Raw genomic sequence first — 60948 nt, 5'->3', positions numbered from 1 at the left:
GTAGAAGTTCTGGGCCGAGAGGGAAAGGGCTGAAAATCGAGGACCGGTGTGGACGTTTAGAGAGGCGCTGTCGAGAGGCCGTGCACAGCACCTCTCTTTTTTCCGTCCCAAGCCGCTTGAAAGGACGCGCATCACACATGACCGTCCGTGCTTCGTGCCCGACTGGTCTCGCACACCAGAATTTGGAAGCAAAAGATGCCGGGCCAAGCGCGAGCGGAAACTGTCCGCCCCTATCGAAGAGACGAATTCTCGCGAGCCCCGTGAACAGCCAAAAATGCGCGTTTACGCCGACTTTTGAAGCCGCCTTTAGGGGCCTCGGCTTCCCCGTTTTTTACCCTGGCACATCGGAGCAGCAGTGGAGGACGTGTAGGTTTCGCGTCGCCGTTGCGCAGGGAGTTTTGACGGAAAGAGAGAAATTTGAAAAAACACGAAACGGCAACAAGGTCGACCACTGCAGATGAAGTCCCAAAACGACGGCGCATACGCTTGCTTCCCTTGGTACATGTTTCTGTCATTCCACGTCACTTGAACGAACAACCGCATGTGCGTTGCTGCCAAGGCGTGGCTAGAGAGATGTGGCGGTGAAAATGCACTCTTTGTTCTCTCCCACAGAAAGAGAGTCAGAAAATGAGGAGATGCTCCTTGCTCGCAAAACCTTTAGAAAAAGGCGATGACCGCTGCACTTTTGTCACACAGTAGAACCACGCCAAACCCCGCAGAAAAGAGCTTCGATCGCGAACTCTCTGCAATTTTTGCCCGTTGCGCGGACGATGCTGTTGCCATCGAGCATGTCGAGAGTTTGGAAAGGGCCCACAAGGCGAAAACGCGGGCAAAACAGGCAGTTTTCCTCAAAATCCTCTCGAGAGGTTGGATCTTCATGAAAAACGGTCGAATATAGGCTTTTGTGTGAGCCTACGCAAATCTATACACACCGGCTGCTTTGCCTCGCGACTTGAAAATGGGACGACGACGCGCTTTCGTTCCTGCTCCGCAGCAGGAGCGCGACTGCGGACGGAGTCGAGACATACAGTTCCATTCTCCACTTTCCGCGTCTGTGATGCTCCATAGCCTCGCGTAGAAGAAAGCAAGTCTTTCCCTCCAGTCAACGGCCTATTCGATTTCAGAAAAAAGTGCCACAGGCGGTGGAGCCACAAGAGATCACGCAGCATTCAACGCGAGTCCCGCTCCTCCCTGGCCGACTCAGGACCTGTAATGCGATTTACCTCGAAAATCGCCTCCTCGAAAGGGTAGAGGGGCTCTCTCTTCTGGGGCTCTGCGACGGGAAGGCAACGCTGGAGCAAACTGGAACAAGAAAGCGAGGCCGTATACGGCATATGAACGTGCGGAATGCCTTACAGTGGCTTATGTGGACACCGCTTCGAGGCACCTGAAGTGATTATGCGCTTCGCCGTGTACACCGAACCTAGTGGAAATAGAGAAAACCGGGGCTTTGCTTCTTATGCTGAAGTGAAGGCGCGCATACATACCCGGAACCCTTGGATGTGATATCCAGTCTGTACAAATACAGATGAATACATGTATACACATGTGTAGTGTGCACGTACTCGCGTACGGTTAGACCACATTCACATGGATCTACTTTTCTGTCTGATGTCCACTAAAAGAGTTGGATTTCTCGTGGGAATAGCGGTACAAAAAAAGGATCTCCAGGGCTAACTTGATTCCTCTAGATCTCTACCGTTTCGATGCCCTCTTCAAGAGGGGCAAAGGAGGGAGGCAGGTGAGGAAGAGCCGAACTGGCAGTCGCAAAGATTACCGATGTTCCGCAGGAACGTTCAAAGGGTTAGAGGCTCTCGCCTTTTTTTCCAGACTAAATAGCTGGACTTTCTATGGATGTGCATCCCTTCCAGGAACAGCCTTACCAGAAGCTTGACCTCAGCCCGGCGTTACTTGTGGAAGAAGTTTTTGCCCGGACCGGTTCTCCTCTGTTGAAACAAGCACATTTATCTACTCTCTTCGGATGCTACTTTTTTGGCGTCCTTACATAGTGCTATATGTGGACGGCTACTGCCACCGTTTCCTGGGACAACGTCAATCGGCGGCCATGCAGAAGGCTTCGATATTGTTCCCTGGAAGTTGCACTTTCCCTCTGACATCAGCGCTTTACTGGAATTTCAGTTGAGGTCGTCTGCCCAAGCAAAACAGATGACAGCGCGCTTCTGTGTCATTGTCGAAAGTTCGGTAACGCCGTTCCACGGAAGGTCCTCTCTGCTGGAGCCCGACTCGTCACGCACGATGCGGCGAGCAGCCAGTTGCAAAAAAAGGCGAAATGAATCTTTTATGAAGATAGTGTGGCGCATGAACACTCGTGGGGACGGTTGGTCCGGAAAACGCGCTTACAAGAGACTCACTTCGTGTGCAAGGCACGGCGCATAACTCAACTGGCAAGAGCTTTGTCGCGGGTGTGGGCTGTATTCCCGTGCGATGCTTGTTTCCGTCAAACAGTGAAAGACGCTGTCAGCAGGAAGCAGCAAACGTGTACGAAGCTTTCGAACGTTCCTGAGTTGCGATGCGACAACCACGGCGGCATCGACCTGCAACTCCGGAGTCTGTGAGTGTGGCCGCAGCCCTGGAGAGGACAGAGCCGACACAGCGCGAGTTGCGGGGGCCGGGGCACTGCCACGCTCTGCAGAATGCACTCAGCATACATCGGGGGAGAAGGCCCTTTTCGCTTTTTCTGTATTTTTTGCGAGTCATTTTCCCAGGGTTGTTCTCTGTGTGGTGCCCCTCGCTGAGTGGAGCGCTCTCCGCGCGACATGGAGCACGGCAAAACGCGGGTCTCTCGTTTGTGACCTGGCGCAAAGGTGCGCAGAGAGATCAAGCGGGGCACAGCGACGGAGATGCGCCTCTCCTCACGCACGAGAGACTTTAGGAACTTCCACATGCCGTTGGGGATGCATGCTGCGCCGTTCCAAGTGTGCGTTGACTCTTTTCCGTTGTGGAAAAATAGGGCGGTTGAAGGAGAAAACTTCTTGCCTGTGCGAGATCTCGATTCGGAACACGAAGAAGGACCGACTTCCTGATCCCCCCTTCGTCCCGGCTCTGTCGCGAGACCCCAGTACTCTCTTTTCGCTGGCGGTCTTTCCCGTAGTTCCCGAGTCGGGGTTTCTCCGCCTGGCCACTTCCCCCCGACACTGGCCGTAAATTGCGTCAACAAACAGGCCTCGAGTCGAGGGGAGAGTCTCTCTCGGGCCCGGGCGAACGAGGCGGTCCCCGAGGCAACCAATTTCGAGGGCCCTTGTGCTGGGCCATCGCGCCAGGGTACGTCCCTGCATCAAACGGGGGCGTAATACAAACCCTGGTTTCTGTGCGTTGACATGCTCACGCTTCCGTCCGGCTGTTCCTGTTCGGTCCGGCTGCCCCTTTTCTTTCGTGTTCCACGGGTTCACACGAGACGCCCAGACGCTTTCCAATGCAGGGAAGGGATACCTAGACCGCACGGTCGCCTCTCCGGAGACGGGGCTGCGTTCGCGGACCTCCCGTCATTTCGCTCTTTCTCCCTTCCTTCGCGCGGGCGGCTCGGGTGTGCCCCTCCGTCTGCCCCACCCTACAGCAAAGTTCTCGGGCCACCACCATCGGCTGTTCTTCTTTTTTTCGACCGGACGGATCTTTCCTTCCGGACGCAAAGCTGCCTTTTTTCAGGTGGGTTCCGCGCTGCAGCAGCGAGTCGCTCTCTGGTGTCGCCTTCCGCAGCGAGGCAACGGTTCTCGATCCTGGCGTGAATCCTTCCTTTTCCGCTCTGCTCCACGCTTCTGCAGACTCCGCATTCGGCGTCTCCGCGTGTGCGGCTTCCATCTTCTGCTCGGGTCATTGTCTCCCATGGTTCTTTTTCCCACTCCCGCGCCGTTCCCAATCTGGCGGGAGACCACGGTTCCTGTCGACGCTTTTCTCCGACGCTGGAGGCGCCTTGCGGCGCCTCTTCGAGCCCTCTGGTTTGACGGCTTGCGCTGGACGTGAACATGGACGCCATTGCTCTCCCCCGTGTGACATGGATGCGGGGTGGGCTATGCCCAGCAGCTGTGTCTCGCCTTCTCTGAGAACTTTTCGTGTTTCAGTGGAAACTGGCTCTGAGCCGAACGGTACTCGCTGCCCCGACGATGCCGGCGACGCGCACGCTAGACACCCCAAACGGAAGCGCCGGGAGCAGGCGCCTCCGAGAGCCGTCTCCTTCTGGGGGGACCGCCGCAGGGCGCAAAGGTGCCGAACCTACGAAGCCGACGCCGACCCACAAAGCGTCTCCGCCCCATCCAGAGAACGCAGGTGAACGCAGCGCACCGGAACGCGAACTTGCGGCGGGGAAGACGCCCGCCGAGGATGGCGCGCGCACAGGCGAGCGCAGATGCGGAGACGCGAACGGACAGGCAGGAGACCTCGGGCGAATCGACGCACTGGAGGACGCCGGCGTGGACTCAGCCGCCGAGAAAGATGACGCTTTGAGTTCCACAGACACGGCCGACAGCGGCGCGGCGGGTCTTGCCCCGCCGACCCCGGCCTTCGTTTCAGGTGCTGGCTCGCGAGATCCTGAGGATGACACCACTGTCCCGAACGCCTGTCGAGGTGACAGGCGGGCGGCCATCTGTCCAGGCGCGACGAAAGACAACGAGACGCTCGACTGGGAGCGACGAGACGAGGGCTGCGCCGGCGAGACTGACCACCACGGGGACGACGGCGCAAAGGACGTGCCCCTATGTAGAGCAGGAACCGCGGATTCGGGCACTAACGGTGGGAGTACACAGTCCGGGCGTCGCGAGTCTGACGGCGATCAGAGCTCTGGATCCCTGACAGGGACAACAGCAGAAACGATGCCTTCTCGCGACGTCTCTGGCGCCTACGGCAAAGAGCCCCAGGCCTCTCCACTGACGTACGGAGAGGACGCGGTCGCAGCCCTCCTCAAAATTCATGCCGACATCCGGGACCGCCTCAAGCAAGACGAGGACCGGACACTCACTGAGGAGGCGGCCATGAGGTACCTCGGCCAGCTCGCCAGTGGTTTCTGGAATGCGCAGCGACAACTCCCTTCGTTCGGGCCAGGCAAGACAGACGGGGCGCTCGAGGACGAGGACCTCAACAAGGTAGGCCCAGGGTGTCGATCGCGACGGGAGTGCAAGTATTTTTTTCGCGTTTCACCGGTCAGGCGCAGTTTGCCAGTAGCAGAAAGGGAAGATAACCGTTCTCGACTACTAAGCGTTCCGTCGACTTCGACACTCTGCACACCTGTCGTCGAAGATCTGTGCCTGAACGGAGATTCTTTGGTTCGCTCTTCAAACTGCACGTGTGGGCACGAAAAGGGCTTTCCCGATCTCCTGGCCCGTGACACGCGTTTCGTATAATCCAGCCTCTTTTACGGGCTAGACGAACGGATGCGACACTTTGCACCGTCGTGTGCGCACGTTGGAAGCTCGAGATACCCTTCACAGGTGGTGCACAGGCGCCGAGACAAAGTCTCAGGCTATTTCTTTCGGGAGAGAGGAAGCAACAGCTCCGCGGTTTGCTCTTTGGCGTTTGGGGGGTGTGCAGGTCATGATGCTGATGCACCAACTTGATACCGCCGACACGTTGCCTGAGGATGCTCCGTCCTTTTCCCTCGACGCGCCGTCCCCTTTCTACGAGTCCTTGCTGGCGACAGCCGCCTACCTCAACGACAACGGACCACTGCCCCAAGCTTCGTCTCTCTTTGCTTTCTCGCCGCCACCCGTCGCTCTCGCCCCGCCCCCGCCGGCTGCTTCGTCCTACCTGCTGTCAATGTCGCTTCAAGACTGCATCGCGCTTCCGCGGGCCAGCGTTTCCCTTCTCACATCCCTCCTTTTGCAGGTAAGCGATTTCGTTGCGTGGAGCGTTCCTGGCTCGCCGTGTCGGTTCGTGCTGGTGAATGCTTCGCGGTTCCTGCGCTAGAACCTGCTGTTCGGTCCTCTCCGCATTTCCGGAAGGTGTTCCGCAAGGTACGTGTGTGCATCTGTATGTGTGGACCGCCATCCGCCGCTGGGCCCTCGCGCGTGCTGCTTTCACGAACTCCGTTTTGGACAAAGCAGTGGCGAGCAAATCTACGTGGCTGCTGAGGTTCTGTTCGGTCTCATCTTTTCAGCTGGACGTACCGCAGTTGTGCGCTCCCGAGAACAGGCTGAAGCGCGCACTGACCATGCAGCTTCTCCAAAAGTTTCTGGGCGTCCACAAAATCGGTAGGATCGCCTGTTCCATATTCCCTAGCTAACAGAAGACAAGCAAGCAGGACGTTGGACCTGTCGTTTTCGGGGCTCCGATATGCCTGTCAGGATCTGTGGGATGGACATCCAGGTAGCCGACACACGATCAGGTTCGCCGTGATGGCTTTGCAGTCGTCATATGTGGTCACACCCTCGGGGACTGAAAAAGCGCTTTTTCACCAGGTGCGTGTGGACTGATTCGCGTTAGCGGCGCTCCTTCGCTTAGTTCCCTTACTCGTACCTGTGAAATGTCCCTGATCTGCTTGCGTTCCTGCCGTGGAGCTTCCACATCTACCTGCATCGACCTGCATCGACATTGAAGTTGCCGTCGTGACACGCGTATGAATCTAGGTTTGCGTTTGGGCGTGGTGTCACACTCAGGCAAGTGTATCCATGCAGCCATGGTCTCTGCCGTGAACCGGTCGTCTTCGCGCTCATCCACAGATCTCGACTCAGCTTCGAAATCTGCCGACGAGCCGGCGGAGAGCGCCGCTGAGGCTCCCAACCCGGAGGAGTCGTCCGCGAATGGTCGGGTGGATACCCTTCAGACAGTGCAGCAGGCGCGAGAGGAGCAGACGCGTGTGGAGGCCCTAGACGCCCTTTCGAAACCAGAGCCATTTGATAGTCTGACTACCTCGTTTTCGTCGGCGAGAACGGAGTCACCGACGGCAGAGGTGGAGGACGAAGACGGGGGGACAGTCTCGGAACGGTGGGGCGACAGCGCAAGCACAGGAAGTCTCAGCCATCTGCTGCTTTTTTCGGCCTTCGAAGAAGAGGTGCGTTGCCCCCAGTTGCGAAACCAGTTCGGCGGTGGCGAGTCGATGGGCCGCACCGAGGTTCCGGCTTGGAGTTTTGACACACTTTTCAGCCAAAAGTCGCATCGGCCGTGGCGAACGTGGGAGGAAGGCAAGGATACACTCTAGGCTCAAAACGCATTGCGAACTTTAGCGAACGCCTCGTTGATTTGACGGCTGCGCTTTGCATCTGCTGTGTGCCTTACAGGCTATTGACCTTCTTCTCTTTCGGCTGCTTGGTCGAGTGCCCGCCGGGTCGACGGCTCCGCCTCCAGTTTCGGCACCGGCCTTTTCTTCCTGTACGCCCTTCACGCTGTCGTCCGGAAACCGTCTCTCGCCGTCGTCTCTGCCGTCCCTTTTCACGGAGCCGATATCTGCGTCCATGGGCGACAACGCGCCGCGGCTCTTCTCGGCCACACCCGTAGCAGGCCCGGTGGGTGGTCCGTCTGGCGCGTTCGCGGATCGCCGCGCGGCGTCTCGTTGCCCCTCTCGCGCTCCAGAAGGCTCTTTGGGTCTCTTCCACACTTCTGGAGAGCCGACGGATTTCTCGCTCTTCTTCCCCTACAACCTGAATCGATCCAGCTCCTCTCCTCCGGCGAGACCGGAGATGGAAGCACCTACCACGTCACCCGAGGCCGCCGTCGACTGCGAACAGAACCGGTTAGCCGTTCTCGGCGGCGTAGACTTGTCCCCTGTCTCGTGGAGTCGCTCCCAACGGCGCCAAGACGGCGCCGCTGTTCGGCTTTTAGGCAGGCCGTTTGACGGGGAAGCAGCGGATCCCGATCTGGACGACTCGGGAACCTTCCAAAAGACAGGGACAGACAGCACCACCCTCATAGCGTCGGAGGCGGCGTCTCCGGAGCACGTGTTCGGGGTGTACTCGCCGGCCGCTGCTCAGCAGTGGCGTTCCTTAGCCAGTACACCAGTCGCGGCGGGGGAGACGGACTCCGCAGCCACGCGACCGGTCGCCCATCTCGACGACGCAGATTCTGCCGCTGCAGCGAGTGTCTGCGACAAGCCAGGCTCGCAGCGGAATCGCGACACGCACGCGATTTCGCTCGTGCAGCCGGACAGGGAACAGGCACGTTTCGCTGACGGCGGCGAGGCGTCAGAGAGGCTGGAGGAGACCGTCCATCTGGTGCGGGGCGCCGAGCGCTCGGGTGGCGCTTCGCCAGCGAACGCGGCTCCGAACTCTCAACTTCCCGGCGGGTCTTCCCGCGGCCACGCAGGACAGAGTGCAGGAGTGAGACAGCACGCGACTGTCTCGCTAGTTGAAATCTTTGGAGATAGTCGCGAATCGGGTGGAGAGGCTGCCTCGGCGCTTGGGACGAGTTCTTCATTCGACACCCTAGAGGATGCGCAGGAGCTGACGGACACCAGTCTGGGGTCGAGAGCTGCCGCTGCAGCTGCGCCGGAAGAGGCGAACCGAAGGCGAGAACTGATTGTGAATGAGTTGCTGACGGTGCTGTCTCCTCGGACCAGTCAAAAAAATGGGGGCGCGAACAAGTTGACGTCGCCCGGGACGTGTCCGAGAAACGCTCAGGGCGAAGGGTTGGGGCCGCAGCAGGAGACCGGGGCGCCGGCAGCCAGCGATGTCTGGCAGACGCTGCAGGCCCCTCTGACCCGGGACGACCCGGATGGTTTTCTGCTCAATGGAGGGCTGGGTGGGACAGCGCGGCTAGCGACGGCGCGGCGAGCGCCCGGCAACAAGGCCACAGACCATGCGGAGGCGGAGGCGGTCCAACAGAAACTCCTTTTTCTGCTGGGAGGCTGTCAGCGGAATGGACACGGAACGGATTCGGCCGCGACGCAGGCTTTACCCGCTGGATCGCCCGCCGCCTTCAACCCGACGCACGCTTCCCAGCAGAACGGCAAACAGCTCTGGGACCGGTCGTCGTCCGTGACCGCATGCGTTCAACAACAGCTTCTTCGCTTGGAGGCTCAAGGGCTGTGCAGCGCCAGTGCCGAAGGTTTTCTCCGCCGTCTGAGAGATCGGATGGCTTCGCCAGGGACCGCGGGGAGCTTCACAGGGAGTCAAGAGGGCGGCGAAGACTTGAAGGCAAGTGTACTGACACCAGGCAGCGCCGCTGATCAAGAGCCTGCTGCGTCGTCGACAGAGTTGCGAGCTGGCGTCGCGTCGGAGACCTCTCCCCGCTCCATGTCCGGAGCGGACAGCGCTGCGGACGCGTCTCCCGCCGGCAGTGCGCGGGCCGCACAGAAGTGCCAAGGCGGTCAGACGCCGGGGCTTGTCGCTCCAGAGGCGGCGCGTGCGCAGGGGACTTTGGCCGGGAGCTGGCCGAGTCAGGCGATTCGCAGCGCGGAAGACACGCCGTGGGTGGTGGGCAGCAGCGACGCGTTGTCTTTTGCAGACGAGGTGGGCGCATGCGGCGTTGCTGCGCGACCTGGCGCTTCTATGCCGAACGGGAGTGACGCCTCCGGAAGAGGATCGCCAACCCACGCAGCGCACCCGCTAGAAGGAAGCCGCGACGAGTCTTCTCGGCAACTGGGTCAGCAGTCGGCGGGCACGCAGGACGAGCCGTCGGGAAGGAATTTTGCGCCCGCCACTTGCTCGTGCTGTAGCGACAAAGGGGGGACAGACGGGTACGGTGAGCAGTGTAGCAGCTGTCGCGTCACCACGACTAGCAGGGGCAGTGCCATGGGCGTGAACACCTCCGCAGCGGCCTTGCCGTTCCGCGAGAAAGAGGAGTTTGCCTGCTTGCCGTTTGCGAGCGCAGGCACAGCAGACTCGCCTAAAGGAGAGGGGAAGACAGACAGCGACGAGGGTCAGGTGCTTGCCTCGGCACCTTCCGTTCCAGCCGAGGCCCCGCAGGGGAACGACGGGCGTGCTGCGTCGTTACCGGCTGGGTCCCCGAGCGGTTCCCGACCTGTGGGGCGAGGCAGCGCCAGTTGGGCGGACGGGGGGGACGTGGCTAGGAAGGACGCGGGCGAAGGTGCGTCGCTGAGTCTGCCCGAAACAACATCCTCGGAGGCGTCACACCGATCTGCGATGGCTGAGGACCAGCCGCCATTTCTAGGCGGTACCACAGCGGAAAGGCGCCGCAGCGGAGACGAGCCTGGTGTGTCGGAGTCCGGGAAAGAAACAGCCGTTCCAAACGTCGCTAGCTGCGGGGCTTCCAGCGCCCCGAGCCACGCGGAGGGCGAGAACACAGAGGCCAAGACAGCGGAGGCCGAGGGAGAGAAAGGATCAGACGGCCACGGAAGCACCGATGTCGCCGATCCACTAAACGGTCTCGGCGAGCTTTCAGGGTCGAGTCAGGGTGACGACACGGGCACGGACGGAAGTGGCAAAGAAGGCGGGCAGGACAGTGGATGCATGCAGAAGGCGTCCGGTGCCGCAGGGGCAAGTCCCAAGCGTGCGGAGCAGGATGAGCTGACCGGCGAGGTCGGCTCGGACGCGAAACAGGAGGAAACAGAGGAGCTCTCCGATGCCTCAGCGAACCGGCTGAGAGGCGAACTGCGGCCTGCGTGTTGCTACTTCATGCGGTCCATGTGCGAGTTCTCGAGCACTTGCGTCTTCTGGCATCCGCCCGCGTCGGAAGACCCCGAGAAGATCGTCTGCAAATATGGACGGTACGCCCTTTTTTTCGAGCGACAACAGGGAGGGTTGAGAAACGTGTGTGACGCGCAGAACTGCGAGAACCGCTCGAGAGACCGTGTTTTCCCCCCTGCGTTGCTGCATTATTTTCAACCTGTAACGAGTGGTGACGCGTGTCCCGGTACTCGCCTGCGGCGCCGAGCCGCTCACGTGCCTTTCTCTCTAAACCGCGCGTTCGCAGCCACGGCGCGGCTCAGGATGGACACTGCTTTTCCCGGCAGCAGCGGGTAAACGACGCGAGAGCCCAACCGGAGTTGCATCTTGGGTTGCTTTCGCTCCCGTGAGGCCCGGGGACTGCATCGATATGCCTGCCGTGCTTGCTTGCCCCTGACAGACGGGAGTTGTTCCCAAACAACCGGAATGCGTTGGGTAGGGGAACAAACCACGCGTCGGGCGTTCTGGCTGAGTGCTGTCCTCTCTTCGGCGGTGTGTGCGGATGTGTTCAGAGTCTGCCACGCGAACCACGGCCGGCTGGTGAGCGACAGCGAGATGGCGAGTATTCTCTACGGCTTCGCAAAGTCTCTTGCCTCGCTGGCCGACGGCGAGATGGGGCGAGCAATCCACTACCTACGCGCTTCTCGCCTGTACGGTCTCGTCACTGCTCCCAGACTTGGCGCACCTGGCGCTTCTGCGAAGGGATCGGCCCCTGGGAGTTCTGCAGCGACGATGGGAAGCAACGCGGGCTCTCGCGCGGGCGCGGCGCCCGTTCGGGGCGGCGACCTCGACTCAGGCGCCTCGACGCCTGGCCGCGAGGGCCGCAAGGAGAAAGCCAGTGGGATCGCTTCGAGTGCCGAAGCGGCTTCAGCCGGTCGATCCGGAGCAGCCTCCAGAGCAAATCAGGAAGCCCCGGAGTCGACGAAGAACTCGGAAGCCTCGACGTGGTCTCCAGGAGCTGGTTGCCGTCAACTCCCCAAGCAGGTCAGCAGACTCAGACGCGTTCTGCGAGCGCAGCTCTGGGAAACCGCCCGGTGGAGATGCCCTCGCGGCATTTGCCGTCGCCGGTTCACGGAGATTTTTTCCACGGGAACCTGCTGCTCGAGGCCAGTGGCCCGGCGCCGAGCCAGCTCGTCGCTGCGAGTGGTCCGTAGTTGAGTGGGGATGGAGACGTCGGACGGGCGTGCACGTATCCAGTGCAGAGTCTCCGTTTGCCGGATTCCGGACGTGTTCGCGTAGCTGCGATTTTGTTTGCGCCACTCTTTTCAGGTTGTAGACCGCTTTTTCGGCTTGGCCGAGCGCCTTCAAGGGCGAGATTTATCCGCGGTCAACACGGCATGGCGCCAAACCTATGGGGAGCGTTTCCCCTATGCGAGGTTCGTCTTGCGTCGGATTTTCAGTTGCACGGTGGACTTGTGCCCAGTTGCCTTTCCGACTGTTCCGGGGTTAGTAGGTTGTTCGCCCCTGTCGCCCCGCATTGGCCAAAAGCAAAGAGGACTCTTCTGTCTTGGCCAAGCAGGCGCGCGTTTTTGGCACCTTGGAGTAGGGAGGGTCGTGTGTGGCGCAGTCGCAAGCTGGGGGCTTTCGGCTTGATTCTTTGTATCTGCAGTTTTCGGCCTGCCGTGGGTGCACGAATGCTCAAATCCTTGGCCTCAGCATCTCAGAGTTTTCAGCTCAGAGCCACATTGCGGCGGGTGCCAGCGTGTGTGTCTTGCCGCTTTCAGATACGGTTTCGATAAACTGAGCCACGCCGTGGCAGACATTCCTGGCGTCACTCTCGTTCTCCAGGAGAGCAACGTGATGGTTACCATTGATGAATCTTCCTTGAGGGCCAAGGCTTCTGAAGCTGCAGGCGACGCAGCTTCGCCTCCTGCGACGTGCAAGGCAAAGGGATCCACGCCAGAGTCCATGGGTGGATCGAAGAAGGCGTCGGGAGACGTCGCCCCGAGGGAACAGAAATCTTCACACGCGCCGGATGTGAAAGCTGAGAAATCGGTCGACGCGTGGAGCAAGTCGCAGTACAGCGCTGTCGTCGCAGGGACGGCGCGCGGGGGCAGTAAAGCGAGTGGAATCGGCGGGGACACGAGCGCGACTTGCCTGCTTGGCAGGTCCGCTGCAGGGAACCAGGCGAAGAGCCCAACTAGCGCGGGAGGTGGCGCCGCTTCCGAGGAAGGCGGAGAAGCGGGAGAGACTCCGCAGGGCGCAAGCGGCAGAAGCTGGGGCAGAGGCCGGGCTGGCGGGGCCGAGTCCAAGCGTCGCGCCGTCGGGCGACGAAGCGTTCAGACAACAGAGATCGGACGCCTGCCGGCAGAAGGTGAGTCGAGAGCGAAGCGAAGGACGGCTGAGCGTGCGTGTGTGCGCAGCCAGAGGTCGGCTTTTTTCAGAGCTCGTCAGGGTCAGGTTGTGTGAAGCGTCCGTGCGTGTATGTGTGTGTGCGTCGCGGCGCCGATTTCGGGTTATCTCATGCGTCGTTGACTGTGCCGCTCGCTTTTGCAGAACTCCCGCCGCTGGTCCTGAAGGTGGCCCGCGAACAAGTCGTTGGCGACCTCTGCTCCTCGTCTCTGCTGTGTAGCGCATGCGGACTCCTGCTGCTCAGCCCTCTTGTGCACCCACTGTAAGTTTGAGGGACGGTTCGAGCAGGCCTTCTTACTGGATGCGACGCGGCAGCACCCGCGCTGGCTTGTTCCCAGTCTCCGACGCAGGCCAGGACATGCGCGGCAGCCGCAAGAGACCGTTCCCCAGCACCCCTTTCAGAGTTCGCTTGGCCAGTCGCCACAGAGCTGGCTCTCACCGTCTGGAAGGAGGCGACTGCGTGGGCATAGCGACACCAAACAACACCCTTTGGTTGCAGCTGCGCTTTTCTCCGTGTTCCGCGCAGGTGTGGGCATATGCTCTGCCGGGACTGTTTAGTCATCCTCTCGGCCACGCACTTCCACTCTGTCCACCGAATCAACTTCAAAAACGTCTCGACTGCGAGTCCGCGTCGTCACGATGCTCCGGCTTCGCCGTCGCTTGCGCAAGTGACTCTTGCGCTTCTCCACATGTTCCCGTCTGCGGCGTCGCTTCCCCTGTCGGCCCAGAGCCCGTCGGCCCCCTCCTTTTGCCCCAGATGCACGTACGGCGAGGCGCCGGCGACGAAAAACGCACTGTCCGGGCCGTCGGGGGCGTCGGCCACGGCTTCGCTTCGGAGCGGCACTGGACCTGGCGTGTGCGGTCCTCAGCTGCTGCCCAGTCACGCACACCTTCCGCGAATGCTTAAGCCACAACAGGCGTGTCCCCTCGGCGAGTTTTTGTCGGTTGTTGCGAGCGAGAAGGGCGTGCCTGCTCTTTTGGGGCGCGTGCTGAGCAAGGTGCGGGTGCGGTGCTCCACTGGGACAGCCGACAAGGCCCCTGGCGTGGAGGCAGCGAATGCCGGCGCAGCGCAGGCCACCAAGGTCGTCGTGGATGCCTGGGGGCGTTCGCGCGAGGTTCCGGCGCAGAAACCTTCCGATCCGAGAGCTGGGAAAGCGGGCGGGGACAGCAACGAGGAAGTGTGTGCAGCCGCGGCGTTGCGCGACGCGCTCTGCAAGGAACATCGCGTCGCCACTCCTTCAGAAGGGTGCTGCCCGTGGGAGGGGGATTACGCAGGGTATCTGGAGCACATCAAGCGCCTAGGAGAGTGCGGAAGGCTCCACAGGCGTGAGCCCAGAAAAGCGCAAACTCAGGGGGCTTCCGTGTCCGAAGGCGGGAAACCTGCGAAAGCTGCTCGAGGTGGAGACTCGCGGTTCGGCTCCGGTAGCGGCCGACGAGGCGGAAATGTGCACGCAAAGCTCGGGTAGCTGGTTCTGAGAGGAACCACGGCGGTCCGGCTCGCAGGTAGAGGGCCGCAATAGAGATAGGGCACATCACTGGCGTCGGGCCGACTTCGGTAGACTTCTGCGCAGAAATAGTGGAATCTTTTCGTGAGGATGCTTCCAGCGAGCCTTCACAACAACGCGTTCGTCACGTTTTTGCGCTGGTCTTGTGGCCTGGAGATGTGCTCGTTAGAGAAGGAAAGGGGGACTCCCGGATGTCCTCAGGGCCCTGCACACAGTGCATGCGTCCGCAATTTCAGGGAGTGGGGAAGGGAACGCGTGCGTGTGCCGCGCCGGGGATTGCGACGCTCGCTGCGGGGGGAGAAAGGTGCGATCGCGTCGGGACCAGGACAGTTAACGCAAATAGTTCGTGGACGGCCCCGAGGATGATTCCCACAAACCGGCAAGATGACACGGGATTTGAGAGCGGCAAATTCTGGACACCTCCGAACGGGGGCCTGTGAGCGATAGGGAGAAAAACAAGCAGGACGAACGTTGGAAAAGGGATCAGAGGAAGCGAACCATCTGACACCATGACGTCCGCCAACCGGAAGTGCCTCCAGGAACGGAAACGCGCAGGGGCGGAGAACCACGTGCAAGGGAGTGGTTGTAGTCCGTGTCCTGTGGCGCACGTCGGGCTGGCCGTGAGGAAAGCTCTCCTCGCCCCGGCGGGGGGGAGGGGACAACGAAACTGAGGAGGAAGTTTCCAGGCCGGCAAGTTGTCGGCGTCCTTCTCTGAGGTTTTGTACGGAGGAGCTAAAATTAACGCGCTAGGGAGTGTATATTGAGCTGTGCAACTGGATTCTGGAGACAGGAGTGTGCGGGTTGGTAGGGGGAAAGACCGGTTGCCTATCGCACCTGAGTTCTTATTTCTAGGGGGGCGTGCGGCAGGACTGTTGTCAGAGGGTGCTGTGGCGTCGAGCTCAGCGGAGGACATGGCCGAGTGCATGGAAGCGCTTATCTGAGACACTCGCGTGTGGTCCTCGTGTCGGAAGGACGGAGAGGCAACAGCCATGTAGGAGTTTTCTAGCGGGTGCCCCGAGCAAGGGACGCAGGGCTCCTTTCTGCGGTGTATCGTGAAAGCAAGTGCGAAGCTTCTTGGCCATGTGTCACGGGAAGGCATGCACGCGAATCGAGAGGGGGGAGACTCGAGATCAACGGCTTCGCCGATTTCTGTGGACGCGAGAGAGAGAGCCCACCTCGTAGTTGTAGTAGGTTGCCATGTTGCCTTTCCCTTTCTGTCGATCCGACGTGGACGCCACCAGTTTGGAACACGGCCACACCGCACCCTGCCTTCAGCCTCACAGCTGGAGAGAGGGCGGGAAGCCAACGCGGGGCTGTAGGCGCCACGCCGGCTTCGCAGGGTTTGTAGGAGCTTGGTGTCGGTGCGGCGTGTAGAGCACGTGGAGCCCGGTGTCTTTTGCACAGGCAAAATAGTGGGTGTAGGCGCCTCGAAGGGGGCTGCACGAGCGCAGTGCGCGTGGACACCTCGCGGAGGGCGATGCGCCGCGTACGCGCGTGCGGATCAATTACGGGCCCAAGGCTACGTGGTTTTCTGTGGAGGCGTTTCAGAATCAGGGACTGACTGGTGTCAGCATTGCTGGATGAGAGCTGGACAGACACGGCAGCTCGTGCGGTGTATACCCGTGTCTTGGGAATTTGCTTGCGGGGCGGAAAGGAGAGCCGCTGACGAGGGCGTCTGCTGCGCCGCCAGCAGGTGGAGAAAGGCGGACACGACAGCCTCCGAACGAGAAGGCGGCGTAGACGGAAGGACACGACGTCCGATGGAGTCCAAGCGTGGCAAGCGACTCCACACAGCGACTCTTTGTTTCACTGGAGCTGTGGGGCGTTCCGCAGTGAAGCTCAGGTTGCCAGTGCCCCGGGGGCGGGTGTGAGTTGACGGGCGGATGGAGCGTCGTCGTGCTTCACACTTGGCGGCGGTACGTGGGCGCGGAGGGGCCCGTCGCACTTGAGACAGGAACCGCGACGGGATTTTCGTTTTCAGCAGCGATGAGGAGATTTCCTGTTCAGAGGAACAGGGCTAGGTGACTGACTGTCTGCCGTCTGTGTCTGGCTGCGCCCGGCAGGCCATATGCTAAGAGTCGGATCCTGATGTGGATTTTCTTTGGTGCCGCGACCGCGTCGAGCGGAAAGTCGTCTGAGCCATGCTGTTTCTGCGTACTGGGGAAAACGCCGCTGACAGTGAAGAATGCACCTACGAGGTAGCCTAGTTCAGAGAGGTTTACTCACTGGCGGTTGTAGAAAGAAGCCCGTGAAATCCACTCACGAGTCTCGAAGCGATTTCTCGATGACATCACAGCGCCTAATGCGAGAATTCAGGGTCAGACAGTTCCGGGCTGCCGGAAATATGGGTATTCTGGCCGATGCCAGTAGGGAGAGTGTAGAACAGTCTCAGCCGACCGTCCTGAGCGCAGGTCCACAAGGATGGTTTCCTCGCAAACGACACACCCTCAAGGGCGTTTCTGATCCAGAAAACCGTATTTTCCGGACGACTCCTCTACACACATCTTCAAACCCCTACGCAAACGCTCCTGATCCGCATCCTGTGATATATGTCTACCCAACTATATATATATATATATATATGTATATATATATATATGTATATATATATATATATATATATGTATACATACGCAAGTGGGACGATCTTCTGCATACAGCTAGTTGGGCATACTCAGTTTAGTGTACCATCGAGGCGTGACAACAGTTCAGAGTCCACATGTTTCGCGGGCCTGTGCACGCTATGAGCGGTTTACGCCCCCCCCGCATCCATAGGAGACTCTCTTCAGGGATATCACTGTGCAGCCAAGAAAGCGTTAGTCGCTGGCACTCAAATATGACAAGAGAGAACATCAGAGAATCACGGGGGGAAGATGCCAAAAACATACCCCACCACCGTCTGGAGAGTTTCGAAGTGTTCACGAGACCGCGTCACTGTCTGAGGAGCGACAGGAGCGGTTCACAGAACCGGCCAGTGCGCGTAACAGCGACTGCGTACGTGACAGAGGAGTGGTGAGCTGTTCTCCCACTACATGCGACACCACAAAATTGTTGGTGTCCCTACAGCCGGAAAGGGCGCCGAGGTTCGTGTGTGTCGCCCCCACCGTAGATACAGCAGCGAGTCCACCGGGTCTGGCGAGCGTAGCCAGCGGAGTCGAAGGCTTTCACCGTCTCAAAAAGCGTGGAGAGACAAAGGGATGCTTTTCGGACGCGACCCGCGCGGCAAGCAAAGACCGCGCAGGCTGCAGAGCGTATATAGGCCTCTCTGCCTATGCCTCCTTTCTCCCGAAAAGAGGGGTCTGGACCAGGAAAAAAATCTTGTGCCATCCGAGAACTCGGGAAGCTACAAGGCAAAAGCCCGAATCCTCGAGAACGAAGCAGCTTTAGCAGCACGTCGGCCGCGGCGTCTGCCAAGGCCCTGCCGGCTGGTTGAATCCCTTGTGGCCTTGTTGGTGCCGCGGTTGCTGGAGAAAGTGGACACTGTTGACGACCTCCGGGTTGTTTTTCTGGAGGAAAGGAAACTCGAGGAGCGCCTCGGCCGTCGGGCGCAAGGAAGCCTTCTTGTTTAAACAGGCCGACAGGAAAGCCCTGAAAAAACGAACAGCGGGCCTCGAGAGAAGCGGTTCGCCTGAAGCGGCTCATCGCAGGCGACTCAGCAACCGTTCTTCCAATGCACAGGCTGGTTGGGACAAGGAACCGAGCAGGGGCAGGCCTGCACAGCATCTGACGCGGCTTTTTGAACGTCTTTTTCGATCTATAACTCTGGTGTCGCCTCTTTGCGACTGCAAATGTCCACTGCCTTGTCCGTGCCAGCAGCGTCGACCGCTCGGCGACGACACAAGGGTCAGCACAAGCTCCGTACACACGGGTCTCTGGAAGACAACGACAAATGGCGACGATTTTGTATTTTTTGCGGAGCACGCAACACAGGAAGCCCCCGAAAACGTCCAAAAAACTGGAGACATCTACGCAGGAAGATCTGGGCCGTGTCCCGTGACCGCCCCAGCGTGAAGCCAGGATGCAGTCGGGAAGAACCTCACTTGAAATCGTCGCTCATCGACAGAAGCTTCTCGTTGACTCGGGGATCCCGCAGGGCTTCCTGTTCTACTCTCTCGCTCCAGTGCTTGTTGCGGATGTTTTGCATCACCGTCTCCTCGTCGATGTGGCACTGCGCGTACGAATCCAACCCCACAAAGACCAATGACGACCCGCCAGACGGCAGCGCAAAACTGAGCCGAGTCTGTTCACTGCATGCCGACATAAACGTCGCTGCCAGCAGCAGCGCGAAGCGATGCGTTCCACGGTCGAGAAGGGGAAACGTTGGGAATGCAGATTCGTGGGCCACGGGAGCGCTGGCTGTCAGTGAGACCTCCCAGCTGCACGGCCTGGCCCCCGCCCTCCTCTCTTTACCCCCCCCCCCCCCCCCCCCCGCGCCCATCTTGCTCACTTGCGAGCCGAAGGGAGGGAACTTGAAGAACAGTTCAAAGCCGAGAATGCCGATCGTCCAGATGTCGCTTTTCTCGTCGAAACTGCAAACGTTGTCGCCTTCAAGTTCGAGCCCGGCCGCCAGCAGTTGCTGGCGCGTCGCAGCCTCCCCTGCCCCCGCCTTGGCCCCGGCACGGAGTGCAGCGTTTCTCAGACGAAAGGTGCACTGCTCCGGAGAGAAATAATCTGCATGCGAAACCCAAAGCAAAACACCCCGCGTTTCCTCGCACACGCGACAGAGGCGTCTACAGAGTGGTCTTTGCCACGGGAGACAGAACGTGTATCGAGGAAGCGAGAGCGCCGCGGCTTGATTCGCGCAACTCTCGATCGCGAGAAGTCTCCGCATTCGCGGAAGCCACCCGAACGGCAGAGACAAGCAAACTGGATGCACGACAAACGCTGGACATACACCCCCCGAGCACCGACACGAAAGCAACCGAGCGCAGTCCCTGTGAGCAGTCTGCCGAGTTTTTAACTTTTGCGTCTTCCTCTTTCCACAACAACCCTCTTTCGAACGGGACACTCCACTGTCGTTTTCCCTCTCACCGCAAGTGCCGCGGTTGATGGAGACGCCCCGCTTGCGATGTTCCCCGCCAATGTGGGCCGAGAGACCAAAGTCGGCAAGCTTCAGCTTGTCCGTGTGGTCGACCAGGACGTTCTCCTGAAACACAAAAAAGACTTGTGCATGTTTTGTGCGTAGGCCTGGGTGGGGAGAGAAAACGCGACCGCACGGGATCCCGCCCCCGATAGTTGCAGAGCCTCTGACACCGTTCCGCCATCTGTGCAATGAAACGGCAACAAAAAAGACCTAGGAAAAAGCAGAAACGATTCAAACCCCACATTACCGCGGCGAGGAAGCGGCGCGTTCGGCGCGACACCCTCGGCCGACCCACGACTGACTGAAAAGTCCACTTGCAGATAGCTATCTATACACACATGCACGAAAACAATATATACATATGTATATATATGGAGAAACGTGGGGGAAATCGGTGAGGGAGCGTTGACGACTTTCGTGTGGAAGGCGTGCCAAACTGCATCGCGAATCCGTACGGGTTTTATGTCGAGGTGGGCAATGCGCTTGTCGTGGCAGGTACGAATAGCCCATGTAATTTGGAAGAGCTGCCTGAGATGATCGACACGTGGCGTAGGCGAACGACAGCAGAAACGAAGAGCAGGGTGGCATTTGCAGGCGGGAAAACGACTTGAGACCTCCAGAGACAGCTGGCAAAGGAAGAGATGTCCACTTGTAAATATCTTTGAATCTAGTTACCTATATTCAGAAACGTGTACAGCTGGACACGGAAAGCTCGATGTTTACGCGCATCTGCGCATTTACCTAGGTATCCGTGTATCTGCAGAAGTCCGGAAGAAAGTGCCAAGAACGTGGATGTCAAGCAAAATAAGGACGCAGAAGGGACAGTTGCATCGCAGTGCAAATTGGAAGAATGCGCGACAGGAAAGGAATCGTGACAAAGTGACCAGTCTGCGGCTCGAGGTTCCCTGTTGCGTTCCTCACTTGGCAACGGTGCGTTCATCGAAGCCGAAAGTCGTCTTGTCGAGAAGGGCGAAGAGATCTCCTTTTAGGCAGTATTCCATGACGAGGAATATGGCGCTGCTGGTTTGGAACCAGGTGTACATACAGCAGATGTGGGGGTGTTTCAAGTGAGCCTGGAGCTCGACTTCCTTCTTGAGCAGAGCCTCGTTCCCTCCCCGGACCAAGTGCGCCTTTGTGATGCACTTCAGCACACAGACGAAGCCACTCCGCCGCTCCCTAGCGACAAAGACACATCCGTGCGCTCCGTCGCCGAGGAATCCTCCGAAATCGAAATCCCGTAAACAGAAGCGATAAGCGTGGAGGGGGCACACAAGGGATAGGTCCGCGTACACCGCGGACGCGCAGCTGTTGTTGCCCGACGGTTTGTCCATCTTCTGGGGAGCCAGTAGTCCAGAGGCGGCGTCTCCGCCGACACCCTTGAGACCTACGAAAGAGGCGTTGACCCCCGACTTGCTCGAAGCATGGGACGTGTAGTTCACGTCGACATTTTCGCCCTTGGGGGAGACTCTGCATCCGTCTCCGTTTACGCGCGTCCTCTCGGCCTCGTCGCCCCGCTTCACCTTCGTCCCGCCAGAAAGGTCTGGTGCGCCGAGCCCCTGGCTGTCGCCTTGACTTGGCAAGTGCTGCGAAGCGCCATGCTCGTTTCGGTTTGCCGCCTGCAGCCTGCATCCCCCGGCCGCAAAGTCGCGGGGTGTCTCCCGACCTTCGTGGCGACTGAAGCCCCAGTTGAACGCTCCAGCCGCGTCCTTTCCCTCTTCGGCCTTGGTGGTCTCTGCACTGGGAAGCCAGGCGGCAGGCGGCTCTGGCCAGCCTGTGGTGCGCTCGAGTTTCGAGGGCGAGGCCATAAACGAGGACGCGGCCTTGAGAGAGGAGTCGTAGCGCGCTGGGTCTCTGCACTCGCCGCCCTTCGCCCCGCGAGTCAGCGTGGGTCCGGAAGCCTTCGCCATCCGAAATGCGCCGGAGCTCACTTCCGCCTGACCTCCAGCAGTGGCATACTTGGAGACCAACATGGCGCAGGAAAACGCGGGAAATGCGCAGATGAAACGGACGCGGTAGTGGCAAAAGGACACAGTTGACCAGGGAGTCTATGCATGCACGCCGTTTTTTGTCGACGGGACCGCGAATGTTTGCTGACTCTCACGCGGATGCGCTTCCAGTCGGGAGACGGGTCCGAGGAGAGTGTTTTGCCGGAGGGAAGCGGAGAAGGGCGGAACAGCTGTCTCTCTAACGGGGGAAAGTGAGGAGCGACGCCTCTGGGCGCTGTGCAGAGTGTCTGTACAGGAAGACGGGGACACTAGGGGACGGAGCGACGAAGCTTCCACAGAGGCGAAGGCGCTGTACTGCCTCCCAGAGGTGATTCATCACAGGATCCGGGCGAGCCGCGCATGCTTTCCGAGGAAGGTCTTCTTTTCGGCCTGTCGCCGGCGCGTTGTGTGAAGGTAGTAGCCGCACTCAGGAAAGAGAACGGTCGGAAGCCGGGAAACAGCCTCCAGGGAGACTCGAGAGCATGTGTGAACCGAGAGCTGCGTGGAGAAGAGGCTTCAAGCGTCAGCGGAATGCGTCTTTTTGACGGCGCTGCGAAGTTCCGAAAGGACTGGACGGCGCTCCTCCTAATGGAAGGCCACGAACGACGGCGACAGGCAAGGACGCGCCGGAAGAAGAAGGCAAGTCGCCCGAGTGGAAACGGCGAGAGACAGAAGAGGACAACGGAGCCAGACGGAGAGCGAGGCAAGCAAGACAGCGCGAGACCCACGGCGGAACAGAAGAAAAAACGTGCACAAGCACGAAGTAGACGCTCGGAGACGATTCGCGTGGCGAGCCGCGAGACAAGGGGAAAAAGAGACGGTACAGACTGAGAGGGTTCGTCTTGTTTGAACAAGGTAAATCGCTCAGAGAGGACTCTATACACACGGACGAGCTGGAAAAAATTCACAGGAAGCCAGCAACTCCGTCAGGACACCCTGGCAGCCGCGACTTGGCCGCAGAGAGGCGCCGCGAACGTGGAGGGAAAAGCTGAGAGCAGCCCACGAGTGGTGCTGTGCCTTCGAGACAGCCTCGTTTTTGACAAGAGGAAAGACTAAAGTCGAAGGCTGCCGGGCACACCAGAAGGCAAGTTTTTTGACGAGGAGCGCAAGCAAGTCGAGCGCTGCGAGAGTTCGACCGATGCCCGGAAACAGGCACCTCGTCGGGAAAGGTGCTGGAGACAGCGACTCGTGTACGTGCAGCAGAAAGGAAAAAGTTGGGAGCTCGTGATTCCCGTTTCGCGTTTACGGGGATTCTCCAATGTCACAGACCGGGGGAGGCGACCACAGAGCGCGAGACCGCACGCCTCCTTGCAACTATCCCATCGCAAAGTCGCAGTTCCTTTGTCAGGAACTGAACCGAATTAACTGGCTGTTTTGGGTTTTCGGCACTAGGTGCGTTGTTGGCCCGAAAAATACCCACGTTTTAGGGTTGGGTAGAAGGTGAGTCCTGAGCGCCGATTCCACTACGCGCATATCCGCACCGCAGCGAGAAGGCCAGCGGTCTCGATTGCCAAGGAGGGGGGGGGCACCCTGTGCCGGAGGGAGTACGGTGGTTGTCTTGGTGGCGCTTTGAAGACAAGTGACAAATTGCAGATTTGTGCTGTTTTCGCTCTCACAGGGCTGCATGCACCAAATGAAGAGAACCGCGAGGTCGCCTGCCGGCGCCGGCGAATAAACGACGGCCTCCGGCCTACGGTGCACGAATTTTAACGGACGCAGGCACGCCTTTTTCCAGAAAGCCTGCTAGAATGTCCCCCCCCTGTGGAGCGTTTCGCTTGGCCCAGCGCCCCCATATAGCACCAGATCTTTCTAGCTTCTTAGCCGAAAGGGTCAAACGGGAAGGGGCGGCGAGCGCTTCTAGCTGTCCCGGCTCTGCCAGTCTTTCCGCTGGCGCTTTTCTGTTTGTGTAGGTGAAATAGCGTGTTATCCGCCGCTATACATCAAGTATATAGATACGTGTGTATGGAGCGTGAGGGCGCATTTAAGTGCTCAACACGGGGGTTGAGGTGTATCTCTCATACCTGTCAAAATTCAAGTACAAGGTTACCCTGTATTCCTTCGTGTGTCCATGTTCGGACAGTGGGTAAGCAAATCGCGTTTTCCGTCAATGTAGCGTGGCCTTATTTTGCTCGCCAGTTTCGTTCAGACAGCGTGCGAAGAATCTGGTTTTTCTGCCTAGACTCTCTTCTGGAAACCCCCGCGGTCCCCCCCCCAGGCGCCTCTTGCAGGAAGACGGCCGAGAGAGCCTTCTCTGGCGCAGCTGCGCGGCGGTGCGTCGCTAGTCTGCCTGCTGCATTTTCCACGAAACTTTGCATGTTCGTCGCTGACACCTTTTTAATCGAAAACGGAGATCCGTCTGCCGTTGTTGAATCGAATCCGTCCCCAGCGGAAACATTTCCTGTCCTCACAAATGCGCCTCTGTCTCATGGCGGGGTTGTCTTCTCTGTTGACGGTCGGGAAGAGGCCTCTCCTCTCAAGTTGACGAGCAGCGTCAGACAACGAAACGGAAGTTGACGAGAGAGTTGGTGAGAGAAAGAAGGAAGCATTCCTTCCCCCCCCTTTTGACTTGCGCACTTTTTGTGTCACGAAGGCACCGTGCGACGCTTCAGCTTGGTCGGGGAAAGCTGTTTCTTGGTAGCCATTTTCTCCGACTACGCGTTAAGGCGGCGCCAACCCAGTGTCTTCGCGGCGCATTCACGTTCCGTGGATCGGCAGTAGCAAAGGCTGGGCCCCGCGGCCTGCAAAACGCGTTCCCGAAGAAATGATGCGTGTTTTGTCCGTTCAAAAGGTGTACCGTGTCAACACATAAAACTGCGAGCCTTCACAAGAGCCCTTTACGAGACGGGATGGGCGCTCGAGGCGTCCGGCAATCTCCCTGTAGGCTGTTTCGGCGACTCGAGATGCCTTGTCTCTTTGGGCATTTTTCTTCCGACTTCTCACTTTTCCCCCCTCTCGTTCCCTGGTCCTTTCGGCTTCGGCTTCCTAATCTTGCGCGTGCTATCTGCCGTAGTTACACTGGGCAGCTCGTGTCAAATCCCCCTCAGCTTCCCTTCTTGTTCCGACGGTTCACCGTTTTTGTCCACGCCTTTCGCAATCGAGGCACAAGTTCTGACGAACCTAGAGTGCACTCGCTCTTCGCACCTGAGAGAACGACTCTCGCGACGAGTGCCCGCCTCGTTCGGCCGCGCGTCGCGTGCGTGTGTCTTGCACGTAGCAGCTGAAGTTCCAACTCTCCTCCGTCTTTGGCGACGCGGCGGAGAACCACGACCCCAGACGCTGCACACATTTGCGGCTCCATTCTGTGGCGAAAAGTTGAGATTTTTCACAGTTCGGAATGCCTTGGGAGCCGCAAGTCTAGGTCCTAAGACTGCCACGTTTCTTCTCTCGTCTTTTCGGGGCCCTCTCTGTGTCCCACAGGCGCATCCGGGTATTCCACGGGTTCCTCCCCGATGCCTTCACCGGGAAAGAACGACCGTTGTTCTCTCTGGCGGCGGCGAGGCCGACAGGATGGACGGTTCCGGCGATGAAGCTGCGGGCTCGCCTGCGTGCGCCGTTCGGGCGGGGACAGTGCTGAAGAATGCCCCGCTGGCAGTTCGCTCCGACTCAGTCTCGGACCGAAGAATGGAGCGAAGGCGGCCGACAGCCCTCAAGGCTCCGACAGAGAAGCGCCCGGCTGTACAGGGCGGAGATCGAGGCAAGGGAGAAGAGCCGTACTCGCAGACGCACCCCTTCTTTCCAGGCAGCGTGTACCGGGAGGGAACGTGCCAAAGTTTTGGGGCCTGTTTTGGGGGTCAAGAAAAAGCGGAGAACGGGGATCAGACCTTCGAGGACTCGGATGCGCGTGTGGAAGACGGAACCGAAGGAGAGTCGAGAGATGGGCGGGAGACGCCCGACGCCGCCGCGTTGCTTCTCGAACTTGTGGCGAAGGAGCAAGAACTCCTCTCTCTGCAACAAGAAAATGAGGTACTGACACACAGTGAGGACGCAACTGACGGACTGCCATTGGAGCACCCGGCAGATTCGCTGTTGCTCGGGCTGGTCCAGATGCATCGCTGTCTTTTCCGTTTCTCCCGTCTCCTCTCTCTGGCGTAGCTGCCTCGAGGGAGCCGGTGAAGAGACGCCCGTTCGCGTGCTTCGCTTCTGGAGGGATGCACTGCTTCGTGAAGCTCCTCGCCGGCAGGTCGCCCGTGTGCGCTTGCCTAGCGAGCGTCTCTGTCATATATGGCGTTTCAGCGGCTGCTGAAAGGGGCGCTGGAGGCTCTGCCTGGGGGGATGAGGTCTTGCTTCGTGCTGTCTTTTTCGGAGTATGTGCGCGTCTCGCATGCGCAAGAATCGTGCGTGAAAACCGCGTTACTCGTGGACGCGATGCCCCTCCGTATATACGCCCGTTTGCGCCTTCTGATGCACGTCCCCGTGAGACACATGTCTTCGAGTCGGTGTAGCCGACTAGGGGGAGAGATTCAGCACCCTGCGGCGCCCCTCTCGACGTCACTCCCGTTTTTTAGTCTGTGCACATCACTAAAGTGTGATTCTGCGTCGGTTCCTGCCTGTTCCGCACGGGGCTTGGGGACTCCCCCTCCGCGTTCTCAGCCACGCAGTTGCCGGTCTCGAGGAGCAACGCAGCCTTTCGCCTGGTTCTGTGTCCACGGATTCTCGGTGTTTCCTCGAACTTTGCGTTAATGCAGCAACTTCGCGAGGACCTCGCAGACGCCGCGAGTGACGGTGAGGCGGACCTTGGCCAGTTGAGGGCGCAGTTTGCTCTCAGGCTGAAGGAGCAGCAGGAGGCGGCCGACGCCGCTGCGACCCAGTTGGTGCGGGAGGTCGAAGCAGCGCGTACGGCGGCTCTCGAGGCAGAGCGAGGGCGGGAGGCTTTACAAGCGGAGATGCTCCGCGCGGAACAGGCGCTTTCGCGCTTGATTCAGCAGGTCGATGCCTCTGAGAAGACCGAGGCGCGCCTGATGAAAGAGGTGAAGGATCTTCGCATGCATCAGTGCGAAATGGAAGCCGCGCTTGGGTTCCAGTTGGAGACCGCGCGGAAAGAGGCGGCGGCGCTTCGGGAGGAAAAGGAGGCTGCCGAACAGCGCTATCGGCGCTCGATGGAGGCCGAGTCCCACATGGCCAGCGCGCTCTGCCAGGTACAGGAGCAGAAGCGCACTGTCGAGGTGGAGCTTCGTCTCCACGAAGTTCGCCAGTTCGAAGCAGAGAAGTTCAGGTCCGAACAGGTCGAGCGGAAGGAGCAGTTGCAGGCGCGGGAGACGGATGCCGGATGGCAGGCCGAGCGCCAGCGCCTCATGCGCGACCGAGCCGAGGAAGAAAAGAGACTTCGGGGGTTGCTGAAGGCTGCTGACGAGGCGTTAGCGCGCTGCAGACAGCGGGAGGAGGAGCACGAGCAGGCGCTTCAGGCAAGCGCAGAGAAGGAGGCGCTGTTGAATCAGGAAGTGACGCGGCTCCGAGGGCGGCAGGGCGCACGCGAGAAGGAACTAGGCAGGCAACTCGAAGCTGCTCGGCAAGAAGTTGCGAGCCTCGAAAGTGAGACGCAGCTGCTGAAGCAGACTCTGACGGAGCGCGAGGCACTGGAGAAGAACTTTGCTAGCACCGTGGAGAGGCTGCGGCAGGAAGTCGCCACGAAAGTTGCAGCGCTCGACAGCCAGAAAGCCACCTTCGAAGCTGAGCAGGCTCGGCTGCGCGACCAGCAGGCGGAGGCTGCGACGCAACTGGCGAAATGGATGGAAGCGGCAGAGAGCACTCGCCGAGAACTGGCGGCGGTCAAACTCGAGCATGCGAGCAAACAGAGAAACCTCCAGGAGCAGCTGCAGGCCGCCGAGGCCGCCGCCTGTCAGTTGCGCGGTCAAGTTGTCCACGCTCAGCGAGAAGCCGACGAGATTGCAGAGATCTCGAAGCGACTGCGACATGAAATCGCGTCTGTTAACCTGCAGAAAGCGGAGGCCGAATCAGCTGCTCGAGAACGGGTTTCTGCCCTCGAGACGCAAGTCGCGTCCCTGCAACGCCAGCGCGGTGAAGCGGAGCAAGAGATGCAACGCCGGACGCAAATCGAGGATCTCGTACTCAAAGATGTTGAGGAGATCGTGCGGGCGAGAGTAGCTTCAGACGAACAGTTCCGCCAGCAAATCGCCGCCCTCGAGGCCGAGCGCAGTCAGCTCCAGCGCGAGATCCAGAAAGCTGAGCGGAGTGTCCGAAAGCATAAGTTGGCGGAGACGGCGCTGAACGGTGAACTGGCTGACCTGCAGAAGCGAACAGCGGTTCAAGAAGAAAGGTGGCAACAGCGCATTGTTTCTCAGGAGAAAGAGCTTGAGCGTCTTCGGCAGCTGACCGATCCGCAGTGCCTCACTAAGCACACGCACTTTCGCAGTGACTCTGGCGGAGCGGATGCTCCGGACGTTCCCTGTCGACAGGAGGAAGCCCAACAGGCGGTGCCTGTGGAGCCTCTCTTGCGCAACTCGTATGAAGCGTTCACTGCCCCGGTGGAGGCGGCGACGCGCAGGCAGCACCTCGAGCCGCCGGAAAGGGAGGCAGGGAGTGTGCAGACGCAGCAGAGTTCGTCAGCGGACCGCAGGCAACAGGGGGCGGATCTGCATTGCCCCGACAGCCTTCGCGCTCGGGACTCCGTAGCCGATGGCAGCCATTCAGTCTGTCTCAGGCACACACGGGCACCGGAGACGCCGCGAACGCCGGGAGACGGCAACGGGTGCTCAGGAGAGGCAGTGGCAGCGGAAAGACAGACGCAGCGGCCCGACGCAGCTGGGGAGGAGACAGTCGCGGAGTGGAGAAGGGAGAGAGCGGACGAAGATCGGTCGGCAGAAGAAGGAGGACCTTCGTCGGGTCCTGTTCCTCACTTGTGCAGGTCGAGGTCGACATCGCCAGCGAGGACTGTGCCCACGGACCACGAGGCGTGGCGCCGCCCTTGGGGCAAACGAGCAGTTTCGCGGTCGTACTCGGAGACGATTTACGCGGAGGCGGGTGCGTCACCTCTTTCGAGCAGTCGGAAAGCGTCGGCGAGCTTCCACCGCGCGTCCTGCGAATTCCTTCAACAGGAAGTGACGCGCCTTTCGAAGGCATACACCCGTGCGCGTGCGGCACTTGAAGAGGCGCAGGAGAAACGGCGAGGCGATGGGCAGCGTTTGGAGTCCCTTCTTCTGCAGTTGGAGGACGGTGGCAGGGGTGTGCTTTGCGCGTCAACTGGAGGCAACGCTGCGGGACGCGTCCAGACGGCTGCCGGTGGAGAAACCGGCAGTCCCAATCCCGAACAAGAACCGATTACTGCCGAAGAGCTTCACTCTGCCGATGGTGCTCAGGACGTGGAGGACCAGGAGGCGCTGCAGGACTTGATGGGCGTGCTTGCCAACGAAATCGGCTACGCGGGGCTCAGTGGAGGAGTCCTGCGTGCTGCAGTGTCAACTTTGAAAACCCTACTGCAGAGGAAAGCTGAGGGGACGGTGGGTGCACCCGGGAGTGGCGGCTCTGAAACCAGTCAGAGGCCTGACGCGAACTCTACCTTCGGCCTGTTCTATCGGCACATTCGGCGGCCTCCGGAGAAGGGAGAGCCGACAGAATCTCCGGAGGACGACGCCCTGCGGGAATGGCCGCCGTCAAAACCTGTCGAGCTCAGACAAGCCTCAGGGACCGGTCGTGGGGCCTTCGAAGACAAGAGTCCGGAGACTCAAGGCCGCAGTTTTGTGTCATTGAGAGATGGGACTTCGAGAGCACCATCCGCTGCCATGCAGCCAGCCGAGGGTCGGACCACGCCGAAAACGGTTCAAGACAAGTTCCCTTACGAGGGTAGTGACGCAGGTGGATCGGAAGTTTCTTCGAATGATTATTGTGGGTATGCCAGCACCAAATCTGTGGCGTCATCGTGCGAAAGCTCTGAAGGCCTTCAGGATTCCATATCCTGTCCCGACTTGCGCCTCGAAGAGGTGCGTGGCGAGTCCAGGAACGACGAAAGAACGGGCGAGCGTTCCCTGTCTGTAGCCGGTCTTCCTCCGACCCCAGATGCCAGGTCGGCTCTGTCTGGTGCAGATCAGGAAGGGACCTTTCGGCTCAGCGGAACGTTTGAACACACTGGCTGTTTGCACGAGGCGACGACTGATGATCCGACGACCTTAACTGCTGAGGCTGCCCCGTCGCAGCGTTCTGACCCGCTGGAGTCTCCGGGAGGAGCTTTGGTGCAGAAGCAAGTGAACCAGGCCAGCGGGGGAGCGGGACCGAACAACGAAGAGGCTCGTCAACCAGTCTCTTGCACAACTCAGTTCTTCTCCATTGCAGACGAGTGCGTAGACTCGGTCGCTCTTCAGCAGCTGCTGCATGAACGAGAGGATGAAGTCGCCGCTCTTGAAGACGCGCTCGAACAGTCACAACGGAGAGAAGCCGCTCTCGTGGGCCGATTGGCCGAGGCAGAACGGCTGCTCGAGACTCTGCATCAGTGCACTGTTGCAGCCGAACACCGCGGCGGCTGGCCCGCGTCCGAGGCGTTGGCGGCCTTGCTCTCTGGTCCGCTGCACGAAGGCAGCAATGCGGCGGATCGACGCGCGCCGACTGTCCTCCTCGACAATCTTAATGGAACGGAAGAGACAGACGGGGTTGGACTGGACTGTTCAGACAGCAAGACGCACGCGCGTGATGTTAGGTTCAAGGCACTCGAAACTGACAACGAGGCCGTCACGCCGCAGCCAGGTGCTACAGACACGTCTTGTGTGGAGACCCTTGCTTGCAGGGTGAGGTTTGTCGCTTCTCAGGAGCGGGGTGGTGACGCGAACGATTGCAAGAGTGTGGACGACGTCTGCCAGCGCAAGGATAAGTCGACAGTCGCGTACAGCGAAGAAACGCACGAACGGACTGCGGCAGACGGAACAGAAAAGAGTGCAAGCTGCATCTTCTGCGGGCTGAAGGCAACCAAAGAGGCTGATTTGGTACGAACGGGAAGCAAGTTCGTTTTTGTTGGCCGGGTCTGTCTCGTTCACCGCGGTGTTTTGACGCACCCGGTTCCGCTTTCTTCAGCACCCTTCCGGACTGAGAAGGATTTCGACAAGTTTTGTTCTCAGTGTGTACAGTGATATAAAAGTGTCGACGAGTCTGCTGAGACATGTGTTATCATGTGCATAGTCATAACGGCGCCCGACACACATATATTTATGAATGCGTACACGCGCGAATCCATTGCTGTTGCACGAGTACGAACGGTTCTTCACATGTACGTCTCTGCTCGTGTAAATCCCAAGTCTTAGTGTGTCATGTACAGTACAAGATGTTGCCCGAGCTGAGTGGTAGAGGGAATCGCCTTTCCGAGGGCAGAGAGGCAGGCGGTTCCAATCACCAGCAGTCGCGGATCGTCGGGAAGTGCTGCCTGTTCCTCTAGGAGTTCACACTGGCAAGCATTCCCCACGTTTTGTTTTCAATGTTGTCTGTGTGTTTTGCGCAGTCTTGGCTTCCTTTGGTACGTCAGGCATGGATGAAGCTGGCGGCCACTCACCCGGAAGCCTGGCGCCGTCAGCATCCGTTCTCCGTCGTTTCTTCGTTGGCAGCTTGTGAAGACCAGATGCCCACAGATGGACCTCGTGGGCGCGCTCTGCCATTTCTGCCTGGAACGGCAGAGAGGCCAGCTACGGGTCACTTTTTTGAAGATGACAGTCGCCTCGTTCTCGTCATCCCCGCGCTTCCCCGTCATTTAACGCTTTGTGCAGTGTCGGCTGAACACACGGCGGGCTCGAATTGGAGGCCCGGTGTAAGTGGCCCACTGTCCGCAGAGCTTCAGTTTGTGCCAGCCTCGCAGATGGATTTGGAATGCCAGAGTGTTCGGCCCATCCCGGCAGACAGTTCGGAAGCTCTAGCAGTATCTAATTCCCAGGCCGACCACGCGGAGCCCTCTGGAGTTCACGGGACGCGTTTATGTACATCGTCGACCGCTGAAACTCTGCTCAGGTTGGAGGTCTGCATGTCTGACAGGAAATATGGCGGCGATCAGCCTTCTGCATTTCTTTCGGTCGCCGTAATGCTTCCGTCTGAAGACCCTCACGAGGACGAAATTGCTGCTATAAACAATACCGGAGTCTGGGAAGAAAAGAAGGAAGCGATTCCACTCCGCGTGTCCTTTGGCGATAGTGGAGACAGTGATGACACTTTATTTCGCCTCCACAGGAAACATCCCAGTGAAGGTGTCGTCGAGCCTTCAGGGGATGCATGGGAGTCGTTGAGGCCAAATCTGGAGGATGCTAAAAATCTAGTCTACCTGCAGCACGTGGGCACACAGTTGTTCCTCGTCGTGCCCGGTATACAACTGATTGACTGCGCCTCCGAGGCAAGTCTCGCAGTTTTGGTGCGTCGGGCCAGATCGGCCAACGCCTTCTGCGCTTCGAACCTCACGTCACTCAATCCCTCGGGGCAGCCAAAGAGGGAACGCGGAGACGATCAGCCCATGAACCTGACTTCATGTTGTTTTGTTGGAACTAAGAGACTCGCTGACGCAACTCCTTTCCTGCTCGTATCACCCGCGGAAGTGGCAGAGAGAGAGGTAAGCGTGATACTAGCGAGAGAAGCGGAACATAAACTTAATTGTGCCAAATGAATCTGGTCTGTTGAGGCCACCTCTGCGAGGCCAGCATGTCTTCTTTATGGCCCGAGGCGCTCGGGCTGACGGGTACTTGATCGAAGTGCTGCGTTTAAGAAATTATCACCTCCACTTGATACTCCAGTTTAACGTATGCGTCGGGTTCATTTTCCCAGTCATAACGGGCGCAAGGGGATGTTTCCCCTGTGAGTGTTTCCTGATCCCGAACCTGTTGCGAATGAAACTGATCTCCACTATCTCAGTGTGGTGTTTGTGTGTGTGTTCTTTGTAGGCTGTCCTGGACGCAGCGACTCTTGTAGGCTCCCCGGGTCTAACGAGTCCGGCCTGTCTTCCTTTCGCCTCTCTCTCTACTCATCTTCGGGAAATAGCGCCGAAGGGACTGTTCGATTACAAGCGGTGTCGCTCCTCCGATGGAGCACCTCGCCCAGACTCGGGCAAAGATTCTGGTTTGGGTACCGGGGACTTTGAAAGAGAAAAAGACGACTGGGTCCACGTGGGGGACGTCCCTGGTGGAGAGCGCCGATATCGAGGGCATTCGGGTTGTCAAGGGGAAGAAATGTGGAGTTTATGGTGCGGCGCAGTTCTCTAGCCATCCACGAATTTTCCGCCAAGAAACACGAGACTACATTTACTTTATCTTGAAATTACTGTCTTGAGCTCGCAAGCGGCACACCTCGAGCCAACTTCGCGTCAGTTCCGGATTCAGTTCTACACGAAAGCGGCAGTCCGAGATGCCACATTCTGTGTCTGTCGTAGCTAACAATGTTAGGCGGAGCTAACCTGCCCATCCCTGTGACGCGCAGTGGTGCAGTTTTGCGAAAATGGATTGTTACTGCCAACAGACACGCTTGGCCCCCCCGGGCCCTGCCTGCAGCTTAATCACACATACAAAGAGAGGCGCTGTTTTCGGAGGCTCACGCACCGCTGATGGACAGTACTCGCCTCTGCACGCGACAGCGACTCACGACTGTAGTGATAATACTTTAGAGGCTACCGCGGGAATGAGCGGGCCAAGAACTAGGCAACCTCGTAAGCTGTTTTACCGCTTGTAGTCATTTTGATTGGTTCACTGAAAAAGCAAGCGTCCGTTTGTCAAGAACGCTGCGGTTCTTCCTACATTCGGCACCCATAGCCCGAGAAGCTGTTGCGGATGAAGTTGCCGCGGCCGGGCCGAGACGGTCCCCGATCGACTACTTGGTCCTGGGACCTGTCACCCTCAAGCAGTGAAGTCAACCTGCAGCACGGGCGCATCCAACCTGGCGGCTGACATCCGGTGTTTATTGCAACTGTTGAAGCGTGTACCACATCACCTTGTCTGCCGCGTACGGGAGGCATTTCGTTGATTTTGCTTCCACGGACCTGGTGCGTGCTGACACCACATCGTTCTGCGGTGTTCAAAGCAGACTACGCCATTCGTTTATGGTATCAAAAGTTCCACCGAGCATGTGCGTGTCTAGCTACAGCTGATATTATTCAACGGACTCTACCGCGTATCTCCCCCGTTCCGTTGCTTTCACGATCCGAACCGAAAGTTAGTCAGTTCTCTTCCGGCTTCGCTTTTCTACTGCTAGTGACTCTCTCTTGCTGGATCTACATACACTTCTATGTATTTATCCTTTACGGTGGGAACAAGAAACGGGTCCGGAGTAACTTGATGTCGAAATGCAGAAAGTGAAAATTCTAGAGAATTGTCACGTGTTTCCACAATATTCTCTGTTGAGAAATATTCGTTTCTCGTGCGCCCTCTGGAAATGTTCCGACACTTTTCCTGTCCCTGCTGTGGACAAAGGAACAGCCAATGTCTCTTTAGTGGGCATAATCGGGGCGCGGCTGAAACTGGCACCATCATCTCAGTAGGGAGGCCCTGTTTCAGTGAGGGGTCCAGCCTCTCGAACAGTAAGAACCAAACGAAAACACACTGTGTGGAACGCATTTATCTGTCGTCATTTCCACAACAGAGTAAGGACCTTTGTTCCGTGGTGCGCCTCTGTGAACTGGGTCGCATTACACAGGCACTTAATCACAACTTCGTCTGGGACGTGCTGGGTTCTTCGCGGACATCATTCAACTACTACTTGGAGAACTGAGCGGCACTTCACCTATTTTTGAACGTGCGCATGCACGTGTATAATATATATATATATAAGACATCATAAAATGTTTCTCCCGACAAACGGGTGTGCCGAGGGGATCGAGGTTGTTTGATCTGAATAGTTGTGACTTCGCCTCCCACATAAATATACATATATGTTTACGAACATAATTAATATGGAAATACGCAGTCTCAGAAAGTCTCGCCCTACCTCAGGGTGGCATCCTCAGGTAGGACGAATAACAGATGAATATATACAGAGCACTCACAAGGAGTTTCGTCCAAGTTCTGGGTGGCTCATTGGTGTAGGGGGTGCCCGATCGTGGCATTTGTGAATTTGCCTATACTGGAGTTGCTGTTGCAGTCGGTGGACTTGCATTCTTTGCGAGGGCGTAAGGTGAGAAAGGTGGACAGTCAACTGCCGAGGCGACTGGCACTCTCGGTGGCCTAGAGATCCATTGTTATTGTGAATAATGTGCAGCTGCTGTTGCATTTGCTGTTGCTGATGCTGAAGATGTTGGAGCTGCTGTTGCAGCTTAACTTGTTGCTGCACGATCTTAACTTCAGCGTCATCTTCAAGGCTACCCTCAGGCGCTTCAGTTACCTCTCGGCCCTCCACGGGCAGGCCTTCGCCAAACATCTGAATAGTCCACCGGTGGAAAGAGGAAAGCAAGCAAGTAGAGCCAAGTGTTCACGCAAACTACAAGACAAAGAGAGAGTTTAGCTACTTGTGTGTGTGTGTGTAAATGCGTACGCACACACATTACTAGAGATGTGCAAGTGCGTATTTTGTATGTGTACCATGGATACGTACGTATATATAATTATTTGCATCGAGGTTGGCCATGCGGTAGATAGACGTACAGCTATTGACAGTGTAAGTCCACCTTTAGAGTAATCGATGCGCAGACAGCCTCGCTCACTTTCCCGGTCAGGAAGGAGAGACCATAGGCCAAAAACGGGCGGCAGCCTTCGCTCTCCCGATGCTGTGCACTACAAGCTGTTCCTCCATATGCTCCGGATCTCTACAACGATTGACTATCCAGAACAGGCAACTGCTCGATAACTCACCTTTTCTTTCGCATTTGCAATGACGGAGGAGACGACAAGCTGATTACATTCTTGCAGTGTTTTGTGCTGACGAACTTCGGGGGTTTTGAAGACACGAATCAGGTCGTCGGGGTCTCTTCCTTTGAAAGCGATTTCATATGTGACGGAAAAGAGTGGGAACAGTCGTTCTACTTCGTAAGTGCTTATGACCTCGTAGACCTCTTTGGTCGTTAAAGTGCCCTGCATTGCACCGATGGAATTGTGTCTGCTGGCTTGAGGAAATGTCTTGGAAAAGGCGAACCGTAAAAGGAATGAATGTACTATTTCTGTACTGTCCTGTTCGTAAATCCTGTAGATTGTGTCGCTCCTCACTACTAATCCGGGTACCTCTCAGGACCGGCTCAAAAGACATGTAGATCGATTTAACAACGCTTCTCAATCATCCGGATGACAAAGTGCAAATTAACGGCTTTTGGTCTGTCTTTTTTCGTCTTCTATAGTGACCCTATGAAGATAACGTTGCGTGCGTCCTTGTCCTTTGGCGACAATTTGTTCATAGAGTGGATGTGAACTGAAACAGCGGTCGCTTCTTACAGGCCACTTAAATACGGACGTAAGTGCAAGGGCTATCGCGGATAATCTACTGCGTAAAATGTTTTGCCGTCTCCTCAGTCCCAACTGTAAGAGAACACGAACACTTGACGCACTCATAAAGTTGGTGCCGAGCGCCAAACGTCCTGATGGGTACGTCCGGAAATCAGACAGCGTACGACATGGCTGCAGAAATTGATTCGATAGACACTAAATTTCGTAGTGGGAGAGCAAAAACGTGCTACACACATTCGCAGACACTATACTGCTCTTTCAGCAACTAGCATTGCTGCCATCCCGATGAAAACCGGTGCGAACTGTAATTACCTTCCGCTTTAAGCGTCTGCTAGCAGCTTCGTGCTCTACAATAGGCTGCCTGTGCATAGCCGTACCAGAAATATATGCTGGGTCCGTTTCTTCACGGGAACGCGAAGTCTAGGCTACGTGGTAAATTTTGGTAATACACATCTCCATACATTTGCAGGTATATCCCTGTATCCAATCACAGGTCACCTCTTTTTCCATATGTTTAAATGTCGGAGACGCAGTTAAGTCAGAGGGCATCACTTCAAGCAATTCGATTGCCGTTTTTTATAGATAATACAGTCGCAGTGTATAGTTGTGGATCCGTCTTCCTCGTGCAGGATCACCGGTGTTTTGTCGGAATCTCCTGCAACGAAGGGTGCTCTTGTCTACCATTTTGTCTTACAGTCTGTGTCATCAACGAGAACAGTGTTAAATTCAGCTTCTGCATCATGTCGTGTACTTGATCCAAGTGGGAGTACTGTGGAATTTCCGTACCTGCAGCTTCTGTCCTTTTAGCAAGTCGGCTTCAATCTGGTCCCACGTTGCTTTCCCTCCTCGCCGTAAAAACTCAGCAGCACAGCGCGCATTCCGTCCTCCGAAGACAGTAGTAATCACGTCTGCATATCCCGCACTGTCGAAGAATGTTTCCTGAAACGAAAATCAGATTACCAGCATATGCTTCCGAATGCGTGAATTGCCTAGCATCCCTCATAACAAAACACAACAAAACTAAGCAAGGAAGGAGCGAGCCGGCAGAAGTGGAAAGAAAACGAGGCACACTGTGAATTTTGCTTTGCAACAGTAATCATCTTAATAGGCAGTGAATATTCTCTGTGCTCAGCCGTTCACATATTTTGCCGCCGTCACACATTTGACGGAAAACTTACTCTACCACCCTTTTCGTGCTGGGAAAATTCAAGCGAGGGGCTCCATTCTGCCGCCCACTTGTACAAGAAGAGGACTTCAGTTGAAGGAAAGTGACTGACGCAGTGGTATTAACTATAAGCCATCGACTTCTTAGAGACATTGCCGGCACACAACCAATATAACAGAGGCGTTGCTCGGCACTGTAGTTCACACAAAATGTCCACACATGTATTCTTGAACAGCAGCTCGTAGCTGTCTCGCGGAATCCCCGTGCGACTATTTCTCGAACTTTTGACACAATGCTCATATACAAAAAGGATGTAGTATTTAACACAGCTGTACCCATGAACACAGGGAGCAGTGCAGCTGCAAAAAGAGAAACACCGTGGTATTACGGAACAGATACCTAGTCCGTTGCAGTCAATGCACACTGTTCGTTATCTTCAGAATGTTTCCTCCGCTCCCTTGCACTGTTGACTGAGTGAATCGAAAGTGCGGTTGCGCTGGAATGTCATATTTGAATTTGTGCGTAGCCTCAATGCTTATTTTTCTCTTACAGTGTTCCGTCGCATGTGTTGGCTCCCCAACTCTCGTATTCTCAAGTCATATAAACAGCATTTTGAACGTATGTAGAAAGGAACTTCACAAACGAGAAGATGCTTTTTTTATTGCTAAAATGTCTTCGGCGCAACTGTGTCCGGCCTCTCTTCTCTGAGCTCCCAGAAACGGCGCTCATCCCCCAGACCGGCCCGGCACCGCATGCCGACCACTCGCTCGTCCCAGTTCATACCGCCATGATATTGTCGAAGAATATCATAGCAAACTGTTTCATTTCCTCCACGCCGAGGCGAATGATCGCAGTTTTGGCATTGGTGCCGAGTCCCAAACCATCACAGAATCCTGCCGCGATGGCAATGACATTCTTTACGGCACCGCAGACCTGATGACGGGGCACGAGGAAGAAGAAACAGAGAAACGGCGTTTCACATTGAAATTCCCGAATCATCAGGCACCTTGAACGCGAAAGGAAACAAGGTCACAGGGCCGCTCGCGCTGGCCAGATGAGAAATGGGTGGAGCCTTGGCGTGATGCCAATACGGAAGCCAAGACACACAGGGCTCTATCAAATCCCTCGGTATGGGTGTCGGCCACGTATTTGGATCAAGCCTAAGGTACATGCTGACGTGGCGTGCAGGTGTAGCGCGGCGGAAGGGAGGTGACGCTGAAATAGGTATAATCCGTGCGCATGGAATACTCATACGCGGCCGGTGACCAGCACGCGGCAAAGACAGCACGCCACGAACACACCAACTTGTTTTTTCGCAGAATTCCTCCCCTTAGTAAGCTGGATGGCCTTCTCCAAGAGGCAAAAGGCAAGGTCATGCTTGAGACTCAACTACAAGCATGCGTCTAGTGCACGAGCTAAATCAATACCTGACGCTCTAGATGGATTCCGAGGCTGGTCCCTCTGTCACTTGTAGCTCGTGTGTCATCGAAAATCTACCATATTCGCTTTGTTTCCCGTCTTCTAATTGATCATCCAGTCCAGCGGAGCCATTATGTTAAATCGGGGACAAAGGCTTAAAAGCACGCGTCCAAACAAAGCGGCTACGCGAGAAATGGAGTACCGTACGCGTTAATAGTTTCGTACGAAATGTGAATTCCCAGGAAACAAGCAACAATTGTTTTCATGGAATTGTGTTCATCTGAATATGGCTGTGAATATCCCTCAGCAGATTTTCCGATTGTCTACTTGGGACACTATTTCGTTTTCTTTTCCCGAGATACAAAGCAGCGCAATCTGCTGTGGATACCTGAGGGACCCACGTTGTATCTCCACAGATTGACACAGCAGTGCGTTCAGTACCCAACGATGAAAAATTGTCTACGGCCTGCCTCTTTCTCACGATGCTCTTGTCCTCGAAGGGCGCACGCTCTCACCTGGACGCCAGCGACATCGGGTAAGGCATTAACTTTAAAGTATGGTGTATCGAAGAGCTGTTGCCAGATCAAGGCAGCGTCTGCCTCTTCAGGACTGTACCCAATTGTCGCCTCCGCAAACTCTTCACGTGCAACGTCATTGGCCACATTGGCTCCTGAAAAAAGAGCGGACCACGCCGACACGAGAATATAATGTAGGCGCGTGCTCAACGGGGAGGGTGTCGTGGCCGTCTACCGCGGTAGCGCACCATTTATACGTAACATATACACCTATGCAAGCACAGCGGAAATACGTATGTGCTTACCAGACTACCAGGATTTCGCAAGCGCCCAAGAGAAAAAGTATTGTGATTGAGAGTATATACAGGGACGTGCATAGAGTAACTCTCAGTGTGCAAAAGAAAAGACACAGTATCATGTGGTTTAAACGTTTCTGCTTCTCTCTCTGTCTTTCCCTCCCTATATATACATATGAATTTGTTCCAGGACAATCATCTACATAGCGTGCGGATCGGTCTAGTACCAGCACATCTCCACACCTCTCCTCGACGTTCGCGATGTTCCTTCTTTCTCTGCACTCGTGTTCCTTACCCGAGAGGACGCAGCAGTCGACGATATCAAGCTTTGTTTTGAAGATATCAGAGAACAGAGTTGGTTTACCATTTTCAACGTGTAGACCCTTGAGCAACGTGATGGCCCTCGCATGCCCCGGGACGACTTTTGCTTCTGCCAACTGCTCGCAGACCCTCTGCGAAAAAGCATTGCGGAAACGACATCACCTGTGGTTCGCCTGAAAAGATATGTTATTTTTTCACTTCTCGTCTTGGTATACGAGCACAACACGATCTTTCCCGGCGATAGTCCAGAATGTTTGAAAGGCAGGTGAATTCCATGCTGTCATTTTAGAAAGGGAAGGAGCCCTTCATTCAGTCAACTTCAGTACTGCGCGAACGGATGCGACAGTTGACAACATGTCCTCATGAATATGATCAAAAAGTTCACTTTGTTCCACACTGAGGACGAATCCCTCACGTGTTCCTCGGACAAAGCATCCAAAATTGAACGGAAAGCGATCCGGCAATCTGACAATGGGAAAAGCAGTCAACTACCCTAGTGCTTCCACTTTTTTGTTTGTCTCTTTCCAAATGCACGTCTCCCACCCCGGTCGATGCTGTTGCACGAGCTCTCAGTGCTTATTTGAACAGAACAACTTTTACAATAAAATACATTCGCCTCTAATTATCTTCAGGCAGTAACTCGTATGACGCTAGCTAATCCCCGGTGACCGGCTCTGTGTCTACATGAAAATGGTATGATGAGTGACATGCTCAATGGACAAACTGTGGCTTAGCTGCATGCCCAAACGTCCCATATTTCAGAAAGCCTGTTCCTCGCGGTAAACGTTGAAACATGTTTAATTATCACAACTCCTCAGCAGTAGAAAAACCAACACAATAAAAGAATTGACATATGAAAGCCCGTTTGTTTCGCGTAAGATCATCATGGAACTTGATAGGATCACTAGGGAGCTAGTTTGATGAGTCAACGGAGAAAGCGTGCTGTAGCTTCAGGCTATGCGAAAATGCCACGTTGAACGCTGTCTTACCATGGCAAATTGGTGAGGCATGATGAAAATCAGTAGATCCGAATCTCTGCATGCTTCCACCACGTCTGGCAAAGCGACCAAGTTGTCTGGCAGTTTATGGCCCGGCAGATACTTTGTGTTCTCGTGCGTCTTATTGATAATGTCGGTAAGCTTCTCTCCGCCGACAATTTCCTCGTAGACCCACATCCGGACCTGTTTGTAAATCATCAGTCCCTCAAAAAAAACACTGCTTCAAGGGTTGAACCCGCCTGCTCCGTGCCCCGTTTTCTGCTATGAGAAAACAAGCAGTAAACAGCTTCTCGGGGGAACATGGTAGCTGCCAGGCACGCTGGCGGATGCTGCATGGGTATGTTGCTACATAAGATGCGTACAGTTTCCCTGCGTACTTACCTCATTATGAAAGACGTATGACTTCTTTGCGTTCAAGGCAACAATCTTGGCAATGACACTCCCCCAGTTTCCACTGCCGACGACGGACACCTGAGAACGACATCATAAGACCACAACAGAGATTGCCCCTCAAAACAACGCCGCCGTCGTGCCCCTGACTGGCGCCGTGCCGAAAAACGTGAAGCGGATGGCTTGCTGAGGGCCTGAGGCTAGCGCTTCTCCGAGGCTCCCTTGTTCATCCGAACGTTAGACTCAAGAGGAAAGTGACATTGGGTGGTGACATTCAGAATGGGTGCGACGACGACCAGAAGGGGAGGGTTGGGCAGCAGAAGCGTGAACGGTTGCTGCGCAGAGAGGAGGAACAAGAGGGAAGAGGAGAGAGGGAGAGCCGCAGAAAGCCGGAAAAGTAGACACGTATAGACGAATAAGGGCGTTAGGGTAATGTGTCCCTCAACAAGCAAACACTGGCGTTACTGTATGGCAAACCCGCCACGAAGGTTCTTTCCAACCGGCTCTTTTGCCGTCTAAAAAAAAATCATTACACGCCAAATAATGACTCGATTGAAGGCGTCAATAGAAATATGAGGAGGGTGGCATCTGTTCTTCGGGCCGGTCTCAGCGCCTGATAGTGTATTGAGGGATCTTTTCCGCCTCCAAGTACAATATCTACAGCAGTCCTTTCATTGGAGACACACAAAAAGTGGAGGGCTGACATCACTTCTCTTGAACAAATGTATCCTACCTTGAGAGGCCCGCTCTGAAGTACTTGGAAGAGCGAAGGACGCCGTGCCTCCATCTTGTGAAAAGGGTTACAGTGTCTTTATGTAGAGTTCTACACAAATAGCGATTGGCCAGGCAAAGGATTCACTTCACGGTAATACATGTACACGGAAAAAAACCGTTTTATCGCCGAAAAAGGTTTTTCCCTGACAGGAGGAGAACGCGCTTCCCATTCTGCGGCTAGAACGCCGACGACTGTGAACTCGTGTCTGCAAGGTGGGCTCCCCTTATCGTTGTTGCACCCCGGAAGATCGCATATTACACAACGAAATGTTGTCAGTGCAAAGTCAGCACTTCATCGATCGATGAAAACGGAAGTGTCAACCACACAGGAAGGTACATCGGCCCTTAAGAAACGTCGCCCACTGGCAGATGAAGAGCTGTTTTACCTCCGGAAGGATAAGATCCGTTACAGAAGGAAGCTTCTACTCACGCTCCCTGCGTCTTCCGGTAGCTACAGGAGTGACATGACCTGTGACCTATGTATCACGGATTTTTGATTTTTGCGGCGTTGAATTACTGTTTTTGGCGGGGAACGATAACTTTTTTGCTCTTCAAAAAACGCAGTACGTTACCTCAGACATGCACTTGCTCAGTGTTTTATGCTTGTAAGGGAGAATCTGATATACAACATCGCTAACGATATCTCACTGGCGAACCAAAGAAAATACTGACAACGTCCCACGCGTATGCTTGACCAAGCAACCTGAAGCGGAAGCCGCGTATTTTCTCACCTAAAGCTCTCGAACAACAAGCATCTTCTAACTCAGGTTGTTACTGTCGACACATTTGTGTACATCTAACCATCTCATGCGTATCGTGGACAGGATGATGCAATGACGCAAAGAGACTTGGATCAAGTGGATATCGCAAACAACTTCAGAAGGGAGACGAAGACTAAGGGGGGATCCTGCATGCAAGACGGAGGGATACCACTCCTCACCTTCAGATAGCATTGCCTGAACAATGTCCGTAGCGCTTTCTACTGATAGGGGGAACAACCGCAGCTCCAGATACACTGTCGCTACTACGTGAATTGCCACGGACAAGCGAAGAGCTCCGTGCAACCACAACGGAAAAAAACTGGAACATCTCGTCATTTTCGTTCCGACAACTGAGGTATCAAGAGTCCGGTGGACTCTCAATGGATTGACCGAAAGCGTGACGCTGCGGTATCGCAGATAATTTACAACCAGTTTGTATTCCCGTGAATTCGATTCACGGACGATAATAGACGGTATCTGAATCATACGAATAGTTTGCATGTTTATACGGCTGAGGATATAAGGCGGTTATTTCTGATGATTTCATCAGCCAAATGAATCCGTGTTAGTTCCTCATAACGTGGCAGCGTTTGTAGGGTAACTGAGAATTGCATATGTGACAGTAGCCAATCATCCACGGGCGCTAATGACTTTTTGAGAGCTTTCTTTTAGAAGACCGCTCTACCGTTTCCACTCTACGACATAAGCGGCTTCGTTCCTTCTCTTGCTTCTTCTGAACGCCTTGTACCCTCTGATTTTCTCTATTTGTGATTCTCTCTTGTTGATGCACTATTTTCCTAGAGACGTTCCCTTCTCTTTTGCATTTCGCGCTCTGCCACTGAACACAACAAGGGATGGAATGATCACAACTCTTTCTAGACAATTCCCAAATGTTTTCCCCACCCTTTCGTCTGCATATGTCTACCAGAAAAAGTCCGAGAAACGAAGCGTTGCCAAGGACAAACGCAGCGGAAAAACAATACCAACACTCCAGATTGCCCGTACGACATGCTCCCCTCCACCCAACCTCTCTTACGCGACAGCAGTCAACTCGATCAGTCAGAGAAGCGACTGACCACGGCTGCGAATTCCCCCTTTGTACTCGTTAAACCGTCACAAACAACGACAGCCACGACAGTGAGGTGAAAATCGCAGGGTGTGAAACGGAATAACCCTGCAATTGTCGAGGAAATTGGAGGAATCACGGAATAAACTGTAGACGGCAGACCCAAGACGAATTGCTTTGGAAACGGTAATCCACTGGGTGCTCTGCGCCGGACTGGCAGCACAAAATACGAGATATGGCGTAACTGCCAGATCCGTTGTGTGAATTCCTTTCCGTGGCTCTTGGCCCGGCGAATGACTCTTTCCGTTTCTTTCCATGCATTCGTCAGTTGATGACAATTTTCTGGAATAGGCTGGCTGGATCCAGAGTCAACTCTCCCGTGTAGGCCAGGCCAACAACGAAAAGTGCGGGAATGACGCCATAGTGAAACATGGGTTGCAAGGTGCGATCCCATTCCCGCCCCAGCCAGCAGTACGCCTACGGAAACACCACAAAACAACCAGAAATCAATATCTTCCCATCACCTTTTCAAATGATTCGGAAGATGCCTACGAACACGTGACCAGCTGTTTTCACAATTACATATACCCACAACATTTGTTTGAATGAAAGATTGAGGTCGAGCACAGAGTCAAGAGTACAGAACATATATTCCTCGTAACGGTGAGTCGCTATATGTGTTGCAATCGGATGTTGTGTAAACACAACAGCAGGATGCGTCACTCCCGTATCCGCAGGCACGGTATCCGCAGTGACTGATGCGTTGCCCCTCACGTTGCGAACGTGGACGCCGCCGACGATGCTTATGCAAATGATCCACGCGTCAAACACAGAAATGCGACCACGGTACTACGTCAAAAGCATGCGTTGTCCCTTGACGACCCAGACGTACCACACGTAACTGCGATGAGAAACCGGCTGCGCGAAGACGGCTCATATTTTTACTGGAGTCGCGCAGGACTCAGACTAAAAAGGTGATAAGAAACACTCCTCAACCTGTATTGCTTTAAGGCCAGAGAGACATGTCAGGTTCCTTCTGCTTACCGAGTCGACGGCCGCGAGGCAGTTACGACTGAAGCCCAGCCCCATCGTTTGTCTTTATGGTGGATGCTCAGCCGAAAGTGAGGACGACCCGAATTGCGGCCCTGTCCACAAGTCAAGCAACCAAAACGCCTGGACAGTGTCTCCTGGTGCGGATGTACTCGAAGGCACTCTTTTCGCCCAATGACGAAACAGAGGAGCAGACTCGACCGAAGATGAAACCGGACAGATGAACACGACTCATCTGAAAACGACCACGGAAAAACGTCCGCACGTCCAACACCTGATCAATGACCAGGTGCACGTCTCTGTAACTCTGGTAAGGGAATCTTAAACGTAGAGACACCGGTAACAAGAATATCCTCTTCTCGATATCGACTGGCAGCGAACGAACACAACACCTGCTGACTGGGATACGCTCTTGCGACACAGTAGGCGGCGAAAAACACCTGAAGGTTCCTAATTCGCCTAGAAAAGACTAGCCTGTTTCCTATGGGAGTGGCTCGAGAGATGGCAAATCCCAAAACTGCCGTTCCAGCTACGTATCAGCAGCACGAATCCGCCAAAACGTCAAAAATACCGTCCAGCAGGGGCGCTGCAACCTTTACAAAATCTGCCTCACAAATGTGAATGGTGCGCACCGTACAGGAGATTAGGCTGTATGTGATTGTGAGAATTGAAATTCTTTCTAAAGGGGGTCCGGGCGTGAAAAAATGAAAATAATGGCACCTGACAGGACAGTGAGAGAGACACCAATCTTCGCCGCCAGGTGCCCTTTGGACAGCGGCGACTACGGAAATAATTGAGACATATGAAGCGGGTATTTCCAAAAGAAACGTATTTCCAGTTGTTGTTCTATCTCGGATTCCTTCCTCGCGTTGAGCCCCACAAGTGCTAGAAGTCGAGACACAAGGTAAGTGGCAAGGGACAGGGGCTGCTGCGTTCGTTGGTTTCTTCGAATGACCAGGTGCATGCGTTGTGCATGCAACAAAACCTCTGGGAAGGGGGCATGAATGCGAACCTATATTCTTCTTCGCACCCAAAGGCCGCGTCTCCCTCTCACGCCGCACAAAAAGTGTGATTGAATCCGAACGCTGTTCTGAAGTGAGTCCTTGGGTTTGCATTTGCAGAGCCCACCGTGTAGCGCCTTCCCGACCTGTTATGGTGAATGGTAACAAGGCGGCGGCGGCCGAGTAGCCGTCAGCAGCGGGATCAAAACGCGTGGACTGATCACCACCGCTGGATTTATAAGCCAGTAGGAAACGGGTCCTGTTTTTTTCCGTTTATAAAACACTCCGCCAACGGCGACTATAGCTATCTTCCCTGTATGCTTTTAGTCACAAGCACGGGAGAGCCACTTCTTACACGTGCGTTTCCACTTAATATCGCGTGTGAGTACCCCGTGTCGTGGGCTCCAAGGCAGCGGAAGGCTGACACCCCCTCGCGTTACACTTCCCAGTGACTACACAGGTCATCTGGCCCTTTTCCTCGCTGTGGAAACCGTGGACTATTCATCCCCCTGCCCCTCCTGGTGATGTAGTTGGTGAGCAATATTTGGTCGAATTTTACCGTGCTGTTCACTCGCACGAGCATATGGCTTGGCCGTGACTCCGCAAGGTTAATTCATCTGGACTATGAAACTTATTCGATGAACATAACAACATAGCAGATTAAGTTATATTACGCTCAAACATTACACTGGATTTTTTACGGGGTAGGACTATCAAGCCTCTTCTTCCCAATAGATTTCACGGAAAACCAAAAATTAGCAACTGTAACCGCTTTTCCGTTCGTGGCACCCCCAATAGAAAACTCCACAAAGACATGCAACAAACTGTGGATCTACCGGCCATGAGACATTCCAGTGCTACTGGTTTGTGAAGAAAACTTCGATCAAGTGTCAATCGTTGAATCTCTTGAACCATGCAGACACAAGACGACAGCAGCAGAACTACTAGCCCAGTGAGACTATGCTTTTTCACATGGATCTGCACATGATAGCCTACAAGTGATTCATCACAGTTTAGTCTGTCAATTGCAAGCGACTTCTTTCTCACTGCAATCCCTTCAAATTTTTCTTTGTATCTGAATGATCTAAGCGATCACAACGATTTCAGGTATGCGTGCTGCATTGGTCACCGATTCACTACGGGGGGGCTATTGTCCCTCCGGGCGAGCGCACTCTTCCGTAAAACACGTTTCGTTGCCAAAGTATAGTTGCCCAAATTAAGTCGTACTGAACGATAGTTTTGACAAACTAGCTCTCTCACAAATTTGTTCTTTCTCTCGCTCCATTCAGCTTTCTCTTTTGCAAAGGCGACAGCGTCTAACGACTCTTTCTCAAAGGCACAACTGGATATCTCGAGTATAGTAAGAAATGAGAATAGGGTTTTATGGTTCATCATATGGAGTCTTGTTTAGTGGAACAGAGGTTATCCCAACGCTTACGGGGGGGGGGGGGGGTGAGGTCGCATCGTGTTCATGAGGAGATTTTTGATTTATGTAATGCCCTTCCCTGTATGGAACGGCCTACGCTGTGACCCGTCCAGGAAGCACTGGCTCGTTTTCCGTCTTGTCGGATCTTGTCCTAGGCGATATTATGCGGCAAAGCTTTTCTCCCGGCCTCGTGGATGCCGATGCGATCAGCAAATCCTACACTCTTCCGCTGTAGTGTGTCGTACACGATATGATGACTGGCTTGTTATCTCATCCATCGTCCTCTATCTTGACGAAAAACAGGCATCCATTCTGGCAAGCGCGTCTTCCAAAAAAAACCGGGCATCTCACTAAACTCGACCATGGGCATGCAGATTGCAAGTGTTAAGCAGCGCGTGCACATGTATAAATGCTCGATGGTACGACTCAGAAGATTAGATCTCTTGATGGGTCCAATCGGTGAGGTTTACAGACGCTTGGAGGAACGGGACAGAACGCAAGACGGGGTCTCAATGTGCTGTGATCCCTCGTTGTTACAGGACCCTGGTCGGACGATCTGCACACTGAGAAGAAGCAGAATTTCATGTGCCTGTCGTTCTGTCCACGATAATAAGCACCAATGAAGATTGCTGGTATCGGATACCCCTTCAGGTCTGTTCAACCACCAGGTAAAATAAGCTGCTGTTGTCTAGAGGTGAGACCGAACATCTACTGGGGGCTGCAACAGTACCAAATCAAACAGCAGTGTTCGACTGATTGTTTCTGACAGATATGGTGGAATTTTGGAAGGTGGAATTTGGGAAAAAGCCACGCAAGCTGCTTCTACTAGCGAGAATGACATACAGAAAATGAAGCGAGTCGCCTAACCCGCCTACGGGAGCTTCCGTGACCTTGTGACCGTCGCAGAAACCGTGTAGCTAACAGGCGCGTTACTTCATAGACTGGGCGGGCAACGCACTTGCATTTCGTTCCTTGCAGCGACTGTCAAATACGATGTCTCTGTTTATTCGATTTGAGTTATACAGTTCTGGATATTCTTTGCCAAAACTAGAAGGAACCACCATCCGCAGTAGCGATCGATTGATCTGGGTAAACCTCAACATTTTTTGGGGACGCCCGGAAAGACTGAGCGGGGAATATCGGCGTGTCTTACAATACATCGTTCGACGCTCAGACGACGGCAACTGTAGAGGTGCCCCGCTCATTTGCATTGTTAGTGGAACGGCGTTTTCGACCGCTTCGGTGCATTCGCAGATTTTGTTGGGATTGAGTTGCCATTGGAATGGACAGTTGGGATTGCGTCCGTCTGTACGTGCACGTGGCCAACACAAAATCAGGAAAACGTCAGTCAAATTAATGAGGTTGAATCCACTGGGTGTTAGGGAAAGGTACCTGTAAACGGTGAGTCGTTTCCTTCTGCAGAGCAACAGCAAGAAAAAAGTGGGCGCCGTCTCTTGCTCGTCCCCCCTTCAGGAGGCGAGGCGATGCCGGAACCGCGCGAGCGCCAGCTCGTCTGCTCTGTCTCCGCATCCCAAGCACCTGGCATCAGGTCGCCCTGGCTGCTGAGACGGATCGTACTGTTAATCACCAACCCACACGGGTGTCACAGAGCAGCGTTTAGCTTCTGGAGACAGTCGAAAGGACGAGGCCATATTTTCCCAGCCAAAAAACACCGCGAAGTGTCGTCGTCTTTTAAAGATTTGCCGTTTTCGACGACCATCTGAGCCTACACAAGCTGCGCACGTGCCGAGGTTGAGGTTGCCTCATAGATCAGGATGGTCGATCTGCTAGATTCACAGCTGGAGAAAAGAGTTTTCTTTTGGCTTTGTCCAACTGTGGTTGCAGCGTACCCCTGTTGCATTTAAATTTCGAGGATTGCCGCTTGATTTCTGCTCAAGAGAGCGAAAGTGGGTTTACGGAGTTCGCCACTCCGGCAGTCGATTCCACACGGGCTGAAGCACAGCGTGCAGTCGTTTGGAGTGCAGCGAAAGAAATGTCTGGTTTTCACAAGAAGGCCTTTGGCAGGAAGTAGTCAAAGCCCTGGAGAGATCATGCGTCCCACAGCTAGCTCTGTCCGTTTTCACCGTCGCGGGCTCCAGCTCAAGTAAGCACGCGCACGCGTTTCGGTCTGAGGGAACACAATAAAGAAAAGTGTGTGAGATAGGCAACAGGTTCTCGCTTAAGGGGGAGCCCCGCCTGTGGTATGACACAACCATCCCAGGGACGAGGCTCCCTCAGTTTGCGTATATGAGAAAGTGGCCGCTTATCCGCTGGGTACATCATGTGACACTTGCTTCACTGTACTATATCGACGGCTCGTTGCCCTTCTCTCCGGTGAATTCGTTGCTAGACTATCGTGTTCCCACAATCGATGGAGAAACGAGTTGCTCAGGGGACATCTCCGTGGGAAAGACCAGTAGGCGTTTCGACACCTCGGCATCATGCATCCCCACATATTTCGGCCAGTATAGCATTATTGGCGAAGCCTGACTTCGTGCTCTGCGCCCCGTCCAAACGACAAAATTCAACTGCTGCATCCTGTCCGGATTCGCCGGAACAGCTTTCCTGGCAGAGCCGCGATCCCCGGGTGGGGAACCCCAAGCAATCCTTCGGCGGTTCGTTGCAGGATTTGCCCTTTCATGGCAGCTTCAGCGCAACAGTGGAAGATTTCGGAGCAACTAGTGCCCCTCTTCGGTACGGTGATACAGAACAAACTCCCAACTTTCAGAAAAGCTCAAATGGGCACCAAACCCAGCAACTGGCCGTGGACAGTGCCATTCAGACCGGTGCCTTTCAGCCAGTTGTCGCAACGCCTTGTCGGCGGCCATCTCGTTCCCCGCCACTCTCTTCTGTACCCCAGCTCACGTCCCTTCAGAGGCTTTCATCGGATATAGGGAGAGGCGTCATTTCAGCCCCGATGCTTACGAGGAGACTCGGCAATGCTGACAGACAGCAACGAGCAAAGTCAGACAGCGATGTTCCTGCTTCGCGCCGACCAACCAAGCGTCTTTACCGGATCCCTGGCTCATCAGAGACTGGTCACCAGCATCAGGCTCTATCAGTAACAGCGAGTGATTCTGAGAAATCCCCATCGTTCTTCTCTTCTGCCCATGCCGATATGTATCCCACAGGAGACCGGGGCCGCTCCGTATCCCTTGCTTCCCCGTCGCCCACTTCAGCGGGGATATCAGCCGAAGTTGGCTTGCCGGATTTAGACGCCTACGCTGTTTCTGGAAGTCGGCGAAGTCGGGCGTCCCTGTCTCTTCCATTGCCCTCACGACACTCCTATCATGACTCAACTCTTGCCTATCAGGGAGACGTCGCCGCAGCGGAAGCTGCCGCCGACGCTGCCCTTGCTGTGGCCGAAGCTGCAGCCGAAGAAGCCTCAGCAGCAGCGGCAGAAGCTGAAGCCGCTGCAATTGTTGCAGAGAAGGAGGCAGCGGCTGAAGAGGCGGCTGCGGCAGCTGCTCAACATGCCTTTGCCGCTGCGGCGGCGGGGCTGGACCCGGCAACGGCGGCTGCAACGGCAGCGGCAGCCGCCGCCGTCTCTGTAGGAGACGATCCAGCACTCGCCGCAGCCGCAGCCGCAGCTGCTGCCGCTGCTGCAGCCGCCGCTTACGGGGGCATTGGCACCACCCATCCGGAACTGCAACGGCAGCAGCAAACGCAAGCGCAGCACGGTCAGGTCTTCAGGTATACCGGAGTTCCCGAGAGAGATGCACCCCTCTCAGAAGGAGAGATTACACCTTCCAAGGAACCTGGACGTCAAATGCCCCATACGGCTGTCGATCCTGTCGCCGTTGCGCCGGCAGTTTTGAGCCGGCAGCAGAGCACACGCGGTGGATTGAACATGGAGGGCCGGGGCGACGGTGTACAGGAAGGCCGACTTGAATATCAAGGCGAAGCGGATCAAAATGCAGCATTGCTCCCTCGGCATGTGCAGCAGACAGATTTCCTGAAGGAATGTCAAGCACGATTCGAAGAGCAACGGGACCAGTTACTAGCACAGCAGGAGCAGCACGAGCAACTCCTTGAGCGGCATCGACAGGCTCAGGAGCAGATACGAGAGGCACTGGTAGATGTACGAGCTGCGCAGGGTAATATGGAACAGCAACAGCTGCAGCTTCGGCAGCAAACACAACAGGCTGCAACAGTAGTGGCTGCGGCTGCAGAGGCTGCTGAAGAAGCAAGTGCAAAAGCAGCGGCCGCCGCAGCAGCGGCCGCAGCGACAGTGGCTGCCGCGAAGTCTATCAAAGAGAGAACAGCGACAATGAGCTGCAACCACGTAATGGACGGTCAGACCAGAGAGCACGTGACTCTCGACGAGCTCGGGCATGACCCAAAAGGCCTGGATCCGATTCTTGACGGACTTTTGTCGCTGCTGGCAGTCGAGCAGGGAATCGGTGAGTGAAGTAGAACGACACTGCAATTCACATAACCATGTGCGACAGAATTCACACCAGGAAGGCGGTATACGTGGTGGCCCCTACATGAATGCGCAGATTCCATTTCATTCGGGTACACGGCTTCCTTTTCTCACAGATGAGTTCCGCCCCGCCGGGGCGCTAATCGATGACGATGAAAGATCAGACCTTGGATCGTACGTTCAACTGCTGGTAGCGGACGAAGACGACGAAGGAGTGTGCATGAGGCCCAGTACCGTTGCCGATCCCCGTTCAAAACCCGTGCGGCACCAGAATGGAGTCAACGCTGATCATCGTCAACTCGGACATCGCAAGGAAATCGAGAAGCCGAACGAACCGCAAACGGATACGCCTGCGGTCTTTCCGACCCCGTTGCGCCGGTCGCCTCGACGCCGACATTCTTGCCGCGGCTGTAACTGTTGGGCGCTATGTTGGTGAGACAGCATTCGATCCCCATCCATCACCTTCTGGATGCAGGAGGTGAAAAGCGGGAGAGAACACTTCTGGTTCAGGGTTATTGGCTACGGCCGTGTCACGATTAATTGATTTCGTTTTAGAATCGAATGTTTCGCCTCTTTCGAAATGGTTCGTTAAGCTAGGTCATTAAATTACTCATGAGAGTTGGAGCGTCAAGCTGGGACAGGACGCGACCACACCATAGATCGGTTTTCCGAAGGTATTAATTCTGAGGTTTGTTTCAGAAGTCCCCCGGCTCCTTCCGGAACATCTTCGATTGGCCGAAATCTAATCATGTTTCGAGAATAGGCTGCGAATCCGCTGTCTTCGTGCTACTGGGTGTAGTCAGCGACTAAACCGCATCTCAACTAAAGCCCAGCAACCATGTGTCTCGGCTGTAGGTAGTGAGTACTTCTGCATGGAGGCTGACCGCCAGACAAAACCCGTTCTTACGACATACGCAAGCAAAAAACACAAGATATCTCAGCTTTGATCCCTCTGCGCGATTCAGTTTGTTTCTGTTTCAGCACAGAACTCATGCTCTGTTGTGGCTTCCCCAGTAACCTCCTAAGAATTGCAAATGACACAATTGAAAGCTGAGAAACTACACCGGCGCAAAAACATGTTGGTCGTTCGTTGTCGACTAATACCCATCCAGTCCTCATGGGCTCCTCTCGTGGTTTCATCGGACATATGCAGCGGCACGTGGTGTCTTCTACGGTGTTGCTTGACCACAGGTCGATGGGAATGGTCGCAGCCGGGACGACAATCGTATTGCCACTTTTCTTCCCAAAACTTCTGTTTGCCCTGCCGCTCTACTTTTGGGCAATAGCGCTGGCTGCATTGCTACTTCTCTTCTCTTTTTTCTGGGGAGCAGGTAACTGAATAGTCGAATGCCAGCATCAGAATCTTGTAGATGTGATTCCACAGTGGGACGACAATTTACTCTTGGACTCCACCTAGCGGTGTTAACCACCTCTCTAGGACTGTAATAGTCACCGTGAAAAGTCATGTTATTCTCCCTTTGGGATTAAATTCTGTGTTTTTCGAAATAGGTGAGCTCATTGCCATGACGTTTGAGGCTGAAAGAACGAGACGACGAGGCGCAGAGACACCATCTGGCAACGTGTTCCGCAAATGCAGTAAGTCACTGAAAACATGCAACAACGCAGATGTATATCGAGACAGTGATGGAATGATTCTCTGGTAGTGGCTCAGATACGGCAACTGTGTGAGTGTCAACAAGCAAAGTCTGACACACCAGTGCTACGGAACGACCTGCATTGGGCTTGTGAGTGTCTCTCAATAACTCCCTGAGTGCTTGTACGCTAAGTATCATTGCATTCTGGCGCTGACTGTGCGTGCGTTCCCGCAGTACACCCAGGCGGCACATCCATTGCGGCGTGCTTAACAGGCCTGTTGTTGCTGCACTGGGTAGTGGAAAGAATAGTCACCGCTATAGCAGTCGGAGCCACGGCAGCTGCTGCAGTTTCTCAGGCTCTCTGGTGGAGCAGCTTCGTACTTCGTCTTGGGCTCGTGGCATCAGTAGAGGTCAGTGAATGTACCGGGAACCATGCGTACTTACATGCCAGAGGAAGACGGATTGGAGAAACGAAAAATCCCGTGGCAGCGTGCATCACTATGTGATAGAGTTCATCCCTGCTCAACACGCGCCCACACGTATATGCATCACAACTACAGCGCATTACCCGCTGCTCATTTGTTGCAGAAACAAATCTGAGGTTCGAGTGTCCTCAGCTACAGGAAATGGCACATCTGGAGCGTGTTAGCCTGAACGTCATGTTAGGTCGTTGCAATATCTCCACCATCGTCGCGGTTAGCGAGCTTCCTAAGTAAAGAGGCTTGAGACCAACAATCAACGACTGCGTCTGACAAGCTTTCGCAAGCATTTTCAGTGCTGCACTTGTCCCTGTCCCCCCGTCCAGCCTACGACTGTTCGGTTGGCGCGGCCAGGAGCTACCCTCTCGTTTATAATGCACTCCGTGATCGTTTCTGGCTCGTATACTGCGCTGAGCCGCTTCAGACATCGAGAAGACTCACTCATCCTCTTTGACTTACGTACGCTGGCGCCTGACAGCATGATATCGCAGGGGATCACGCTGCCACCTTCTGCAAACCTGAAAAAAACTGAGTGACAGCAATGTAGTTGTCAACCACTGTTGAAGGCGTTTTTGGATAGTTTTCTTTTCGGCATCCCTCACTTACCGTCTGCTCACCATGCACAACTAGATGCACAATGACCTTCTGGTTCTATTTGACAATGCTGTCTACAATTCTAGTGCCGTCCCATGCCTCGTCTGCTTTCTTACTGCAGTACTTCCTCCGTCAGTTGGTTCTCTCCCTCATCTTTTTGCATCTCTTGAGTTCGCGGGCATCACTGTTGATCGGAACTGCACTTCGATTGACTGCATTTGCACGCCTAGCCCCCTCTCTTTCAACGACGAGTGTGGGGCGCGAAACACCCGGTGAATTCGGTGACACGCCTCTGAATCCACAATGCAAGAGGAACCAAGGCGAGGAGACGCGTGGTAGGCGAGGCCAATCGACGACTCGGCGTACTGACACACGGGGCCTGTACGGCCTCCCCTTCGATCCGACCCTCCCTCTCTTTCCCCCTCCAAAGCTTCTTACGCAGTTTATTGATGATGCCGAAGGTTCCAATACTTGCAGTCTTCGTGTCATTGATTCCCTGGTTGATCGGGGAGCCCGGGCGAAACGAACAGAAGCAGCTGCAGAGACGGCTGCAACGAGAGAAAATGAGCCAGTATCGGATTCCTCTCTTTGTGGCCGGGTGGATCTCGCCGGAAGCCGAATCACAACAAAATTCCCGACGCACAGACGGTCGCGATGTCCTGCTTGCTTCAGCGTGTGCCTGAAAGGAAGACGCGGGCTAAGGAAGGATGCTATCTCCTTAGCCAGTATACAGAACACCACAATTGCGGATGAGATGACAAGCCAAGCCCCCTTTGAATCGGCATATTCGGCCAAAAACATTCTTGCCTCTTCCTCCGCTGCTGGAACTTCTGGGTTAGCAACATTCGGCGCGGGAAGCTGCGGCACACGCACTTCTTCGGGTGTGGTTGTAAGGCCACGAGGGGAGCTCCCTCTCTTAGATTATCAGCGGCATCAGGAACAATATAATCGGCCCCAGGCGTCAGGGTTCTCGTCAGTTCTGCAGCCACCGCCTCCTCAGTTGTCTGGTCAGTGGCGTCACTCGGCTCTTTCCCGGACTTCAGTGAATCCTCTTTCATTAGTATCTCCGCCTCGTTCTCGGGTTGTGCCAAGTGACACTGATAGTCTGCCGCGAGTGCACGCTAACCATCCAGCTGCTTCTTTTCGTGAAATTCCGACGATTGGCATCAGGCTCTCGAGTCCTCGACACCAGCAGCGAGATGCACAGCCTAGTTCCGAAAGAGAGGCTGGCAGCTCAGGTCTGTGGAGGTCACCTTTCGATGCAAGACAAGTCGCGGACACACCAGCGCTGCAAGCTGATGACCCAGCCAGCACGACGGGGAGTCAAACTTTGAAAGCGCATCTTCTGCCTCCGGCAGCGGTGGGTCCCGCTGTTGGTTCGGGGAGACGTAGACAGTCGGGTCGGCTGTCTGGCTCTGGCGCAAGCACAACTTACAGCTTAGCAAGCAATTTGGTTTCGTCCGACCGGCCAGAAGGCACTTACTGCAGCGACGGCACCGACGACAGCTGTAGAAATCAGGCGGAGCGTAGCATTCAACAATCAATGTCGCCTGCCGGTCCATCACGGCATTCTGGGACCTTGTCCCGGATGAGCGTGGACGGAGCCGCGCAGCAATCCGAAGGAGGTCGCGGGCAGTTCAACATTTCTGCGGGGCAGAGATCAGATGCCCACCATTTCGTAGGCCACGACATCTTTGACGGTTACCAGGCGTCTGAGACCTCAAACAACAGTGTGACTCACCTGCGGTATGAAGGCAGCAGCGGCAGAAAGCACGCAGAATACCCGTCCAATAAATCCAACGAAGAAGATGATATGGAACAACAAGCGACAGAAAGGGCAACACTCATATACACCTTCACTCACGGATCTACATTTCCCTACGCGCCAGAGCAGACTGTTGGGGAAGGCAAAGCAAGCGGCACAGCCAGCACCGGACACAGCACTGATGGTACCAGCACCATCGACCAGGAGACAGAACGCGGAAGGCGAAGTTTATGTCACTTCAGTAGCCGCCCTAATAGTGGGAGCGGCGTCTGCTTGACCTCTGGTTTGGGTTCTAGGCTCAGTTCCGATACTGAAAGCCATAACCATCAAGACGGTCGCTGCTATAGCCATATGTTTCCGCTTCAATGCTTGCAGCGCATCGCAAAGTTTACAGCAGATCAGTGGAGGCGCCTGCCTCTGACCATAAAGAATGGAACAGAGCAAGGCAGTTCCGCACGGAGGGGGCCTGCCACCTTCAAGCCGAACGCCACGATGTCGCCAAAGGTTTCCCAGCAGCCTGAGTATAGTTCGCCCGGACACGCTAACGCCGCGGCAGCAGAAGACGATTTCATAAGGAACTCTCCCCCTGCAAATGCATTCAAGCACCACAGCGAAGTGCCTCTTCATGAATACACCTTCCGGTCTAACTGCGGTGATTGTTCACCGTTCCCTGCGCGCTGTGACGTTTCAAGGGACGTACGCTGCCCGGACCGTCCCGCCGCTTCCGGAAACGGAGGCGCGCACAGCACAGCACCACTGGCAGAATCCGTTGCCGCCACATACTGCCAGGGGCGGGAAAGCCGCCATGCGTGTGACAAATTTCACGGCGAACAAGAAGACATTTCCTTACCGTCGGTTAGCCTGCTCGATGCAGAAGAGTCAGGCGATAACGATTGGCGCCTCCCCTGGTCGTTTACACTCCCAGTGTGGAACACACTCCGCGAGACATTCACGCGGAGCCGTGGAGCGGTGATCCCTGAATACTCAACAAAGCGTCGACGACTGCAACCCCCACCAAGTGCGAGTAGGCTTCTGTCTGTGCCACACAAGAGAAGCTTTATTGAGTCCTTCCCGGATGGCTCTGGCCCCGCTTGCAGGTCTAGTCACCGAAGCAAGTGCAACCGACTGCGGTCCTCTTTCAGCGATGAGAGTATCGTGTCGATGCAGTCCGTGCATTGCGTAGGCAACGACGCGGATGGCAGTCCGCTGTCATCGCCGTCGTCCAACTCCAGTATCCATTCAGCTGTCGACTTGCAAGAACCCGGTATTCTTGTCACACGCATGAGGAGCTGTGCCTCGCACTCCAGTAACCGGGTACTCACTCCTAGATGGACAGGTCACTATGGGAGCGGGCAAGGCACTTGGGAGACGTCTGCTTCATCTGTCTCTTTCGAAACATACGCGGAGGGCCGTAGACCGTCCGGAGACAAGGCTAATGTTGACAGTAGCAGCTTCAGCTCTTCCTGGTCTGCCGACCTCCAGCAGCCACTGCAATTCACCGAGTGGCGCGACGATAACTGTATGGGAAGAAGACCGACGCACCCCTCAGCGGGAAGACGCGACCCTTCTTCGAATAGTGAAGGGGGGGCTGAGGAAACCATGGGAATTGCTTCGCTTCATGAAAGAAAATCTACTCCAAATCTACGGGCGGATGAAGAGGAGGTTAGAATGGTATCTTCACCTGTAGGGTCTACAGAAATATCTGTAGTCCCGGGGGGCTTTGACAGGAGCGAGGCCCTCGGGAAAGAACACACACATTCTGGCGACATGGGCGAGGACACGATGGATCCCAAAGAAATTTCTGCACCTGTTTGGGGGGGAAGCCTGGGCCAAGAGCAACGCCGGCATATGAGGCTGATAGAGAAACTCCAGGGGATAGCAGTACCTGGAAAACAGAAAACATCAAATTTGTGTAGCAGGGCCGATGCTTCGCTCGTAGACACTTTCGATCCTCGTCGGAGTCAGTTGGGGAGCGGCATTTTCACTCTTTATCGGATGCACTGCTTCCTACTATTCCAGCAGCACATCGTACAGCTTCATGTGGACGGCAGCACTCGATTGATCCACAGTAAACGTGAGCTGCACACCGCCGCACTTTCGCTTTTCGACGAGCTTCTTCAGTTTCACCGGATACAGCAATGTGAACAACAACTGAAACGGTCTTGTGACGAGACAGCGCTGCCGTCTGCTTGTGATGTGCCCTCCTTGACATCCGTACCGGCATCGGGTGAGCGAAGTACAAACAAGACCCATTTCTGCGGCAGCACTAGCAAGCGTGGCTGTTTTGGAATGTCCCCTCTTGACGCATTCAGTGCGACTCCGGTGTATCGAAGGACCTCTGCAGCGGCGGCAGCAGCAGCTGCTAGGCGACAGAGTCAGAATCATTTCAGTTTAATATCTCCAGATACTGCCACCACCGTGAGGCAGAGACACCACCAGAATGTGGTGGACGAGGAAAGGACTTGGAGTATAGAACGGAGTCAGGAACAGCTGGGAAGCTGTAGGCAAGAGCACCGAGTGGCGCTAGATACACGCCATCAACTGCACCAGTTACAGAAGCAGGCTGAAGGTAGGGCCAATCATCCAGCGCCTTTCCATCGACCCAGAAGCCCAGAAAAACCCATCCCTCGATTTGCTCAGGAGTGTCTACATTTTGCTTCGCCTCCTGAGTCTCATTCCGTGACATTCGCGACGACAGCGGCGCACCTTCGGCAGTCGGTCCAACTGCTCTGTGGCCGGGCGGCAAGTCATTTTTATGGGGAAGAAGCTATCGAGGGATTGCGTGTGAGCGTTAAGCGTCGCCCGCATTTCACTGGAGACAACCGTATTATGTGCGGATCAGCAGGCGCGCGGTATCTCCTCCGAGCAATCCAAAACTGTTACAGAGAGGTACACGACAGTGAAAGATACCGACCACACTCCGGACTAGCTCTACAAGCTGAAAGCACGCATCAAGAGCCAGAAGGTCTACCATGGAGAAGATACTCGAGATGTGATGACAGCAGTGATGGTGGCAAAGGGTCTTTTTCATCACCAGACTTCCAGGTGGCTGACTGCTGTATTTCCGCAGGAGTAGCTGAATCACTCGAAAAGACAACCGGGCAGTCGCCCGGGCATCTGTGCTCTGGAAACATGGTTACCCCAAGGCGACCGCCTGAAGGTTTTTTCTCATCGTTGTCCTACCAATGCATCTACAAGGAGGCCGCACTTGCCAGTACCCTTGTTTCCGCAACCGAGTCGTTGCCGCGACTTGCGTCCGATGCAGGTAACGCAGCTTCTATTCGCGTCTACGATGTCAAAAGGCCGTTACAACACACAGTCGATGAACGCCGAGTACGAGGAGAGAGAAAACGCTCACCACGAACAGGGAAGCGGCTTGACGTCGGTGGATCTGTGATTATTTCCCAATTTCCTTTCACTACGTTAATGGCCACCTGCCTTATCAGCCCGGGAGGTGAGAGGCGAGATCAGAAGTCGCCTGGCACTGTTGAGGTCACTATCCAGAACCAACACGTAAAGGCTTCTCCCTGCGCGGGTACAGGCAGTCCATTGGTGCAACAACTGACAGGGCCTCTTGACATGTTACCCCGTGTGAGTGTGCTGAGCCTTGATCGCTCCCAGAATCCGGAAGGGAAGCCGAGCGCCGCCAACTGGGGGATAACGCCGACAGCAAATGTTCGAGATATCAGCCGGTGCCAGCCGCCCATCGATCAAAGTCAGCGTCTCCATCCTTGGCTGCGGCTGCAGCTGATTCTGGAAGATTTTGGGAGATGGACCATCGACATGCGCTCAAAAGGGATTCCTACATCTCGCCACCTTCACCCGCCACTTCTTTCTGTGCAGTGTGAGATACCCCCTACCTCTGGGGACTGTTTTGCCTGTCAGTGTATTGACAACCACCAAAAGTCTCAAGTGTCCCAGTGTTTTGCAATGGTGTCAACAAGGGATTCAGGGTTGTCCATGCGAAGACACGACGATCGAGGTGCTCGGAACGTAGAACCATCGTTGCGCTTATCAGGGGAAGGCCCATCAGGACTGTCGGTCCATTTTCTCACTGGGCGCAGCATGCAAAGCTCATTGTGGGCTGATACGAGAGCAGAACCAGGAGACATCACGACGGGAGGCCTACCGAAGCAAAATATACCGCTGGCGGCATGCAACAAAGTATCAAGATTTGTTGGCAGAACCGAAGCGGGGGACAGCAGTCGACGGGGTGTTTTGGATGACGATGTTCCTCGGCGTCAGAGCAACGAGGTGACTTCTAGTTCATCGGCAGATACACTGGTGCCTGCGCCGTTGCAGAGAGAGCCCTTGGTCAAGAGGGATGACTATGGCAAGCAACAGGCCGATGGTATGTTACACACTGTTCCGATGGTAACCCCTGTACCTGAGTCCTTGGAGTCTGTATTGGGCGCGGCATCGCGAAGGCATATATTTCCGAGTGCTGCTCACAAGCGAGCAGCAAGTTCTCCTATAGATGTGAGGCGGATGAAAATAGTGGGAAGAAGCCACGGAGCGAGACGCAAAGCCCCAACGGGGAGCAAAATTCCATCAGAACCGTCAGGACCCCGCGACACGCGGGAACAGAAGAGGACAGGAAATCAACGTGTCAGAGTGCCGACTAAAGGTGACGGAGCAGCCCCTGTCACAGTATTCATTGAGCGCCGCAGTGACCTCGGGTATCGCTGCTGTCATGCAAGGTATGCAGGTAGGACGAGCGCGAACTACCAGTCGAGCAGCACAGCTCCGGTTAGGTATACCAGATCAGTCAGCTGCTCAAAACAAACATTGAGTGGCAGCAATATTTCCATCAACAGCAAGCCGTCGAGAACTAGGAAGAGGTCACAGAGGAAGGGGCTCAGACAGCGTCTTTCCTCTTGCGGCAGTGCCATTGAGCACGGCACTCCTGAGTACACCAGCGGCAACGGCGGCCACTGTCACCGTAGGTCTTTTCAGAGCTTACAAGGCCCGTGTTCGTCCAAGCACATCAGCAGGGCTTCCCCTGTATATGGCAAGAGACTGAGAGGCTCTACCACTGATGCCAAAGTCGCTGGCATCCACATGCGAACGTTGGAGGGTGACTGTCG

At 55.5% G+C, this 60948-nt stretch overlaps 6 protein-coding genes across 6 annotated transcripts; 4 read left to right on the top strand and 2 right to left on the bottom strand.

The window, feature by feature from the left end:
* Positions 1 to 4118: 4118 nt before the first annotated feature.
* On the top strand, positions 4119 to 14383 carry NCLIV_043580 (putative zinc finger (CCCH type) protein; the record flags this gene model as incomplete). Its single annotated transcript, XM_003881275.1, has 10 exons — positions 4119 to 5093; positions 5539 to 5832; positions 6104 to 6197; positions 6603 to 6997; positions 7224 to 10606; positions 11078 to 11549; positions 11835 to 11941; positions 12290 to 12879; positions 13062 to 13179; positions 13444 to 14383. The coding sequence occupies 10 exons, from the start codon at positions 4119 to 4121 to the stop codon at positions 14381 to 14383; spliced, it is 7368 nt and encodes a 2455-aa protein (XP_003881324.1).
* Positions 14384 to 17805: 3422 nt separating this feature from the next.
* NCLIV_043570 (putative PEK kinase) lies at positions 17806 to 21475 on the bottom strand (the record flags this gene model as incomplete). Its single annotated transcript, XM_003881274.1, has 5 exons — positions 17806 to 18010; positions 18463 to 18590; positions 18870 to 18967; positions 19454 to 19686; positions 20427 to 21475. The coding sequence occupies 5 exons, from the start codon at positions 21473 to 21475 to the stop codon at positions 17806 to 17808; spliced, it is 1713 nt and encodes a 570-aa protein (XP_003881323.1).
* Positions 21476 to 23558: 2083 nt separating this feature from the next.
* NCLIV_043560 (conserved hypothetical protein) lies at positions 23559 to 32661 on the top strand (the record flags this gene model as incomplete). The annotated part of the gene is made up of 5 exons (XM_003881273.1): positions 23559 to 23573; positions 24908 to 25453; positions 26176 to 30417; positions 30927 to 32015; positions 32344 to 32661. The coding sequence occupies 5 exons, from the start codon at positions 23559 to 23561 to the stop codon at positions 32659 to 32661; spliced, it is 6210 nt and encodes a 2069-aa protein (XP_003881322.1).
* Positions 32662 to 34429: 1768 nt separating this feature from the next.
* Positions 34430 to 41711, bottom strand: NCLIV_043550 (glycerol-3-phosphate dehydrogenase, related; the record flags this gene model as incomplete). The annotated part of the gene is made up of 9 exons (XM_003881272.1): positions 34430 to 34804; positions 35236 to 35454; positions 36607 to 36759; positions 37769 to 37918; positions 38920 to 39074; positions 39511 to 39667; positions 40526 to 40717; positions 40916 to 41005; positions 41658 to 41711. The coding sequence occupies 9 exons, from the start codon at positions 41709 to 41711 to the stop codon at positions 34430 to 34432; spliced, it is 1545 nt and encodes a 514-aa protein (XP_003881321.1).
* An 8409-nt stretch (positions 41712 to 50120) lies between these two features.
* NCLIV_043540 (conserved hypothetical protein) lies at positions 50121 to 52482 on the top strand (the record flags this gene model as incomplete). The annotated part of the gene is made up of 3 exons (XM_003881271.1): positions 50121 to 51405; positions 51545 to 51860; positions 52443 to 52482. 3 exons carry the CDS (start codon positions 50121 to 50123, stop codon positions 52480 to 52482), a joined length of 1641 nt encoding a protein of 546 aa, XP_003881320.1.
* Positions 52483 to 56486: 4004 nt separating this feature from the next.
* On the top strand, positions 56487 to 56834 carry NCLIV_043530 (conserved hypothetical protein; the record flags this gene model as incomplete). Its single annotated transcript, XM_003881270.1, has 1 exon — positions 56487 to 56834. One exon carries the CDS (start codon positions 56487 to 56489, stop codon positions 56832 to 56834), a length of 348 nt encoding a protein of 115 aa, XP_003881319.1.
* Between the last annotated feature and the right edge of the window lie 4114 nt (positions 56835 to 60948).

Source organism: Neospora caninum, chromosome IX (assembly GCF_000208865.1).
Source record: "Neospora caninum Liverpool complete genome, chromosome IX".
NCBI lineage: Eukaryota > Apicomplexa > Conoidasida > Eucoccidiorida > Sarcocystidae > Neospora > Neospora caninum.
Note: the sequence above shows the minus strand (reverse complement) of the source record. Positions and strands in the feature narration are given on the sequence as shown.